Below are 72,089 nucleotides of genomic sequence, written 5' to 3'. Positions count from 1 at the left end.
AAAAAAACTAATTACCCTTCTTTGAGTGGCAAATGTAGACGTTGGAGAGTCAGATAAGGACACATTTAAAACTTTATGGAAGAACAACTTTTCCATACAGATTCTTGCATCGTTGTCAAGGAAGATGTATCGAGACGTCGCATCACCTGAATATAGAAGTTGTTCAACCATAAGGATTGTCCGTGTCCAATTAACACTAAGATTAGTCACTGATAATTAGTCAGGGAAAATACAAAGTGAATAACTAAGGAACTTGTTCGTCGGTAATAAGCAGACAGTGACAAAAACAACACTATGAAAAAAATATTGACCAGCTACACATACACAGCTCAAATACTCCCCAAGAAAATATGTTAGTCACCTCTTACGACATGCATGGGGGGCTGATGTCAAATTCTAACCCGGATCTTCACGGATACTGCACTTTATCCACACCAACTATTATTTCATTTTTGAACAAAATAAAGATGATTCATTATTGACGAGTAATTTCGAGATAGGTCTGCTTAAGAATTAAGAACATAGGCATGTGATATATCATCCTTCATATTCCCTCAAGCATTGGGTGCTGACGATCACTTCTGACCCGGATCTTCACGGGTCGACTTGTAGGTATGTGTTTGATACACGAGACCAATTCTGACCCGGATCGTTACGTGTCTGACACATGAGGCGTGTTGATGACTCATTAATGTCGATGTGTGACAACTCTCAGTCTTCACAGTTTGGTTCTATCACATTCACAGTGACGCATGGGGAGAATTACTAAAGCAAGCGTACACCCTCGGACGACTCAATGTTCACTCACTTGTGTCATCTTCAGCCTGTACCAGCAGCAGCAGCTCCAGACTAAACATGGACGAATACCAGGGTTTTACAGTACTTGACCTCTACTGCGGTGCCGCAGAGTGTGGGGAAGATGTCTCTGAAGAACAAACACCTGAAAGAAGGACAAATTCCAAGAAGAAGACGAAAGACGATCACAGTCAGTACTTGAAAAAAGAGAGAATCACATCGCCTCCTAAACAGGGCTTGCTTGAGAACCGTATTCCCAATTCTCAAATCCCGTAGGCAACGACGTATTACTCGTTGCAAATCTACCAATCTCGAGTGTTTTAGCAAGTTAACGATAAACGACCGGAAGTTACCCCAAATCCGTGGCAAGTCAAGGTCCGAGATATAGCCACGTGGTTTGCCATGGTACCAGAAGATTCATTTCAACATGTATGGATTAGAAGGGGAAGTTCCAGCTGTATGAGTGTGTAGCGACAGATTGTAGCGACTACCACCAAGGTCTGTATCCCAGGCTCCATACCTTCCTTCTGACGGGACTCCTCCGGACGCTCCCGTACCATCCATTTCACAATATCCTTTGTGGAAATGTTCTCCGTGGGGCAGAAGTGTAGCCTTGTTAAAACGCTGTCTCACCATGCAGAAGACCTGGGTGTCCCGAGCCATTGTTGGAACAATATTCGAATTTGTGCGTAAGACTATCCACCAGGTACAGATGCTTTATGAAAAGATGTGTGAAGCCCATTTCTGGTGACCCCCGCCGTGATATTGTTGGACTATTGCTAGAAGCGGCGTAAAACTCAACCCACTCACTCTGGTGACTCCTGCCGTGATATTGCTGGAATGTTGCTAAAAGCGGCGTAAAACTCAAATCACTCACTCACTCTGGTGACCCCTGCCATGATGTTGCTGGAATATTGCTAAAAGCAATGTAAAACCCAACTCTTTATGAAAAGCTACAACCTGTAAAACAAGACATGCTCGTTGTGAACGTCATGCCGAAGTCCCCGGTTCGAGTCCCCTCATGGGTATAAAGTGCAAAGCCCTTTTCTGGTGTCCCCCGCCGTGATACTGATGGAATATTGATGAAAGCGGCGTAAAACCACACTCACTCATTCTTTCTGAATATCAGTAAGCCATAGATATAGGTTTCGCTACTGTATTGTTTTTAAAGTCCAGTGCCTTTAAAAAGATCCGGGTTGGAATCGATATTCAGTAACCCATGCTTGTCGTGAGAGGCGACTAATGGGATCGGGTGGTCAGGCTCGCTGACTTGGTTGACACATATCATTGTATCACCAATAGCATAGATAGATGCTCATGAAGTTGATCACTGGATTGTCTGGTCCAGACTCGATTATTTAGAGACCGCCGCCATATAGCTGGAATATTCCTGAGTGCGGCGTTAAACAACCAGCCAACAAGTGTCCTCAGTTTTGGTGAGTAATAGAGACTGATTATTGTATGTTTTGTATGTATAATGAACATGTTTCATCAGAATAAAAAAATGAATACAAATAATTTGCTTTCTTTTGTTACGTTTTCATTTCCCAATTGGAAGAATGTATTAAACCAAAAGTCTGTACGTACATCAAAAATGGCAGTGTCAGATATTACAGAACAAGCGAATGTGACACATGTCATCGTGTCCCAACTGCGTAGATCCATCTCATGCTGTTGATCACTGGTTTGTTTGGCCCAGATTTGATTAGTTACAGACCGCCGCCATATAGCTGGAATATTGCTGAGTGCGGTGTTAAACACGCTTTCACTGCGCGCTCTGCTGACCGGCGGGCACCTCGTATGTTATGTATCCGACACGAGCCTAGTGGTTGAAGCATTTGCTCGTCACGCCGAAGACCGGGTTCGATTCCCCACATGGGTACAATGTGTGAAGCTTAGCTGCTCCCCCAGCCCTACTGCTTCATCAAACAACCTACACATCACCCGTGAAGATCCGGGTTAGAATTGATCTTCAGTAACCCATTCGTGTCATAAGAGTTCGACTGACGGGATCGGGTTGCCAGGCTCGCTGACTTGGTGGACGGATGCCATCGTATCCAATTGTGCAGATCAATTCCCGTGCTGTTGAGCACTGGATTGTCTGGTCTAGACTCGGTTATTAACAGGCCGCCGCCATACAGATTGGCGTTAAACAACAATCAATGAATCCTTCAAATATGTACGTATCATAAGCACTCAGAATATGAGTGATATTAGGAAAATGTTGCAATTTACAATAGTTTAAACCACAAAAATATACAAGGAAGACATAGCAATAGCTCAATCTGTACATAAATACATCTTAGCATGTGGTACATTCAATTAACCACTATGACATTTAAGAAAGTTACGATATTTTAAGGATAACAGCTTTTTATGACGTTATCTGTACATAAATACATCTTAGCATGTGGTACATTCAATTAACCACTATGGCATTTAAGAAAGTTACTATATTTTAAGGATAACAGCTTTTTATGACGTTATCTGTACATAAATACATCTTAGCATGTGGTACATTCAATTAACCACTATGGCATTTACGAAAGTTACTATATTTTAAGGATAACAGCTTTTTATGACGTTATCTGTACATAAATTATTCATGTGGTACATTCAATTAACCACTATGGCATTTACGAAAGTTACTATATTTTAAGGATAAGAGCTTTTTATGACGTTATCTGTATATAAATACATCTTAGCATGTAGTACATTCAATTAACCACTATGGCATTTAAGAAAGTTACTATATTTTAAGGATAACAGCTTTTTATGACGTTATCTGTACAAAAATACATCTTAGCATGTGGTACATTCAATTAACCACTATGGCATTTACGAAAGTTACGATATTTTAAGGATAAGAGCTTTTTATGACGTTATCTGTATATAAATACATCTTAGCATGTAGTACATTCAATTAACCACTATGGCATTTACGAAAGTTACTATATTTTAAGGATAACAGCTTTTTATGACGTTATCTGTATATAAATACATCTTAGCATGTGGTACATTCAATTAACCACTATGACATTTACGAAAGTTACGATATTTTAAGGATAAGAGCTTTTTATGACGTTATCTGTACATAAATACATCTTAGTATGTAGTACATTCAATAAACAACTATGGTATTTAAGAAAGTTACGATATTTTAAGGATAACAGCTTTTTTTGACGTTATCTGTACATAAATACATCTTAGCATGTGGTACATTCAATTAACCACTATGGTATTTACGAAAATTACTATATTTTAAGGATAACAGCTTTTTATGACGTTATCTGTACATAAATTATTCATGTGGTACATTCAATTAACCACTATGGCATTTAAGAAAGTTACTATAATTTAAGGATAACAGCTTTTTATGACGTTATCTGTACATAAATACATCTTAGCATGTGGTACATTCAATTAACCACTATGGTATTTAAGAAAGTTACTATATTTTAAGGATAACAGCTTTTTATGACGTTATCTTTATATAAATACATCTTAGCATGTGGTACATTCAATTAACCACTATGGCATTTACGAAAGTTACTTTATTTTAAGGTTAACAGCTTTTTATGACGTTATCTGTACATAAATTATTCATGTGGTACATTCAATTAACCACTATGGCATTTACGAAAGTTACTATATTTTAAGGATAACAGCTTTTTATGACGTTATCTTTATATAAATACATCTTAGCATGTGGTACATTCAATTAACCACTATGGCATTTACGAAAGTTACGATATTTTAAGGATAACAACTTTTTATGACGTTATCTGTACATAAATACATCTTAGCATGTAGTACATTCAATTAACCACTATGGCATTTACGAAAGTTACGATATTTTAAGGATAACAGCTTTTTATGACGTTATCTGTATATAAATACATCTTAGCATGTGGTACATTCAATTAACCACTATGGCATTTACGAAAGTTACTATATTTTAAGGATAACAGCTTTTTATGACGTTATCTGTATATAAATACATCTTAGCATGTAGTACATTCAATTAACCACTATGGCATTTACGAAAGTTACTATATTTTAAGGATAACAGCTTTTTATGACGTTATCTGTACATAAATTATTCATGTGGTACATTCAATTAACCACCATGACATTTACGAAAGTTACGATATTTTAAGGATAACAGCTTTTTATGACGTTATCTGTACATAAATACATCTTAACATGTGGTACATTCAATAAACAACTATGGTATTTAAGAAAGTTACGATACTTTATGGATAACAGCTTTTTATGACGTTATCTGTACATAAATACATCTTAGCATGTGGTACATTCAATAAACAACTATGGCATTTAAGAAAGTTACGATATTTTAAGGATAACAGCTTTTTTTGACGTTATCTGTACATATATACATCTTAGCATGTGGTACATTCAATTAACCACTATGGCATTTACGAAAGTTACTATATTTTAAGGATAACAGCTTTTTATGACGTTATCTGTACATAAATACATCTTAGCATGTGGCTACATTCAAACCACTATTACTTACTATATTTTAAGGATAACAGCTTTTTATGACGTTATCTGTACATAAATTATTCATGTGGTACATTCAATTAACCACTATGGCATTTAAGAAAGTTGCTATATTTTAAGGATAACAGCTTTTTATGACGTTATCTGTATATAAATACATCTTAGCATGTAGTACATTCAATTAACCACTATGGCATTTACGAAAGTTACGATATTTTAAGGATAACAGCTTTTTATGACGTTATCTGTATATAAATACATCTTAGCATGTGGTACATTCAATTAACCACTATGACATTTACGGAAGTTACGATATTTTAAGGATAAGAGCTTTTTATGACGTTATCTGTACATAAATACATCTTAGTATGTAGTACATTCAATAAACAACTATGGTATTTAAGAAAGTTACGATATTTTAAGGATAACAGCTTTTTTTGACGTTATCTGTACATAAATACATCTTAGCATGTGGTACATTCAATTAACCACTATGGCATTTACGAAAGTTACTATATTTTAAGGATAACAGCTTTTATGACGTTATCTGTACATAAATACATCTTAGCATGTGGTACATTCAATTAACCACTATGGCATTTAAGAAAGTTAGTATAATTTAAGGATAACAGCTTTTTATGACGTTATCTGTACATAAATACATCTTAGCATGTGGTACATTCAATTAACCACTATGGTATTTAAGAAAGTTACGATATTTTAAGGATAACAGCTTTTTATGACGTTATCTGTACAAAAATACATCTTAGCATGTGGTACATTCAATTAACCACTATGGCATTTACGAAAGTTACTATATTTTAAGGTTAACAGCTTTTTATGACGTTATCTGTACATAAATACATCTTAGCATGTGGTACATTCAATTAACCACTATGGCATTTACGAAAGTTACTATATTTTAAGGATAACAGCTTTTTATGACGTTACCTGTACAAAAATACATCTTAGCATGTGGTACATTCAATTAACCACTATGGCATTTACGAAAGTTACTATATTTTAAGGTTAACAGCTTTTTATGACGTTATCTGTACATAAATTATTCATGTGGTACATTCAATTAACCACTATGGCATTTACGAAAGTTACTATATTTTAAGGATAACAGCTTTTTATGACGTTATCTGTGTATAAATACATCTTAGCATGTAGTACATTCAATTAACCACCATGACATTTAAAGAAAGTTACGATATTTTAAGGATAACAGCTTTTATGACGTTATCTGTATATAAATACATCTTAACATGTGGTACATTCAATTAACAACTATGGTATTTAAGAAAGTTACGATACTTTATGGATAACAGCTTTTTATGACGTTATCTGTACATAAATACATCTTAGCATGTGGTACATTCAATAAACAACTATGGCATTTAAGAAAGTTACGATATTTTAAGGATAACAGCTTTTTTTGACGTTATCTGTACATAAATACATCTTAGCATGTGGTACATTCAATTAACCACTATGGCATTTACGAAAGTTACTATATTTTAAGGATAACAGCTTTTTATGACGTTATCTGTACATAAATACATCTTAGCATGTGGTACATTCAATTAACCACTATGGCATTTAAGAAAGTTACTATATTTTAAGGATAACAGCTTTTTATGACGTTATCTGTACATAAATTATTCATGTGGTACATTCAATTAACCACTATGGCATTTAAGAAAGTTACTATATTTTAAGGATAACAGCTTTTTATGACGTTATCTGTAGATAAATACATCTTAGCATGTAGTACATTCAATTAACCACTATGGCATTTACGAAAGTTACGATATTTTAAGGATAACAGCTTTTTATGACGTTATCAGTATATAAATACATCTTAGCATGTGGTACATTCAATTAACCACTATGACATTTACGAAAGTTACGATATTTTAAGGATAACAGCTTTTTATGACGTTATCTGTACATAAATACATCTTAGTATGTAGTACATTCAATAAACAACTATGGTATTTAAGAAAGTTACGATATTTTAAGGATAACAGCTTTTTTTGACGTTATCTGTACATAAATACATCTTAGCATGTGGTACATTCAATTAACCACTATGGCATTTACGAAAGTTACTATATTTTAAGGATAACAGCTTTTTATGACGTTATCTGTACATAAATTATTCATGTGGTACATTCAATTAACCACTATGGCATTTAAGAAAGTTAGTATAATTTAAGGATAACAGCTTTTTATGACGTTATCTGTACATAAATACATCTTAGCATGTGGTACATTCAATTAACCACTATGGTATTTAAGAAAGTTACGATATTTTAAGGATAACAGCTTTTTATGACGTTATCTGTACAAAAATACATCTTAGCATGTGGTACATTCAATTAACCACTATGGCATTTACGAAAGTTACTATATTTTAAGGATAACAGCTTTTTATGACGTTATCTGTACAAAAATACATCTTAGCATGTGGTACATTCAATTAACCACTATGGCATTTACGAAAGTTACTATATTTTAAGGTTAACAGCTTTTTATGACGTTATCTGTACATAAATTATTCATGTGGTACATTCAATTAACCACTATGGCATTTACGAAAGTTACTATATTTTAAGGATAACAGCTTTTTATGACGTTATCTGTGTATAAATACATCTTAGCATGTAGTACATTCAATTAACCACTATGACATTTAAGAAAGTTACGATATTTTAAGGATAACAGCTTTTTATGACGTTATCTGTATATAAATACATCTTAACATGTGGTACATTCAATTAACAACTATGGTATTTAAGAAAGTTACGATACTTTATGGATAACAGCTTTTTATGACGTTATCTGTACATAAATACATCTTAGCTTGTGGTACATTCAATAAACAACTATGGCATTTAAGAAAGTTACGATATTTTAAGGATAACTGCTTTTTTTGACGTTATCTGTACATAAATACATCTTAGCTTGTGGTACATTCAATAAACAACTATGGCATTTAAGAAAGTTACGATATTTTAAGGATAACAGCTTTTTATGACGTTATCTGTACATAAATACATCTTAGCATGTGGTACATTCAATTAACCACTATGGCATTTACGAAAGTTACTATATTTTAAGGATAACAGCTTTTTATGACGTTATCTGTACATAAATACATCTTAGCATGTGGTACATTCAATTAACCACTATGGCATTTAAGAAAGTTACTATATTTTAAGGATAACAGCTTTTTATGACGTTATCTGTACATAAATTATTCATGTGGTACATTCAATTAACCACTATGGCATTTAAGAAAGTTACTATAATTTAAGGATAACAGCTTTTTATGACGTTATCTTTATATAAATACATCTTAGCATGTGGTACATTCAATTAACCACTATGGCATTTACGAAAGTTACTATATTTTAAGGATAACAGCTTTTTATGACGTTATCTGTACATAAATACATCTTAGCATGTGGTACATTCAATTAACCACTATGGCATTTACGAAAGTTACTATATTTTAAGGATAACAGCTTTTTATGACGTTATCTGTACATAAATTATTCATGTGGTACATTCAATTAACCACTATGGCATTTAAGAAAGTTAGTATAATTTAAGGATAACAGCTTTTTATGACGTTATCTTTATATAAATACATCTTAGCATGTGGTACATTCAATTAACCACTATGGCATTTACGAAAGTTACTATATTTTAAGGATAACAGCTTTTTATGACGTTATCTGTACATAAATACATCTTAGCATGTGGTACATTCAATAAACCACTATGGCATTTAAGAAAGTTACTATATTTTAAGGATAACAGCTTTTTATTACGTTATCCATAATGTATGTACGTTTCTTGTTAGTCATCAACTTCTACAATGCCAATGAAACATATCACCGTGGTCTTCACGTAGTTCTCTATATGTGCTCAAATGATTATATTACTACTCAACTGGTTCCAGTCCAATGGTTTATTCAGGAGTAAATAAGACCACCGACCCTTATTACAAGTAACAATAAACTTAAATAGGGGCCCGTGGCCTTATTTACTCCTGGATAAACTCAACTGGTACTATTGAATCGGCATCTCTTGTTAGCAAACATTAATATCCGTGAGTGAGTGAGTTTAGTTTTACGCCGAACTGTAGTGACAGTGCTCGTTTTTGATTCAACGTCTCAATTTCAGTCACGTGACAGTCTGGGATAGAAGAGTGAAACAAGTGATGTGAAGTTCTAAAATGTTACATTCTGACTAGTGAGTGAGTGAGTTTAGTTTTACGCCGCACACAGCAATATTCCAGCTGTATGGCGGCGGTCTGTAAATAATCGAGTCTGGACCAGACAATCCAGTGATCAACGACATAATCATCGATCTACGCAGTTGGGTGAAGTTGGCATCCTTTTTCAGAATATTTGATTGTAAAGTTTGACCGATTCTATTATACGGGGCTGAAGTTTGGGTATGTCAATATTTCGACGAAATAGAAAGAGTTAATTTATTTGCATGTAAGAAGCTTTTTGGGTAAAGATGAGCACACCTGATGTAATGATTAATGGTGAATGTGGCAGGTTTCCTCTTATTATACATGGGGGCGGTGGGGTAGCCTAATGGTAAAAGCGTTGGCTCGTCACGCCGAGGACCCGGGTTCGAATCCCAACATGGGTACAATGTATGAAGCCCATTTCTGGTGTCCCCCCGCCGTGATGTTGCTGGAATATTGCTCAAAGCGGTGTAAAACCAAACTCAGTCAGTCAGTCTTATTATACATTCACAAGTTAAAGTAATCCAATATTGGCTAAAACTTTTAATGCGCTCTTACAGATACAGATACTGCAATTTCTCATTGCATTCTTGCAGAGGATACAATTGTGTTGAGTAGTATCTCCTACAAGGAAATCGTGTGCAAATAGTAAGTAAATTGAATTGTACATCTCCTATTATGATCATACAATTACATGGCGGGTCAAGATTTGTGTAAACACGTGTGACGTCACCAGTATTCGACGACCACGTAATACGCATACAAACAGTGGAATAATGTTTCTGAAGTCCCTGCAACACTGGACTTGTCACATCATCGCAATTGATGGCAACCGCATCCCCAGACATTTTCCCCAACTGGAAGGATATCATTCAAGTTTAACCAGGCGGGCATGTTATAGAGGATATTATATGAGTGCCCATGTCATACTATGTTTACGACACGAGTGCCTGAATGTTGGTATTTCCCGAGCGAGAGCGAGGGATATACCGATATTTAGGCACGGGTGTTATAAGCATAGTATGATATGGGCACGAATATGATATTCTGTTTATTACCTAAGTTGTCAAATTGAGGAAAATAACCCAAATCTACTTTCAAACATAGGCTGGCTATCCGCCGTTGCCGAATGTAGACCGCAACGTCATAGAAGAAACGTGACGTCATAGCATTGTTCATGACGTCAGGTCACCATGACAAAATGATATTTTGCCCTAGGGCATCGTATGAAAAATTTGAACCCCGATATTTTTGCCCTCTTAGGTAATAAATAGAGAATACTACATTCGGTTTCATTACATACGAATTATACGAAACGAGTGTCCTTTCTATGGTATCTGACCGAGCGAAAGCGAAGGTCGTATAATTCGTATGTAATGAGACCGAGTGTGGTCTGTTATTTATTACGCACGTCTTACATGCATTAAATTGACAAAATAGCGTATTTTGTTATTTTTATGGTTTCAAACCGAAACCGGTTTCATAAAGAGGTTGCGGAACAGTTGTGTACTGTAGTACAATATTTGATGACGTCACACTGTAATGACATCCTGCACATCTGTAAACGTACATTTCAATTGATCCGCATCAATAGATTTGCATAAATATCAATATGTCCGCATCCATGGTGTAGTGGTCAGAGCGTCCGCCAGGAGAGCGGAAGGTCGCGGGTTAGATCCCCGACCGCGTCAAACCAAAAGACGTTAAAATATGGTACTTGTTGGTCCCTGCCTGGCGCTCGGCATTAATGGGTACAACAAGGACTGGTCGGCTCGGAGTCAGTATAATGTGTCTGAGTGGGGTATTCATGCTTCACTGCGGCATGGTATCTCAGTGGGCTAGCACTATAAAACCAGCTTCTCTCTGGGCTAGTACAAGCAGCAACCGCACATACACATACACACGCATGCACGTCGTCATATGAGCAAAATATTCTCAAGCACGACGTAAAACCCAATCATACCTCACCTCATTAATATTATACTAACCCATCAAACATTGATATACGGATAACGGAAACTTTAAGAATCAAAGCAAATGCCATTTTTACTGGAAACCATTAGATGACACACACGTGGATGCAGAAACTATACAGAACAAGTTATGACTTCCATTGAAAGAGGCCAGACAGGAATTATAGTTTTCAAGAAAAACTAAAAAATAAAGAAATTGTAAACACCATTGTGTCGAATACACAGAGACCAAGCATTCACTATGGAACAGCAGTTATTTCGACAAAAAAGTTATAGAACAAAAAAAAATCAAGAAATCAATTACAAAATGAAGGTGTTGATTCAACTAGATAAAGTGATACAGCTCATCATGTGTTTGACTATGTTCAGTAACAACATGCAGCTCATCGTGTGTTTGACTATGTTCAGTAACAACATGCAGCTCATCATGTGTTTGACAATGTTCAATAACAACATGCAGCTCATCATGTGTTTGACTATGTTCAGTAACAACATGCAGCTCATCATGTGTTTGACTATGTTCAGTAATAACATGCAGCTCAGCATGTGTTTGACTATGTTCAGTAATAACATGCAGCTCATCATGTGTTTGACTATGTTCAGTAATAACATGCAGCTCATCATGTGTTTGATTATGTTCGGTAATAACATGCAGCTCAGCATGTGTTTGACTGTGTTCAGTAACAACATGCAGCTCATCATGTGTTTGACTATGTTCAGTAATAACATGCAGCACATCATGTGTTTGACTATGTTCAGTAATAACATGCAGCTCATCATGTGTTTGATTATGTTCAGTAATAACATGCAGCTCAGCTCATCATGTGTTTGACTATGTTCAGTAATAACATGCAGCGACTATGAGGCACAATCAGGAAGGTCCGGGTCAGTTGTCAGGCAATCGATCGTTTACACAATCTGTTAAATGACTGTTAACTGTTAAGAGTGTTCCCATCGAGACGAGGAATACGTTTGAAGCAGTGTTCCCATCAACATGAAATTACAGATACAGTCAAATCCCGATGAGTCGAATCGCTGGGGACCAAGTAATACATTCGACTTATCGATGTATTCGAGACATAGGTATGTCTATGAGGGTAGAAAAAAGATGATCCCGTCCTAATTCCTTCACCTATGCATTTGTTTATCTCATGATTTCCCTATCACTAATAGGGGCACCTTATCAGTTCCAGTCTGATTAGCACATACAGTGATTTTCGTAAAATCACTAATCTGCCTTTTGAACTCACCCGTCAATGGCGGAAAGGTGTGAGCTGCGCTGGTTTGTTAATTGGATCAGTTTGCTACACCAATCAACTTCTCATTGACTGACTTCGGCTTATGTATACAAGATGGCTGTTGTTTGAATCTCATGGGACCAAATTTCCTTCTCGAGTCATCGTGTGTATTTATGAGACGAATTCGTGTAACCGGCATACAAATGATGACAACTATAACAGGGAATGGTCGGGACCGACAGGTACTTCGAGTTATGCATAATATTCGAGACACCGGCATTCGACTCATCGGGATTTGACTGTACTTTTAAAGCATTGCTACAATATGATAGATATGTTTGAAGCACTGTTCCCATCGAGATGTTGGATATACTTGAAGCACTGTTCCCATAAAGATGACAGATACGTTTGAAGTGTTGCTTCCATAAAGATCATAGATATCTTCGAAGCACTGTTCCCATAAAGATGATAGATATGTTTGAAGCATTGTTCCCATAAAAATTATAGATATCCTTGAGGCATGGTTCCCATAAAGATGATAGATATGCTTGAAACATGGTTGCCATAAAGATGATAGATATGCTTGATGCATGGTTACCATAAAAATTATAGATATCCTTGAGGCATGGTTCCCATAAAGATGATAGATATGCTTGATGCATGGTTCCCATAAAGATGATAGATATGCTTGAAGCATGGTTCCCATAAAGATTATAGATATGCTTGAGGCATGGTTCCCATAAAGATGATAGATATGCTTGAAACATGGTTGCCATAAAAATGATAGATATGCTTGATGCATGGTTCCCATAAAGATGATAGATATGCTTGAAGCATGGTTCCCATAAAGATTATAGATATGCTTGAGGCATGGTTCCCATAAAGATGATAGATATGCTTGAAGCATGGTTCCCATAAAAATGATAGATATGCTTGATGCATGGTTCCCATAAAGATGATAGATATGCTTGAAGCATGGTTCCCATAAAGATTATGGATATGCTTGAGGCATGGTTCCCATAAAGATGATAGATATTCTTGAAGCATGGTTACCATAAAAATGATAGATATGCTTGAAGCATGGTTCCCATAAAGATTATAGATATGCTTGTTTCCATGACGATAATAGATACGTTTCAAGCACGATTCCCTCAAAGATGATAGAGGCGATTGAAGCGGTGTTCCCATAAAGATGATAGATACGATTGAAGCGTTATATACACTTTAATTTGATAATTAAACATTTAAATGGGATAAAACTGTGTACATATATACAAATAGAGAATATATTTTTGGTGTCGCCCATACCGTGTCGCCCAAAGGTAAAGTGTACGGCGTACATGTATATATGCGACCTTTAGGCGACTGTCGCCCAAAGGTCGTATATATATGTCGCCCAATGGTCGCTTATGAATGATACATATATATATGTCGCCCAATGGTTGCTATATACGTGTATACATTTCCATGGCTGCTTATTTGATATATGTCGCCCTTTGGTTGTTTATGTGTTTCAATGTCTTGCGCGCCGAGGAAATTATATTTCATATCTGTGTGCATGAAACTGACTTTCTTGTTTCCGATTTTTAACATCGCACAAACAATCAATTCATAGTTTTGTGCTTAATTTTCTCAAATATGATGCAGTCAAACAAAGCAGGCTAGTTAGAATTAACACTGAGATTATGATTACTTGTAATATTTCTAAAAATATTATGCTGTAACAGACATTTATCATTTGGCATAACTTTGGCATTGTTTCCCACTCAAGCGCCGATGTGCCCGTGCTTTATATTAGTGTCCGTTGTTAACCATTCATGGTTTGCTAAGGATTAAGTTTTAAGGATATGTTAAGATTAACCAACAACTAAATATCAAATATTCCCATACTCAAACACTGAAAACCTCTATAGGAAATCAACACCCTTATGAAGACAGATATGTAGTCTTTCTTTCTGGGGGGTAAGAAAACGACATCGTATCGCTTCCGTGAACGAAGACGATTTTGTCAGTAAAGACGTCAAATTTTCAATTAAACATTATTAGACAATTTTAGTTATCTTTTTAGTTCGAATTTGTTTTTGCTAGGCATTGTTTAATCTGTAGGGATTAGGATTAGCGTGTGAATTTGCCTCGTATACACCGTCGGAAATGGCAATCAGCTGTGCACACTTTTCCCCGTGATCTACCGGTGATTTAGTTAAAATTTATCCAATATTACCACGCGATGAATTCTAATGGAGTGATCGAAAAAAATCTACTATCTGAAATTATTGTGTTTCCATAAGAAATATATTGTTTCGTTTTAATTGTAGGCTTTGCTCTATAAATGTAAATTTTCTATAATCATTACTGAGGTTATGCGAGAGCACGCACTATGGTGTTTTGCTGGATAGGCTTTATGCAAGGAACAATTTGACCTGTCACCGATGAGGTTTCGCGCGATCTCGCTTATTCCAGCGCGAAAACGCTTCGTTGACATGTGATAGTCCAACTGCAAGAAATATTACTTTTAGCGAAAACAAATATGTATACGTATCCATTTCCTGCCAAATACACTTCAATTCGAGGCGTGAGTAGATGTATAATGATAGTGATTGTTGTGACTAATGCAGACCGAAATTAAAACATCGGGGAGACACAGGATATAACTGCAGTTTATATAAACATTCTTTTTAACCTTTGAGTAAAATTAATAAACTGGATTGCAAAGTCCAGATATGAAAAACGTTTTTTAACGAGATAAAGTAACATCATCATTAACTTTCGTCATCAAATATGGATTTGTTGAAACTATTTCTAATGACTGATCACAATGAAAAGATGAGCGAAGGTTGATGGAGTCTGAATACCATCTAACCACAGCCCATTTTGAGCCAGTCGGGACTATTCCGGTTCTCCTATCATACACTGAGGCATACCAGACGACTCCTGAATAAACTGGGGCTCCGACACGGATATTTGTCTGATTTCTGGTCTAAATACCACCAAACCACAGCCCATTGAGCCGGTCGGTGCTATTCTCGTTCTCTTATCATACACTGAGGCATACCAGACAACTCCTGAATAAACTGGGGCTCCGACACGGATATTTGCCTAATTTCTGGTCTGAATACCATTTAAACACAGCCCATTTTGAGCCAGTCGGGTCTATTCTCGTTCTCTTATCATACAATGAGGCATACCAGACAACTCCTGAATAAACTGGGGCTCCGACACGGATATTTGCCTGATATCTGGTCTGAACACCATCTAAGCAGAGCCCATTTTGAGCCAGTCGGGACTATTCTCATTCCCTTATCATACACTGAGGCATACATGACAAGTCCTGAACAAACTGGGGCTCCGACACGGATATTTGCCAAATGTCTGGTCTAAATACCACCTATCCACAGCCCATTTTGAGCCAGTCGGGACTATTCTCGTTCTCTTATCATACACTGAGGCATACCAGACAACTCCTGAATAAACTGGGGCTCCTACACGGATATTTGCCAAATGTCTGGTCTGAATACCATTTAAACACAGCCCATTGTGAGCCAGTCGGGAGTATTCCGGTTCCGGTTTTGACTTCAAGTCATCTGCTGATGAACAGTGTATCCACCTTTACATTTTAGTACCTTCTCACAGATACTACATCTGAATCCTGAAAAGATAAACAAAGAAAATGTATCTGCTGACATGGAAGACAGGTGTCTTCAGTTCTCATTTGCTGAATTTCCTGTGTATGAAGGACACCAAAACATTAATGCAAATGTATTAACAATTACATGAATCATTTGATTACAACCCATTTAAACACCTGATACAAATATGTAAAACAAATTTAATTGAGAACCCACCCACCCCAACCCACCCCTGTGATATGAACAGAATGGTGTCAGAACTTTCATACACCTGATTATCCGATGGAAGATTGAATTATTGACTACAGAAAACAACAAAATGTAGGCAATATGTTAATTTGTATACTCTGCATTGAGAAATGCCAATATGTTCTCTTCATGGGTATGGTCTGAATTGTGTGCACTACGAAACACGACACGCATCAGCTCTCTATGAAACTGTGGTAAGATATGAGTAGATAGTAACCTAAAAGTGAAAATGATATCTCTATAAAAGACATGATTATTGCAGGCATTAATTTTTGAATTGCAAATGTTTGGACATCAATCAAGTGCAAAAAATGTTGAAAATTACCCTATTGATATGTGAAAAGAGCAAATTCTGCCAGTTTTCAAAATTTCTACATGTTCTGTAAAGTTTTCCATGATCAGAACCACAATACTTGTCTGGAACTGCTTGTTATGAGAGTATATACAGTTTTTCTTTAAATTTTTTCATATATGTCATCAAAGACAGACTAACTGTATATAAGGCTATTCTTTGTCTATCAATTAATCTCTTATTGGCCATTTCGAATTTCTTGTTACATTTATAAATAGTAAAAGATCATGTATTGAAATAATACCTAAAACATGTATTGCTGCACTCGGTACACTACCATTCAAGATAACTGTACTAATATTGAGAAGGCTTAAACAATTTGCAAAGATTCATGAGGCATTACTTCATCGGGTATTGCAAGTTTGTGGTGCTGAATTCTAAAGGTAAGCCAGAACATTGTTAAGGTTAGGAATGCCATTATACATCGATACTTTTTCTAAGACAGCACAATCATTGATAAATTCAAAACTGTATCGATATTTAGTTTTGAAAGTATCGATTTAAATACGTTTTAATATGTATCGTTTACATTTTGCAATTGTATCATGTTTTTTAATGTTATGAGAGTTATAAATGATTATTTTTCATGCACAAAGATGCGAAATTAGAACTTTTTAATCTCTGAGAATAGAAAATGTTGATCTTTTCAAGGACTATTATAAAATATAAAATATTTAATGTTCAAAATGTAACTAAATTTACGCAATAATGCAGCGAAAATAGGTATCATGATACATATCGATTCATGAAAATTATGTAACGGGACATCCTTAGTTAAGGTAGAAATAAATTTAACAAAGTTGTAAAAAATGGTATTCACAATTAAACCTACTAACATGAAGGTATTGATCTCTGGATCACATAACCTACCCCTTCCTCACTTTGGAATGCCTCAGAGACTCCCCCCACTGATTCTGCAATTTGAAGATCACATTTCTCCTCTGCCAAGCTCAACGTCTCTTGATCCCGTTGATAATTGTCTGCATTATGTAACATTAAAAGGTTAACAATATTATTCTTAAAATGATTATGAACTTAAATTCAAAACTGAGCTTAAGAAATAATATTTTTTCTTCTGAACTGATAAAGTATTTAAAATTCTACACGATTTAGTCATCACCCTAACACCATACATAAATTATGAATTTACAATGTTTCATATTCAGAAACTGTTGTAAAATAAAATTAACTTACCAGGCATAAACTGGATTGGATAGGATTTCCACGTCTAACAGGACCATTTGAGACTAGCACTTCTGAGTCTCTGAATATACATAATTTTGATAGAATCAAATAATTCCTTTTAAACTGAAAAGGAGCTCCAGTGAGATGGGAGATTCCTGAACCTAAGTAAATCTAGACTTGCTTAAATTAGGTCTTTATCATTGCAGAAAAGCATAGACGGAAGTAAAAATCATGCAGTTCAGGAACTATGAGACAGGCTAGACCTTTTCTGACTTTTTACAGTCTATGTCAACTTTGAACTTTTTAATTTTTGTTCAAAGTTACTATTCATAATAACGATAATCGATTCTATGATTTATATCAATACTGTCTGCCCAGTGCTGTTCAGAGATGTTGATATTAGTCGACAGTGCAAACTATTAGCCGATGATGGACCAATGATGAACAGCACACTACCTGAATAGATGCATCAGAGAGGCATTTCTGAAACTGTTGTTATGGCTTTGTAAAGGTAACTTACAACAGGAAGAGGCTTTAAATCTTACTGTTTGTATTGAAAGAAATGTTAAACTTCACCTCCATTTTAAAAAAAAAAGAAATAGTTTGTTTAAGAAAAACCCGCTTTTGAACAAAATTACCCTTTTATGCAATTTGACTGCTAAGGGAACTTAAAAACCATAAAAGACTAATAACATATCCCTGCATAGAAACAGTTGGTCTATTGACCTACCAATAAGTTATAACATGTCTCAATGTGTTTAGTGAGATTCATCCTTGATTTTTTCAGTTAATCTTATACTGTCCACTGGTGTTTACCCTCTTTCCTATGTTACACAATGTACAGGATTTAGACTTTGAAATGAGGAAATGTTCCTGCATTAAACATACAAAGATATAGCTGCCATGGAATTATGAAAGCTCAAAAAGGGAATTCTGACTGTGTTCATGCACAATATTGAATTAACAGATTCAAGTGCATCAGTGAAGTGGAAAATCTCAAGCATTTGAAACTATATCAAGTTTGGACCAAGTGCAGAAAAATACAACGTAACCAACATTTATGGTTGTCAGTTGAGTCACCTGTGAGTAGGAGGATGTATTGGTCATAATTATGCTGGCTGAGTGGCAGTGGCATGTGGACAGACATGGTTATAGTCCTGGGCCAAATGCAAGAAAAGTTTTTATCTTTTAGGATCTCTCAGCATCAGTTAGTGTTATCTGGTAATTAGAAATTCTTGTCATAACCAGCCACAAAATGTATCAGGTTACTAAAAACAAACAAGGTTTGATCCAGACAGCCTTTTCTTGTAGGTAATAAGGTGGTAGGCTACAATCTTTGTACTCATATGGTGATAATTATTATTATTAGCATGAAAATGGTGCAAAATATACATTTCATCACTATACACTGATATTTTCACTCTGATAGACCAGTGGAGGAGATACACTGCACATAAACACCCAAAGGGACAGGGTTGAAAGCAGGAGTACAAAAAGCTATATTTGAAAGTTAGAAACTCTTGATATAAATAATGTAACTGAAACATATTATGGTCAAGAGAGCAAATGCATATTTCCTTTGCATGAACAATTTAGGAAATGTGTTAGGGTTTCAGGACACTTTATTTGTTGTTTGTGGACACGAACCCGGGCTCTTAAATTTTCTGATTGACCAATATACTGTTCATTACAGCCTGTGCATGTTATGACATATATCATGTTTTTGCAAGAGCAGTCAAAATTCTGTTTTACATAGAATTCTCCGTGTTTCGTGTCCACAAACAACAAATAAAGTGTCCTGAAACCCGATATCCCACTGAGTGAACATCTAGATGTCTGTGCGAAAGGAAACGATGTTAAATTTACCATATTTCCTTTTTTATCAAGTTCAAAATTCGGACAAAGTAAAACGAATTTTAAAAGAACACTACTTCATAGACAAGTACAAACCAATGTTAAACCATTGCAAGCTGTGACCTTGTCGCTCTAGAATGTTGTCCCAATTATGACGTCACAATATATATGTAATGACGTCATACTGTAACCGCTACAGTCTCCCTGAAGAGTAAAGAACGAAACATGTTGGAGAAAAAGGCATTCTGTTTTTATTTATCTGTGCAATATATATATATATTTGAGGTGTTATTCCCATCAAGATCATAGATACGTTTGAAGTGTTGTTCCCATCAATATGGTCGATACGTTTCAAATACAGTCAAATACAAAGATGATAGGCACGTTTGGAGCATTCTGTCCATCAAGATGATTGATATGTTTGAACCATTGTTCCCATCAAGATGGTAGATACTTTTTGAAGCATTGTTCCATCGAGATGATAGATATGCTATGTTTGAAGCATTGTTCCTGTTAAGATGATAGATACTTTTGAAGCATTGTTCCCATCGAGATGATAGATATTTTTAAAGCAATAGATAATAGATACGCTTCAATCTTGTTTCCCATAAAGATAATAAGTACGTTTGAGGTATGGTGCCCACCAAATGAAAGATACATTTCCTATTGAGATGATAGGTGCGTTTCAAACGTTGTTCTCATTAAGATGAATGATCTGTTAAAAGCATTGTTCCCATCAAGAAGACATATAAGTTTGTCGCAGTGTTCAACTAGTGCTGAAGTGGGTGACTGTCATATAGCTGGAATATTGCGGCGTAGAAACACCTTCAGCTACCGAATATTTCTTCTGTGTTACTTTAAACGAAATATTGCTGCAGCTATCCCAGCCACTATCCCTCCAGTGCCTGTGGCATAACTCAAACCTATCACACAAGCAGCGGCAACTGCCCCTGCCAATATTTTCCATGTGATATCAGAAATGTCAAAATTATCCCTGGCATTTCTTCTGGCTTCCCTTTCATGGATCTTGCGACATTCATCCTGGAGTGCCTTGCGTTTCCTTGACTGCAGACGCTTCCTTTGAGACTCGGAGTAGCCATAAAGTGTCTGACTGTATTCCCGAACACCATCATCAATAATCTTCTGATCAGATGTTTGTTTTTTGGCCATCATTTTCTCCAGCTCTATCCCCTCAATCTTCTTCATTTGACTCTCAGCTTCCTGATACATCTTATTTGTGAAGTGACCTCCATTCTGCCTTACAAGTGTGTCTACCAGCTCAAGTAACTCCTGCACAAACTCTTCATTGTCCTCAGTCGAGTCGTTGTTAACTGCAACGTAATTCCCACCAGATTCATTGATGAAAGTCTTCAGCTTCTTGTTGGAGTCGATGAAGTTTTTCAGACTCTTCCCAGACTTCTCAAGCTCATCTTTCCTGGTGAATATGACGATCACATGACGCTTTGATTCAGAGCCAAAAAACGTCAGAAATCTTTCCACAGAGGTTACTTCTTCTTCAGTGAACCTTCCCACACCAATCACAAACAGAATGGCGTGCACTCCAGGAGAGGTGAGGATGACACTCTTCTTTAGTTCTTTTCAATACTTCTCTGACTTGCTCCAGTATCAAAGAAACCAGGAGTATCAAACGGTAAAATATCCCTCCCGAATCTCTCAAACATGGCGTGTTGGCATGATTTTGTTACCGAAGAGGCTGAACACCCTACTTCGAAAGTTGGTTGTCCGATGATAGTATTCCCGGTGGAACTTTTACCTGATCCTGTTTTGCCAACGAGAATCAGTCGAGTTTCCTTAGACAAAAAGAGTTGACTTCTGGAATCTGAAACATAACACAAGGGGAAATATTAGATGTTTGCTTAGGAAAAGTTGTCTGCCAAATCCTCTGAGGAAGAATCTCAAGTATTAAAGGTATTCTAGGCTTGTTGATTGTGTAATTGGTGTATATTTTGCACATAGCTTGAATTTGAGAGAGGAACCCTTGCGTTTTGTGACTGAAATGTTGCAGCAACCCCGTGAAATAGCCGAAGATATTGTTCCCGGTCGTGTCACCCCAAGTGAAACTGTATGAGGTGAAACAAACCGGGTGAAACCACTTGGGGTGAAACTGTGCTGCGGTGAACGTGTTTTGGGTACAAAAATAATCTTCTCGTTTTTAGTACACAAGCTGTTCCTTCTGAATTAGCGGACCTTTGCGAATCATTACCTGAAGGACACCAGTGAAAGCCCTCCTTCCACATTATATTATTCTGACTGTATTTACAGTCAAACACCGTTATGTCGTCAGTTAAAGGGACCAACGTAAATACGTTTGAGTTATCCTAGGTCCAAGACATACTACACGAGATCTCATATATACGAATTATACGAAGCGAGTGTCCTTCCTATTGTATGTGACCGAGCGAGAGGAAGGTCACGAGTTTTCGTATAATTCGTATATTATGATACCGAGGTGGTATTTTACTTATTATCCACGTCTTACATGCTTTAAATTGAGAAAATAGCGTATTTTTGTTATTTTTATGGTTTCAAACCGAAACCGGTTTCATAAAGAGGTTTCGGAAGAATGTTGTTTTGTAGGACACTTTTTGCATGACGTCACACTGTAATGACGTCACTACACCTTGCTCGTCTGCCCCCTTGGTAACCAACGTCACGATGCATGTCAGTTGTCATCGCCTCGTACAGCTTCCTACATTCAACTACTCCATAGCACCCCGTTTCTAAGTTTGCAGTTGCTTCACTCGGCTAACATCACTGGTGGAAACTTTGCGTCTATATTTTTTCGACGCATATAATGTCTCAGTTCGACTGACAATTAAACAACGATACGGCAACATTCGCAATGTTTACATTCCCACAATGCATTTAAGTTGTAGAATGAATGGATTCGTGTGTTTGTTAAGAATAAACAAGTAGTTCCGTCACAACGTGACCTAATTGAGAGGTCATCGGTTATCTAATCAATCGTTAGAATCTCAAGGTCAAAGTCGTTACGACACAGGTCAACGCGATACGACACTCGTGTGACGTACGAGATTAGTATGCATTTTACCCATACGTTGACCAGGTGGGTAATAAATAACGCCAAAGTATTACTTTGAGAAATATCGTAAGCTTGACACAACTATCTTCGAGTGTATTATGGAAGACGAGAGCATCTGTATTCCGTTCAAAGCAAGACAAAATGACATTTCTGTTTATAGGGCCATTCAAAGAGCTGAAAATAATTTAGCTGTTCGACGTCTTCAACTTGTAGAAGCTACAGAGCACTGAAAGGGGTTCTCACAAGACCTGACCCTATCTGGGATCTGAACCAGGGGAACATACGGGACTTACAGGCCACTTAAGGAGTGCCAGTCTATTCGGTGTAATATGGTGTCTGAACAACATTTGGGTTGGGGATGAAGGATGAAGGATGAAGGATTAAGGATGAAGGATGAGGGATGAAGGATGAAGGATGAGGGATGAAGGATGAAGGATGAAGGATGAGGGATGAAGGATGAAGGATGAAGGATGAAGGGCGAGAACCAGAAGACCACGAAATTCATTCCATTCATTACCTTGTGCGGCAGCCATGTTCTCGTCTGCAGCTGGATCTGAAGAATAAGAAATATAAGTATGATTTAAACAAACCCCAAGAAAACAAATGAACCGTTGAAAAAAGACTCCCCAACTTTTCAGCCCAACCTGAATCTACATGGTGTTGCCCTCTGTCTAATTCCATTCATCAGCCATGTTGTACGTCCACCCACACGGAGTTTCATTTGTGGTGCTACTATCTCAGGCTGACGATTCTTTTTTTTTAGATTTTTATAGGACTGTGAGAGGGTGAGTGGAGTGAGACAAAATAGAGTTACCAGCTGTATATAAGCTTTGTATTCTTTACATACATTGCGTACATTTGTATGTATGTCGCAAAGCGAAGAGATAAACATACAGCGTTTTTTGCGTAGTGCGTGTCAAATATTTTTACAGGGAAGACATTTTCTTTGCGACTTGATATAAAGGGAATATATACATATGCAAGACACATTTAAGAGTGAGTGAGTGAGTTGGGTGTTACGCCGATTTTAGCAATATTCCAGCAATATCACGGCGGGGGACACCATAAATGGGCTTCACACATTGTGCCCATGTGGGGATTCGAACCCGGGTCGTCAGCGTGACGAGCCGACGTTTTAACATTTAAGATGTCAATGTTATATGACCAGTACAAATCACCACGAAGTGATCTTATGGAGTATATATTATATTACATCCCTACGTCATGGAACAAACACAATTATCTCGAGGGGATATGAAGGCATATATATCGCATGCCTATGTTCTTCAGTAGACCCATCTTCGAAATAACTCTCCAATAATGAATCAACTTAAAGGTTAATCAAAGATAAAGGTTTAGATAAAGTGCAATTCTGTAAGATAGTGTGTGGATTTACACCTTGACAATAAGGACCGGACAATAATCAACTCACATAAACTTGCGTTTAACGTCATGAACTTTGGGAATGTCACAAGGGATGTGTGAGGGCAATTGTGGGTCGCAGTGTTAAAGTTATGTTTCAGAAAGTCTCGGGGCGGTGGGGTAGCGTAGTGGTTAAAGCGTTCGTTCGTCACGCCGAAGACCCGGGTTCGATTCCCCACATGGGTACAATATGTGAAGCCCATTTCTGGTGTCCCCCGCCCTGATATAGCTGGAATATTGCTAAAAATGCCCTTATGCGGCGTAAAACTGAACTCACTCACTCAGAAGTCTACCACACACTCACCCAACCGCCATCCCAAACCTAAGCCACCTTACACTTATATTCTGGTCTTGTCACCTTGTAACTATCACATCAGCATGATGCAAACCATTCGCAGTTTTATCACTGACACAAGATGCCTGGAAACCAGCCACGCCACGGATCCTAAGCACCATGTAACCTTAAGTCACTTGGCAAGGCGACCCTGCCGCCATACCGAACCGAAGCCACTTTACATTCATATTCCGGTCGTGTCACCTTGTAACTATCACATCAGCATGATGCAAACCATACGCAGTTTTATCGCTGACACGAGATGCCTGGAAACCAGCCTCGCCACAGATCCTAAACACTATGTAACCTTAAAGGTGAGCATGAGGTACCGGAGGCCTGTCATCGCCCATAAATCTCAACTTGGCTTAACAGACAATGACAACATGCTATGGAGACAATGTAATTACCTTTCTAGCTTGCTTTCTGGATGTTCCACCTTGGCTGGTCCTCTGATACTTGATGATCACGTGTCTGTATTTCTTGGAAATGCATGTGATAAAATGACTCTGTTATCTCGACATACTTTGTTCATAGCCACGTGACTCTCTTATCTCAGTCGATATACCTCCTTCACATCGACTGGGTTGATGACTATCATAATTGCATTTTCCCACTTATGTTCGCCCATACAGGAAACTGTCTTTCATTGAAATATATTCTGCAACCTAAGGAGATTGAAGAACTAAACAAAAGATTTTTGGTTCATTGTTTTAAGATGGGTGTCAACTGTTCTGGGTTTTAGATGTCTCAATCTGCAGTTATCATTATTCTCAACAGGTCACATGGATTGTTGATGATGACGATATTTACTTGCCGTAGTAATTTATGTTCACAATATGCAGTGCATTACATAAATCATCCCTTATCAAGGGTACTGTGACCCGTGCAGATACAGAATTGGACTTCAGCAACACGGGCTTCACGTAAGAGTGAGTGAGTGGGTTTATTTTTACGCCGCACTCAGCAATATTCCAGCCATATGGGGGCGGTCTGTAAATAATCGAGTCAGGACCAGACAACCCAGTGATAAACAGCATCAGCATGTACTATTGAATCAGCAGCTTATGTTAGCAAACCTTTAAATATACAACCGTTTAGGTTTGGTATGCCGTGCAATATTGCTTCGTGTCTTGTACGAACATTAAGATAAACCTTGTGGTGTGAAGTATTGCGCAGTATAACTACCCTCATTATTATTTTATACTATTAATCTACCATCAGTAGAATCAATTCACTCCACATAATTCACAAATTAGACCAGATTAAAACAAATTCAGTAAAAAGATAACAGTAAATATCCTGACGAATAATTTTTCCTCGGTGCGGTGGGAGACTTCATATGAGGAACCATTTGTTATAGAAGAAAAGTTTGTGCTCTTGTTAAAACGCGAGTGTTGGGGAATTAGCTCGCTTGGCAAGAGGTCTGACTATACCAACCCACACACAACACAACACCTGAGTAAAATAAACAAGAAGTTTATTACACAGCAGTCATAGGATCCTTTCACATAATCAATCAATAATGGTATGGTTTATAATTAATTATTAGAACATGTTAACACTGTAATCATCTATCAAAGTACATAAACATCACATGTAGATTCGTAACACATACTACATTAATCATGATACACATTCAAAAGTATACAACGTAATGTGATTGTTCAATACTCTACACACCAACCCAGTGGGGTTTCATACAATCTACATTCTTTAACGGTCCCAAACAGCATAGTATTCACAACGTAATACAATAGTTAAAATATCCGACACACTCTATACATTTTATAATAGTCACAATCCGTGTACTGTCAGTCGCATCGATGGCCAGTCGCGAGTATGCCACGAAGGTATATTATATGTGGAACGCACGTGATTTGACCAACGTCGAATACAAACAGTCGTAAAGACAGATAAACGTAATGCACCTTGGTTCTGTTAGCTTTAGAGGGACTGGTCCCGTATTATGTCGGATGCTCGTTATCAATGTGACCTTGGCAGGTTTAAGATTGAGGAACGTAGTCAGTTAGTCTGTAATATTCCCAGTTTTCAATAACACATACCGTTATAAAATATTGGTAAACCCTTGTCCAATTTTTCAGTGTTAATACTATGATACCATAACCTATGCAGGGACATATGTTGATCCGTTATCGTACCTCACGCCCTCCCGTTAAACAGCTTGATCTCATTACGTTCACAACGACGCATGGACAGAATGAATTTAAACAAGCTGCCTTATTGGAAGGATAGGGGTTCACATACATAACGAATACCTGGGTGAATATCAGGGAAGTATGATTTACTGATCTTTCAGTTACCTTTACACACAGTGAATATGCGTACATTTATTCATATTGCAGACATATTTGTGGATGAATTTTCCATACTGATGGGGCAATGGGTAACACAGAGATGTATATCTCGTATATCGTCTACTGATGGGTCAATGGATAACACAGATACGTATATCTCGTATATCGTCTACTGCTGGGGCAATGGGTAACACAAAGACGAATATCTCGTATATCTTCTACTGATGGGGCAATGGGTAACACAAAGACGAATGTCTCGTATATCGTCTACTGATGGGGCAATGGGTAACACAGAGACGTATATCTCGTATATCGTCTACTGATGGGGCAATGGGTAACACAGAGACGTATATCTCGTATATCGTCTACTGATGGGGCAATGGGTAACACAGAGACGTATATCTCGTATATCGTCTACTGATGGGGACAATGGGTAACACAGAGAACGTATATCTCGTATATCGTCTACTGATGGGGCAATGGGTAACACAGAGACGTTATATCTCGTATATCGTCTACTGATGGGGCAATGGGTAATGGGTAACACAGAGACGTATATCTGGTATATCGTCTACTGATGGGGCAATGCAATGGGTAACACAGAGACGTATATCTCGTATATCGTTTACTGATGGGGCAATGGGTAACACAGATACGTATATCTCGTATATCGTCTACTGATGGGGCAATGGGTAACACAGAGACGTATATCTCGTATATCGTCTACTGATGGGGCAATGGGTAACACAGAGACGTATATCTCGTATATCGTCTACTGATGGGGCAATGGGTAACACAGAGACGTATATCTCGTATATCGTCTACTGATGGGGCAATGCAATGGGTAACACAGAGACGTATATCTCGTATATCGTCTACTGATGGGGCAATGGGTAACACAGAGACGTATATCTCGTATATCGTCTACTGATGGGGCAATGGGTAACACAGAGACGTATATCTCGTATATCGTCTACTGATGGGGCAATGGGTAACACAGAGACGTATATCTCGTATATCGTCTACTGATGGGGCAATGGGTAACACAGAGACGTATATCTCGTATATCGTCTACTGATGGGGCAATGCAATGGGTAACACAGAGACGTATATCTCGTATATCGTCTACTGATGGGGCAATGGGTAACACAGAGACGTATATCTCGTATATCGTCTACTGATGGGGCAATGGGTAACACAGAGACGTATATCTCGTATATCGTCTACTGATGGGGCAATGGGTAACACAAAGACGTATATCTCGTATATCGTCACGGTTATACTGACTAATAAACTAGTTTCACAGTTTGCCAATATGTGTATATTGCATTAGACATCTAATCCATGACGATGAATCTGTAAGGTAGCCTTTTCTCATCACGTGGAGGACACGACAGTCCCATCCCATCCTGCTGCAATATCGTGACAACTTGTGAAAAACACTCACACGCTATTCTACACTTGGGTGATCAATATACAATCATAAAATATTCCATGAGTAGGTATGTTTAAATTTACAACTAGTTTCTCCAAAGCAGCATGGTGGCTGGCACATATGGCAAACACTTACTTTCTCAAACTGCTTGTAAAATAAATTTAATCTCACACTGACAGACAGACAGATAGATACCTTACCTTTGCATACATTTTAAATATGTTATAGCCATTTATTATTTCAGCCAGGTCTTTCAGTAGATCTGCTACCATCAATAGTTTGGACAAGCGATTTAAACTGAAGTTCTGATATCATGGCAGAATCAAATCCGAATGATTTTCTATCTATGGGAGACTAGTGAAACTATCACTTTAGTTTACCACAACCATGAATACGTTGTTTCAAGACAGAGATGAATGCTTCGTCATTACCATTACCAAATCAGTGGGATATCCAAATATGCCCTAAGCCATAACTAAACAGCAAAATTCTGATTTGAGATGGGGGAGTGGGGACTACTTTGATTTTACACTCATGTGTCTGCTAACATACACGTTTCAAGACCGACCCCTCAAGAGAACATTCTGCAGCTGTCAACAATTTTCAATCACTACACCTGTTTTTGTTGGGAATAGCAATATTTTGGTTAGTAATATTTTAGATTTGTGATCCAGTATTCTAGATTCGTGATCCAGTATTTTAGATTTGTGATCCAATAGTATTGCATTAGAGGTCTGTAATGTCATTCATTGGAACCTTCAATATACAGCTGAATATTATAGACTGCTGGTTTTAAGGCGATTCACAAGTCTTGTATCACAGTATATTCTAAAACCTTAACTGCAGATATGTATTCTACACAAGTATTTTAACACCAAACACCCTTGCCTGTTTTGCAAGGGTTCTAGATGCTGTAGTCCAGATTATAGGAACTAACAGACTCACGTGATACACATGGTATCATCAATACATCTGTCACACCTACAGATGCTGTAGTCCAAATTATCTTTGGGATCATGAGACCCATATATTATAGGAACTAACAGACTCACGTGATACACATGGTATCATCAATACATCTGTCACACCTACAGATGCTGTAGTCCAAATTATCTTTGGGATCATGAGACCCATATATTATAGGAACTAACAGACTCACGTGATACACATGGTATCATCAATACATCTGTCACACCTACAGATGCTGTAGTCCAAATTATCTTTGGGATCATGAGACCCAGATATTATAGGAACTAACAGACTCACGTGATACACATGGTATCATCAATACATCTGTCACACCTACAGATGCTGTAGTCCAAATTATCTTTGGGATCATGAGACCCAGATATTATAGGAACTAACAGACTCACGTGATACACATGGTATCATCAATACATCTGTCACACCTACAGATGCTGTAGTCCAAATTATCTTTGGGATCATGAGACCCAGATATTATAGGAACTAACAGACTCACGTGATACACATGGTATCATCAATACATCTGTCACACCTACAGATGCTGTAGTCCAAATTATCTTTGGGATCATGAGACCCAGATATTATAGGAACTAACAGACTCACGTGATACACATGGTATCATCAATACATCTGTCACACCTACAGATGCTGTAGTCCAAATTATCTTTGGGATCATGAGACCCATATATTATAGGAACTAACAGACTCACGTGATACACATGGTATCATCAATACATCTGTCACACCTACAGATGCTGTAGTCCAAATTATCTTTGGGATCATGAGACCCATATATTATAGGAACTAACAGACTCACGTGATACACATGGTATCATCAATACATCTGTCACACCTACAGATGCTGTAGTCCAAATTATCTTTGGGATCATGAGACCCAGATATTATAGGAACTAACAGACTCACGTGATACACATGGTATCATCAATACATCTGTCACACCTACAGATGCTGTAGTCCAAATTATCTTTGGGATCATGAGACCCATATATTATAGGAACTAACAGACTCACGTGATGCACATGGTATCATCAATACATCTGTCACACCTACAGATGCTGTAGTCCAAATTATCTTTGGGATCATGAGACCCAGATATTACAGGAACTAACAGACTCACGTGATACACATGGTATCATCAATACATCTGTCACACCTACAGATGCTGTAGTCCAAATTATCTTTGGGATCATGAGACCCAGATATTATAGGAACTGACAGACTCACGTGATACACATGGTATCATCAATACATCTGTCACACCTACAGATGCTGTAGTCCAAATTATCTTTGGGATCATGAGACCCAGATATTATAGGAACTGACAGACTCACGTGATACACATGGTATCATCAATACATCTGTCACATCTACAGATGCTGCAATTTCTCATTGTATTCTTGCAAAAGACACAATTGAGTTGAGTAATATAGTAGTATGTCCTACAAGGAACAAATCATGTGCAAATAGTAAACAAATTGCGTTGTACATCTCCTCCTACAGAAGTATTAGTTTTTTGTGGATCTACTTTGATTTCCTATTGTTCATGCCACCATCTCCTAGAACATTTATCAATTGTCTATTATTACTTATTGCTTACGTTGCTTCACCAAATGTAACCTCTAAAGACATCAGGATGTAGTCACTTTCCACTCGACAAGCAAGGTGGATCAAGATTTGTTAACACGTGTGACGTCACCAATATTCGACGACCACGTAATACCCATACAAACAGTGGAATAATGTTTCTGAAGGCTCTGCAACTCTGGACTAGTCACATCATCGCAATTGATGGCAACTGCATCCCCAGACATTTTCTGTGCAGTGAGCTCAAGGATGGCTCACGCAGGCGGGAAAGGCCCAAACTAATGCTGAAGGACACTCTGAAGAGAACCTCAAATGGGGAGGTATCAAACCACTCCAGATCGAAGCCTCTGCTGCGCACAGATCAGTACGGACGTCGCTCATCTCCAGAGCAGCTGCTGCCTTTGACGAGGACAGACGACAACGTCTCGCTGTCGCAAAGAACAGACGTCACAGAGCATCGTCCTCCTCTGTACACACCACAGATTACCTTTGTGAGAACTGTGGGCGCCTGTGTTCTTACAGATCCGATGAACCTCAAAGAAGAAGCAAATACGATTTAACCAAATGATGAATTTCAAGATCTCCCACGCACAATACTGAAGGATATCTGTGGTGTTTTGGAACACTTACACAATGTTTGATGTCTGTGGGTCGCAATCAAAACAGATTACAAAACATGTACGTTGTCGTTTTGAAAATACTAAAAAGAAAGAGGTTGTAATTCCTTTTGTCTGTCGGTTGGTGTATTTTCCCCAACCGAAAGGGATATCATTCAAGTTCAAGCAAGAGGACATGCCACTTGTCTACAGCCATGGAACATTTGTATCTTACATTTAATTTGTGTAGACATCTGTTTTCTAATCTTGAAGTGGTGTCACTGAATCTGAAGTGGTGCCACTGAACATTCTCACGACCTTTTAACAATTTTATGGGTTAGCTTCTGTATTTATACTGTAATACAAACACGTTTTCAGCTGTATCCCAGACACACTGGTACATCTCCTACATCCTGCACATCTGTAAACGTACACCATCCCCTGGTTCCGTGGCTGTTGTTCTCTCGATCTCACTTTACCCTAAATTGTCATTAACATTATCCCGACCAATTAAATAAGGAGATAAGGATAAAGAAAGCTTAGTCATCAAAGCTAAAGCCAGTTTTAATAGACAATCAGTAGATAATATTCAATAAAGATGAAGAACTTACAAACACCATTGTGTGGAGTACACATGGACCAAGCTTTCACTATGAACCACAGTTATATTGACCAAAAAAGTTTTACTCAACTTTGTTTGACTACATTCAGGTATAACATAATCGAGTGGTAGGGCAGCCTAGTGGTTGAAGCTGTCCCTCGTCACGCTGAAGACCCGGTTTAGATTCCCCTCATGGGTACAATGTGTGAAGCCCATTTCTGGTGTTCCTGGTAAAGACCATTCTTAGCCAATATGCATGACCTCGTGGCCAAATCGAAAGCGAGGCTTAAATAGGTTGACCCAACCTTGAAAATGGCGACCTCGAAAAGGAAACATTACTGCTGTGTGCCTTTGCGTTCGAGTGATGCCCGTGAGGATTTTACGGTTTACGGTATCTTTTCACCATATTCCCAAGAATAAGATCATAAGAAGGCAGTGGTTGACAAAAATACGAAGAGATCCTGGAAAATGATTCATAGTAAGTACAAAATAATTACGCCAAAAGGCACAGTCTAGATCTGTCATGAAATGTACAAACTGTTCACTATGTACAATGTGAATGTTACACACTCACACAGACACATTCAAACACACATACACACACACATTGTCATGTTCAAAATCAGTGACCACCCCTTAGTTCATATGTACACAATTGACCCCTCCCCCTGCCTCCCAAAAACAAACTGGGAGACACTCCAACCACAAACACCGCACCTAAACTCATCATCACCTCCCAAGTCATAAATTATTAACGGTCCATTATAATATTTTGTTTAAAGCATATTGACATATGGAGACACTCTTGTCATGATGGCAAGGGAATTTTATTTGCAAATATTCTGCATCAGTGAAATTAGATTGGCTGCAAATCAAAGTAACATTTCAAGTACATGTATACAGGACACACACATGCTGTCAAAAACATTCTTCAATGTGTACTTTCAAAATTACTGCATACTGACCAGTACTTCAGGGATACAGGACAAGCTAATTACAACAACTGAAATATATTTAGTGTTTAAATATCCATTTCAGATGCTGCTAATTAAGAGTCAGAAAGCATGCCACCAGCTCAGGAACCTCCCATAAGAAATCTACCACAGTCACCATATCAGATACAGTAAGAATGCCAGATCGTATGAAGTTAATTTTGCCAACTGACATGGTTTTAAAGAATTTAATACAACTGAACTTTGAATTATATGCTATGTTATTTACATATAAGGATATTGATTGCCCAAACTGTCTAAAATATGAAATGGTGTTAGCCTCTATTCCTTGATGGGTACTTGTAATTCCAGAGAAGCTATGTTATTTACATATAAGGATATTGATTGCCCACACTGTCTGAAATATGAAATGGTGTTAGCCTCTATTCCTTGATGGGTATTTGTAATTCCAGAGAAGATATGTTATTTACATATAAGGATATTGATTGCCCATACTGTCTGAAATATGAAATGGTGTTAGCCTCTATTCCTTGATGGGTATTTGTAATTTTCAGAGAAGCTATGTTATTTACATATAAATATATTGATTGCTCATACTGTCTAAAATATGAAATGGTTAGCCTCTATTCCTTGATGGGTATTTGTAATTCCAGAGATGCTATGTTATTTACATATAAAAATATTGATTGCCCATACTGTCTAAAATATGAAATGGTGTTAGCCTCTATTCCTTGATGGGTATTTGTAATTTTCAGAGAAGCTATGTTATTTACATATAAAAATATTGATTGCCCATACTGTCTGAAATATGAAATGGTGTTAGCCTCTATTCCTTGATGGGTATTTGTAATTTTCAGAGAAGCTATGTTATTTACATATAAAAATATTGATTGCCCATACTGTCTGAAATATGAAATGGTGTTAGCCTCTATACCTTGATGTATATTTGTAATTCCAGATATATATTTATTGTTTGTGTGGTCGAAGAGATAATAGTGATACTTTACAATGCTTATATTACAGTGAAGCAGAGAGTGATACAGCAGCCACTGACCCCCAGTCGAACATAGAACAACTCCACCAGAAATTACATGAACAGGGGAGGCAACTCAAGGAAAAGGTTGACAAAATAGAACAAAATGAACAGAAAACTTGAACTTGAAAAGTTTGGAGTTTGTAAATTCATGTATGATGATAAAAATTGTTTGAACATTTAACAGTATTCCATCATTTCAAACATTGGCACTGATTAGCTGGAACTCTTTCATTTGTTGCATATCTTCCTAGGTCTTGTGAAGTACCTTGCCCAAACAGCACAAGAATTGACAGACAATGTAAATAAAAATTGTTTGGTGCTTTTGTGTTGTGTAAATGATGGATGAAAAAAGAGACAGCTGTAATACATACATATTGATGGATTTAGTTGCATAATAGAAAGGTCTTTCATAATGGCATAGTTGTAGATGTAACTCATTTGCTGCTGTTTAATTAATAATTGATGAAAAGGAATGTATTTCATCCTGTTCGAAAATAGTTAGTTGGGAATCAGAAACAAATCTGATTCAAAAAAGAGATTATGATAATGTGTAAGGGGAGAAAACTATGATAAATTATGAATTGATCCAGCTGTAATTGTTGCCATTCATGTCAGACTAATGTAAAATATATTTTTATCAATAGATATATTTCACCCAATATATTTTCAATTTGCATCCTCTGAAAATTGTATTGTTATTCATCAGTGTTATAGTTGGAAGCTATTGTGAATGTGTCTATTGTTATTGGACTTTTAAGATACCATTTCAAAATAAATTGTATTAACTGCACTCCAGGTGTTATTTATTTAGGTTATTTGCTGTAGTGTGAATCCTGTTATGTTAATCTGATAATATTTTCTCGTTTAAAAGGTCTTCAGTTACAGTGGTACAGAATAAATCAATTTTATGGTTTAGTAACACAGTATTTAAAATTGTTTCAAATATTCCCCATGCAGGTACCATTCAGGTAAAATAATTATTCACCTCCCAATTCAGTCAAGAAAGAACTTGAAAAAAAACCCATCCAGTTTGGTCTTGCACTTTGCGTCCCACTCATGTTGATTGAAATAAATAGTTTCTACATGATGATGGGGCGATTCGTTTTTCCTCTGCGATTGTAACATGCAGTTACACGCACATCGCCATCACCTGTAGGTACAACTGAAAATATTTGCGTGAATAAATACCCTATATCTATAAAACAGAGTCGATAGGACAAAACATTTTCAACAGAAAAAATACCAAACAAATAATTTCATCAGATGAATAATACAGTTTTGTTTGGTCCAGATCCACTCGAGGAGAGCTATCTTGATCTACATATTACTTATAATCTTGACTATCCCCTCAAGAATGAACAACACTACTCCCATGTGGAAGCGGATGATTTAAATCCATGTCAGGAAATACGTTCAGTCTTTTGCTTTGTTCATATGTTGATAAAGTAAACGTGATTGACTTCCCTTGGTAATATTTCCACTATTGTGATTTTAGAGTAGCTTCCCTTCATAAATGCTGCGCAACATGGTAAACGTTAACCTAGATATCTAGGTCATATGACTTATTGTGATGTGTTGTGAAGTACAGTAATTATTCACCCTTCAATCCGTGGATATGGTACAGAAACATTTTTGCAGCCCTTTCCCGTTTCTCTGCGATTTCCCTGAACTACTGGACAGTTCGTAATGTACCGTTCAAGGGAAATTTGAAACCAGGAAGTATACATTGAGATTTGTCGCCATTATGCGATTGTGTCCTTGCCCAGTTTAGCCTCGTTTTGGTACAGATATGAATATTCTAAGAATGGTCTATTGCTGGAATATTGCTAATAGCGGCATAAAACTAAACTCACTCACTGTTACATAAAGGAAATATGTGGCACAATAAGGTCTGGGATAGTTGTCAGGCAATCGATCATTTCTTCAATGATTGTTAACCATTAACGGTGTTCCCATCAAGATGATAGATGCATTTGAAGCATTGTTCTCATCAACATGACAGATACATTTGAAGCATCGTTCCCATCAAGATAATAGATACATTTGAAGCATAGTTCCCATCAAGATAATAGATACATTTGAAGCATAGTTCCCGTCAAAATGATAGATACATTTGAAGCATGGTTCCATCAAGATGATAGATACATTTGAAGCATGGTTCCCATCAAGATAATAGATACATTTGAAGCATAGTTCCCATCAAGATAATAGATACATTTGAAGCATAGTTCCCGTCAAAATGATAGATATATTTGAAGCATGGTTCCATCAAGATGATAGATACATATGAAGCATGGTTCCCATCAAGATAATAGATACATTTGAAGCATGGTTCGAATCAAAACAATAGATACATTTGAAGAATGGTTCCCGGCAAGATGATAGATACATATGAAGCATGGTTCCCATCAAGATGATAGATACATTTGAAGCATGGTTCCATCAAGATGATAGATACATATGAAGCATAGTTCCCATCAAGATGATAGATACATTTGAAGCATGGTTCGAATCAAAACAATAGATACATTTGAAGAATGGTTCCCGGCAAGATGATAGATACATATGAAGCATGGTTCAATTAAGATGATAGATACATATGAAGCATGGTTCCCGGCAAGATGATAGATACATATGAAGCATGGTTCAATCAAGATGATAGATACATTTGAAGCATGGTTCCCGGCAAGATGATAGATACATATGAAGCATGGTTCAATCAAGATGATAGATACATATGAAGCATGGTTCCGTCAAGATGATAGATACATTTGAAGCATGGTTCCCATCAAAACAATAGATACATTTGAAGCATGGTTCCCGGCAAGATGATAGATACATATGAAGCATGGTTCCCGGCAAGATGATAGATACATATGAAGCATGGTTCCCGGCAAGATGATAGATACATATGAAGCATGGTTCCCGGCAAGATGATACATACATATGAAGCATGGTTCCCATCAAGATGATAGATACATTTGAAGCATGGTTCCGTCAAGATGATAGATATATTTGAAGCATGGTTCCCATCAAAACAATAGATACATTTGAAGCATGGTTCCCGGCAAGATGATAGATACATATGAAGCATGGTTCCCATCAAGATGATAGATATATTTGAAGCATGGTTCCGTCAAGATGATAGATACATATGAAGCATGGTTCAATTAAGATGATAGATACATTTGAAGCATGGTCCATCAAGATGATAGATACACATGAAGCATGGTTCCATCAAGATGATAGATACTTTTGAAGCATGGTTCCCATCAAAACAATAGATACATTTGAAGCATGGTTCCCGGCAAGATCATAGATACATATTAAGCATGGTTCAATTAAGATGATAGATACATTTGAAGCATGGTCCATCAAGATGATAGATACATTTGAAGCATGGTTCTGTCAAGATGATAGATACATTTGAAGCATGGTTTTCGTCAAGATGATAGATACTTTTGAAGCATGGTTCCCATCAAAATGATAGATACATTTGAAGAATGGTTCCCGGCAAGATGATAGATACGTTGGAAGCAGTGTTCCCATCAAAACAATAGATATATTTGAAGCATGGTTCCCATCAAGATGATAGATACATATGAAGCATGGTTCCATCAAGATGATAGATACTTTTGAAGCATGGTTCCCATCAAAACAATAGATTCATTTGAAGAATGGTTCCCGGCAAGAGGATAGATACATATGAAGCATGGTTCAATTAAGATGATAGATACATATGAAACATGGTCCATCAAGATGATAGATACATTCGAAGCATGGTTCCGTCAAGATGATAGATACATTTGAAGCATGGTTCCCATGAAAACAATAGATACATTTGAAGAATGGTTCCCACCGGATTAGCTGTATTATTTTAAACCAAGAAATACGGCTAGTCCAGCCAGCATCCCCTGAGGGCCTATGACAACACCCAAAGCTACCCCTCCAGCAACTGCAACTACCCCTGCCAATATTTTCCACCTGTTGTCAGAACTGTCAAAATTATCCCTGGCATTTCTTCTGGCTTCCCTTTCATGGATCTTGCGACATTCATCCTGGAGAGATTTGCGTTTCTTTGACAGCAGAAGTTCCTTTTGGGACTCTGAGTAGCCAGAAAGTGTCCGACTGTATTCCCGAACACCATCATCAATAATATTCTGATCAGATGTTTGGTTTTCTACAATCAGTTTGTCCAGCTTTTTCCCCTCAATCTTCTTCATTTGACTCTCAGCTTCCTGATACATCTTATTTGTGAAGTGACCTCTATTCTGCCTTACAAGTGTGTCTACCAGCTCCAGTAACTTCTGCACAAACTCTTCATTGTCCACAGTCGAGTCGTTGTTAACTGCAATGTAATTCCTCCCAGTTTCATTGATGAAAGTCTTCAGCTTCTTGTTGGAGTCAATGAAGTATTTCAGACTCTTCTCAGACTTCTCAAGCTCATCTTTCCTAGTGAATATGACGATCACGTGACGCTTTGATTCAGAGCCAAAAAACGTCAGAAATCTTCGCACAGACGTTACTTCTTCTTCAGTGAACCTCCCCACACCAATCACAAACAGAATGGCGTGCACTCCAGGAGAGGTGAGGATGACACTCTTCTTTAGTTCTTCTTCTATACTTCTCTGACTTGCTCCAGTACCAAAGAAGCCAGGAGTATCAAGCAGTAAAGTATCCCTCCCGAATCTCTCAAACATGGCGTGTTTGCATGATTTTGTTACCGAAGAGGCTGAACACCCTACTTTGAAAGCTGGTTGTCCGATGATAGTATTCCCCGTGGAACTTTTACCTGATCCTGTTTTGCCGATGAGAATCAGTCGAGTTTCCTTAGACAAAAAGAGTTGATTCCTAGAATCTGAAACATAGTGAGTGAGTGAGTGAGTTATAATTTATAGTCACATCGGCAATATTTCAGCCATATTGTCACTTAAAAAGTTATAAATTAACAATAAACACCATTACATTATAAAACACCTGTCAACGAAGGACAGTAAAACAACTAGATTATCACAGTGATAAATTTAAGACTAGTAATTAAATCTAAAATATCTTACTTTTAAATGACAATACAATATAAAAACCGGCTATAGATTGCCAACAACTGAAGGTAGATCACCATACTAGGGACCATGGGGACTTACAGTACATTTGCTTCCTGCATGGACCCTAGCTGGATTTACACCATCCCTTCAGCCGTTAGCAATTTAGCAAATCTAGCCTTACGTTAAAAGAACAGGTATTCTACGATTAAAAAAGTGGAACGTTTCAATTTACTTCGAATGTTTGGGGACTTACATACCCTCTCAGGAGGACAATAATGTTACAGTACTTTAACCCCCCTCGAGGATACAGCCACTAACAATCTTAGTTACTAATTCAAACTTCCAATCTTAAAATATTTAGGTATTTACAAATCATTTAACAAATCTAATTTTTTAAATAATGAAATAATTAAATGAGAACTGATACTATTAAAAAGATCCTTCATAGTTCGTGATTTAAAATATTTATTCCTTGTGATGGAATATTCAACACAGTCAAGCAGGACATGCTTGACCGTGACTCTTTCATCACAAGGGATACAAAATGGAGGATCCTCACCTTTCAATAGGTATTCATGAGTATATCTTGTGTGGTCAATACGACATCGTCGTATTATGACCTCTTCAAATCTAGACTGACAACCCAAGTAAGTGTTACCAATATAGGGTTTTATTTCATATAATTTATTGATACCTACTTGGGTGTCCCACTTCTTCTGCATCAGATCACGGATGTAAGTTCTAAAGCAAGCTTTGTAATCAGAGTAAGAAATAAGAAGTGAGGTCACAGATTTGTTGAGTGCTGCCTTAGCAGCAAGATCAGCCAGTGTATTCCCAGAAATGCCAACGTGGATGGGTAACCAACAAAAGACGATGTCGCATTGGCCAGTAGCAAGATCATTACACAATTCAATAATTTCTTATAAAAGTGGATGTTTACAAGAAAAAATTTAATAGCCTGAAGGAAAATATTATATATTGTTTATGTTTGGGATGTCTTTGAACATAGTTAAGAGCTGTTAAGATGGCGTTTGCTTCTGCTGTAAATAAAGAGCTGTTATCAGGTATTCTAGAAGATACTGTTCTGGATCCAGTGACAGTGGCACATGCCACTGCGCCACCGTCCTCATCTGTAAATGAGGATTTGTATGTATTATATTTAATTTTTAATTGATCATATTCTCGTTTATACTGTAATTCATTAGTTTCAAATTTCTTAAACTTTGTCAGAGTTAGGTCAACTTCAGGCCTCAACCGGTTGCCAAGGAGGAGGAGAAGAAAGATGATGGGAAGGAGATATATTTTCCAGCTCAATGCCGGCAGCAGAGAGAAATGGTTTAATTCTTAAACCAAGAGGCGGAACAAGAGAAGGCTTTTTATTGTACAACTCCTCATAAGGAGGATTGAAAACACAGTTAAATGCAGGATTAGACTCGTTTGAATAGAGTTTTGTTATATACTGTAAAGATACTTTGATACGACGTTGAGTAAGGGATGGTTCATCAGCCTCAACATAGATACTATCAACGGGAGATGTTCTGAATGACCCAAGACAAAGTCTCAGACCTTGGTGGTTTGGCAGAATCTAAATGTTTTAAGTTGCTTTTGCAGGCTCCACCATATACGATGGAGCCATAATCAAGTTTCGAGCGTACCAATGAACGGTATAGGTGGAGGAGGGTAGCTTGATCCCCTCCCCACTTTGAGTTGGAAACAACTTTCAACAAATCAAGGGCCTTCAGGCATATAGCTTTAAGTGATTTAATATGCGGCAAAAAAGTTAAATGGGAGTCGAAAATTAGACCCAAGAACTTGGCCTCCTTTACAAGATAGTTCTGGGTCTTTATGCGGCTTATATTTTCTACAAAAGTGTAGACAATTAGTTTTGGACTTGGAGAATTTAAAGCCGTTTTCAAGACACCATTTATTTATTTTATTTAAACACAACTGCAATTGCCGTTCAATAGTATGCATATTTTTACCACGACAAGAAATATAAAAAATCATCCGCAAAAAGTGATCCGTCGATTGAATCGTTTAAAACCTTGGATTAACTGTTAATCTTGATACTAAATAAAGTGACAGACAAAATACTGCCTTGAGGGACACCTTGATCCTGATTGTAATGATCAGACAGGGTTGAACCCACTCGGACTTGAAATTGCCTGCCTTTTATAAACTGTGATATAAAAAGAGGCAAACGGCCCCTCAAACCAAAATCATGTAAATCCTTCAAAATGCCACGCTTCCAGGTGGTATCGTATGCTTTCTCGAGATCAAAGAATATCGATACTGCATGTTATTTATTTACTATAGCATTTTTGACAAAGGACTCTAAACGTACCAAATGATCAATGGTACTACGATTTTTCCTGAAACCACATTGGATATTGGTGATAAGGTTATTGGTTTCAAGATACCATGTTAATCGATTGTTTACCATTCGTTCCATGGTTTTACAGACACAACTCGTTAAAGAGATTGATCTGTAAATAGACCGATCAGTATGATCCCGGCCAGGTTTTGGAATGGGGACTACAATGGCATTACGCCAGGAAGTTGGGAAATTCCCTGTAGTCCATATCATATCAAATATATTTAGCAGTGTTTCCAAACACGATTCGGGCAAATGCTTTAGGAGCTGATAGTGGATATCATCAGCCCCTGTTGCTGTATCATGAGCTTGCTCAAGAGCGGTATGTAGCTCATGGAGTGAAAATAGCTCATTATAATCTTCACCATTGTCTGAGTTAAAATTTATTCTTTTCTTCTCCTGTTGTTTCTGGTGGAAACTCAGGGACATAATTTGATGATGAAGAATGTTTGGCAAGAGTTTCGCCAAGTTTATTTGCTATGTCAGTTTTATTAGTTAAGAGATTATCACGATCCTTCAGATGGTGTACATTAGATTTAGAACCTTTGCCCTTTATTCTTTGGACCATGTTCCACACCTTGGACATAGGTGTACGTGAATTTATTTTGGTTTAAATGCGCGTCGAGCCTTGGCATATAAAATTTTAACTTTGTCTAAATTATGGACTGTGGGATGTTTGCGGAAAAACTTTTCATCTTTCTTCCTACTTTTTCTGGCCTGTTTACACTCATTAGTAAGCCATGGTTTACGAATGTGTGGAATTGCAGAGGACTTGGGGATAGTGTGGTCAGCAATGTCATTGAGTATATCGGAAAACAGCTGTATAGGATCTTCGCTGTTTGCAAAAACATCATGTTTTAAGTGATCATCACACAGTGTCTTATATAAGGACCAATCAGCCCTCGCAAAGTTCCTTCTCCACAAAGGTGGATCATCACCAGGGTTGATTGTTTTAAGAATGGTGGGGAAGTGATCACTCCCACACAGGTCATCATGAACCATCCATTCAAATTCATTATATAAGGTTGAATCGGTGAGTGACAGATCCAGGGAAGAATATGTTCCCGTTGCTGGATGTAGATAAGTGGCTGAATCATCATTTAAAATACAGAGATTATTATCTGATATAAATTCCTCGAGGATTTTACCTTTATTGTCGGTATGGACACTTCCCCAAAGCGGATTGTATCCATTCAGATCGCCCATGATGATACATGGCTTTGGAAGCTGATCATACAGATTCTGAAGATCCGACAGACGGACATCAGAAGATGGAGGGATATATAAGCTGCACAGAGTCAAAGCAATGTGCAGGGTCAGTCGAACAGCTACAGTCTGAAGATTAGTATTAGGGGGGCAGGGCTATGTATTATACCCTGTCGTACTAAGATAGAAGCACCTCCAGCTGCTTTATCTCCCGGGGGAGAAAAGGAATGATAATCGCTGTATTGTCTCAAAGTAAAGTTATCTGTAGGTGTTAAATATGTCTCTTGGAGACAGAGTGCTGACGGCTGAATATCTTGTATCAGCAATTGTATCTCATTGAAGTTATTTCGTAGTCCTCTGCAATTCCATTGCATTAAAGTAGACAATTGAGTCATGGCGGCTCAATTGGTGATCTCTCTTGTGAATGCGAGGAGGATAAGCTCCTCCGCCTGACCTGTGAGGACGGAGTAACCTCCATATCTAAAGGTCCAAATGAGTTTTCAAGAGGTACCTCTGGAGGTGAAGGAACAACAAGTAGTTTATCCCTAGTAATCCCTTTTCCTTTCTTCTTTTTAACTTTATTCACGGCTGGTTGCAAAACAGACGTTTGCGATGATGTCTCGGATTGAGTTTCATCAGTCTGAGAACCAGACGTAGATTGAGTGACTTTGACAGTAGGTTTAATAGTTGAAGCTGACGAAAGAGGTTTCTCAGTTTGTCAGTCTGACACGCAGTAGAGGACACTGCCACAGAGCGAGTAACTGCCGCAGCGTAGGTAATGTTTGATGGAGTAGAGGTTTGATTTAGCAGTTTTTTGGCATCCAGGTATGAAACGTTTTTTTCACATTTAAGTTCTATAATCTGCGGTTCACGCTGGAACACAGGGCAAGCTTTCGATGACGCAGGATGAGCACCATTACAGTTAGCACATTTGTACTCTCTGTCGCAGTCAGAATCGCCATGACGATCGCCACAACGATGACAGACTACAGAGTTTCGGCAAGATTGTGAGCCGTGTCCGAAATGCTGACATTTGTAACATCGGAGTGGATTGGGGACATACACATCCACCCCGATATTGAAATAGCCTGCTTTGATAGATGTTGGAAGTGAGGAACGAGAAAAGGTCAACAGATAGGTATTAGTTTTAGTAATGTTACCCTCTTTTTTAACGGTAAAACGTTTTACTGCTGAAACTCCCTGATTCTGCAGCTCTGCGGCAATGTCTTCCTCGGACATATCAGAGAGACACCGTAGCCTGTCACGCACGATGCCACGACAAGAGTTTAATGTTCTGTGTGCAGAGACGGTAACTTTTATGTTTGCAAAGGTATTGATTGACAGCAGATTGAGGGACTGTTGTTTCCGTAAACATTCAACTAAAAGTGACCCACAACGGAGACGAGTAACATTCTTGACCTCCCCACAAATTCCAGAAATAGCCTTTGAAATGGCGAAAGGATTAAGTTTGATAGGAAGAAAATCCGCAGCTTCTAATACCAAAAACCGATTCCAAGAATCGACAGTTGTATTTGTTTGGTCAATTGATTGATCTATGTCGTCAAAACGCCGTTTCTTTTCATGGTGAGATGAACCAGCTTGTTGTTGTGACATGATGAAAGGAATGTGATTCAGCACCTGCTCCCCACCCACCACGGAATGTCAACACGGACAGTGTCTAATAGCACCGCGATATCCAGCATGCAAACACCAGGGATACAAGGGTGATATACTCCAGTAAATACCACATAAATAGCTATATCTGTCTACCAAATATAATGTCAGGCTGGTTCGGCTCTAACAAAAACTTGGAGACTTACAGAATTTAGAGGTCGACATCACCAGATTGGCCCATGAGCCACCGCCTTCTGGCATAGGACTCTAGGCAATAATTTGTATACTATACAATCAAAATTACCAATTACCAATTCAATTGTGCAAAAATACTTTCTATGCACAGGGCATTGCGTGACCAGCCCATTGATAGAACCGGGCCAGTTCTACAACCCGTCTAGGTTAAGTAAGGGCCAAAGTGGTGTGTTGGGCAAAAGGAACACGGTTCCAGGAACCTATTGCCTTCAACCACCAGACTCCCGTCCTCCACCGACACAGGGGGCGCAACCCACGGCAAACGGGTTGGTGGACCAAATATACCCCCGGGTTCACAACGGGGGGTCGAAGAACGCTAAGCGTTACCCGCCACCCACCACGAGGAGGTGGCTCTTCACGGTGCCTCTGACACATAACACAAGGGGAAGTATTAGTTTGGTTAGGAATAACTGTCGGTCAAATCTCAAGTAAACATCTTTGAAGGTATTAGGTCTGTTGAAATACAAATAATAATGGATTAAGGTATGCGTCACCAATGCACATATGAAGATAGAGTGAATGAGTAAGTTTAGTTTTATGCCACTTTTGCTAATATTCCAGCATCACGGCGGGGGACACCAGAAATTTGGCTTCACACATTGTACCCATGTGAGGAATCGAATTGGGGCCTTCAGCGTGACGAGCGGACGCTTTAACCACCTAGGCTACCCCACCGCCCCATACATATGAAGAAGCTTGGATATAAAGAAAGTAAGTGTAGTAATTTGTGTATATTTTGCACAGGCTTGAATTTGAGCGAGAATCAGTCGAGTGTCCTCAGTCAAGAAGAGTTGATTTTTGAAAACTAGAAAAGTAACACAAGGGGAAATATTTGGTGTTGTCTTAGGTATAACTGTCAGCCAACTCCTCTGAGGAACCAGCTCAAGCATACATTACTAAAAGTATTAGATCTGTTGGTTGTGTAATTAGTGTATATTTTTCACGGGCATGAATTTGAGAGAGGAATTCTTACAATGTGTGACTGGCATTTTGCAGCAACCCCGTGCAACACATATCACGACTTCTATCACGACTTCTACAAAAGTAGTCTTCACGTTTTGAGTACAAATGCTGCTCCTTCTGAACCAATACCGGAAGGACGCCAGTGTGAGTCATCCTGCTATATAGTTTGTGCTCTGGTTCTATGTACAATAATACACTTTTATGTCAAACTAAAGGGGCGGCGAGGGTAGCCCAATGGTTAGAGCGTTCACTCGTCATGCTGAAGACCCGGGTTCAATTCCCCACATGGGCACAAAGTGTGAAGCCCATTTCTAGTGTCCCCGTCGTGATAATGCTGAAATATTGCTAAAAACTGCGTAAGACTTAACTCCCTCACTCAAAGTTAAAGGAAGCAACGTAAATACTTTTGAGTTTTCCGAGGTTCAACATAAAATGATGACTTTGTAAGAAATACCTAAATTCCAAGTTATTACTTAAAGGTCACATGCAATGTAAAACACAACTTTGCAGATTCTGATACCTTTCGCTATGGACTTACAGTAACAAATTATCAAAAATGCAAATTCAGCTTATAAAGTTAAAAAATAACGCGATGAAAAAACCCGCGAAATCGGAGTTCAAACGATTCAATAAATTCACCCACGCTGCGGTGAAAAGTGGTTTCAACAGCTGTGCTGCGCAGTGAATAGATTTAGGTGGCTTGATCCGGGATGCCAAAACGCACAAAGAGCCCTGGGGGTATCGGCAAATGAACTAGATAATGAAAGTCTTCGTTACACTTGAGTGCACAACCACCCGCTCTGACTGGGTTCGGTATCCCGGGTGCTTCGTTTCGAGGTTAGTAAACCCAAGTGCAAAATATTGCACTTTGATTTGCGATTGTATGCTTATAATTGTGTTTATTTGTTTTGTCATAATCAGCAATGTATATTATATGTCATGAATAAGTGATAATTGTGTTTTAAATATGGGTTTTGGGGTTTTTTTTGGTGACATTTAAGTTTAAGTTGCCCCTTAAGTTTGACCCAACAGTGTTTGACTTTATGATGGAAGCCAAGTACCCTGTGTTCCGTTCAAAGCAAACCAAACAACATTTCTGTTTGCAGGATGAAATTGATGCAGATCTGCGACATTACTAAATTGTAGAAACTACGGAGCATTCATAAGACGAGATACGAATCTTTGAGCCAGGGAACAGTAGGCACTTACAGCCCATCTTAGGTATGCAAATCCATTCAGTGTAATATGGTGTCTGAACGACATTTGGGTAAGGAATGAAACATGAAATCCGGAAAACGACGAGATTCATTCCATCCATTACCTGGTGCGACAGCCATGTTGTCCTCTGCAGTTGGATCTGAAACATATAAAATATAAGCATGAAAATATACTCTTCCAAAAAATAACCGCATAACCCTGAAATCTGTTGCGAAAATGTTGTATTTTCAAACATGTATAACTCGTCCACAAATAGACTTTAAACATATATTGTTACTTCATTTTAGAAGAAGATTATGTATATACACCTCAGTGGTTAATTTTAGATAACCGTGACGTTGAGCGCAAACGTGACCACGTAGCATGGTCCCGACGTCGGGTCTCCTGGCTCTCAGTCCAATCTCTCTCAACCTGTTCCGTACAGTTTGACCGGATATCCTCCGAAGTCCATGCACCCTGGCTGCTGTGCCCTCACCCGTGGCAGTACGATCACGCAAATGTAGTACCCGGATGTACCGATCTTGGGCTGCACTGGTAACTCGAGGTCTGCCTGTACGGAACCGGTCATTTGATGTACCTGTTTGGTTGTAACTAGCTGCAAGTGTGCTCGTGCTCAGACGCCTGGCAACATAAAATTGGTAATCTCCAGCGGCCTTCTTTCAATGGCGATGTTCCGTGTCGCAGCGTCAAGACGTGGCGGCGTAGTGATTTGACCTTGAAACTCCTTCAAAACGAATACCGATATCCGAAAGTAATCTGGAATTTCTTAGTCAGACAGTGCATGCTCTTTGCTGCACAATTCCATCTGGAAGGTGTGGCGATATCGCTTTAATTCTTGCAAAAAATCTCATCAAATCAACATTTTTAGGTAAAGTCGATTTTTCACTTGTGCAATTGTGTAAAATCATGTTATCAACACTTTTGTTACATATGTTGACGATTGTTTGAACACAATAGGTAGTTAATAAATTAAAAACACAAAATGCCTATGCATTTCTATTTTGGATAGTATATGGTCGATTCCAACGAAAAGTGTACACAGCTGGGTACAAGGTGAACAAAATAGAATGGCTTGCACCTTGTAATTCTTTTTACCAATGTAAAGTCAACATATTTCCTCTTACGAAAATCAGATGCCATCACTAATCTCTAAAATTGACAAGTTGGTGGATCAGTGAAGTTGAAGGCTCATTTTCTAAATTACCTGCAAATACCAACATCATACCTTGTATATCCTGTGATTAGATGGGTTATATGTTGCCTAACATCCAAATTCACTGTTTTTCTGCATGCTTTACGAAAATAGAGCCATTTTGGTACCTTTGATTGATGCAAATGAGATAGCACCACTTAGTGTTCTTTTCAGAAATAAATCATTATTACATCTTATTCATCTGAGAGACAACGGGTGGAACTTTCGGTAAGTACAACAAATTTGAAAATGCAAACATAACTAAATTTTGAGAGGAAGATAAAAACAAATGTACTTGTAGGTAACAAATATCACGTAATTCCTTGTATTTCATAAATGTTTATATATGTCAAACTAAAGCGTAGCTGGTTTATTAAAACATCGAACAGTTTGGAAACTGTTTTCTAAATGCATAGGACATGTGAATGAAGACTGTTTACAACCAGTTTAAGGCTTTCTCTTTGTTTTGTCTCAATGTATGTCTGAAAGTAGCAATGTCATTTAACTGATGGAAATACACTTCTCATCAAAAGTTTAGACTCATAAGAAACACTCACTATATGTTATGTGTGTGTGTGTGTGTGTGTGTGTGTGTGTGTGTGTGTGTGTGTGTGTGTGTGTGTGTGTGTGTGTGTGTGTGTGTGTGTGTGTGTGTGTGTGTGTGTGTGTAAAGAAGTGATTTCTGCAGGTGTATAAGCAATAAATATATAAAATATGACGTCTTTCAGTGGCATTTAGAAGTTGTACATTGATGTCCAAGATATTTTTATGGATTAAACTTCTTTTTAATTTCCCTCACGACGTTTCGAGACCATTCCAGGTCACTGAGTTCACCTGATGAAGGCTTCATCGAAAATGTCTCCATTTTTGACACAGTACGAAATCGCGATTCATAGCGTTATTTGCTGTATGTTTTGAAATGTGAAAATCGGATAATTACATATTCATGATCACTGATATCAGTTTTACAGGAAATCGCTCATGATAATTCTGAAACGTTGCCGATGAATCTAGAATCGGTTGGGATGTTTTCAAATACACTTACACGAACGCCGTAGAGCGCTTTCCGCCATATTGGATAGTGTTTACAAAATCACGTTTCGCGAAGGACGGTATTGACACGCCTATTACATCACGTATATTTCATATTCAGCTTCGAAAAATGCATCACTGAATTCCCCATACATTTTAGAATCAAATTGCAACTGGTCTGTGTCACCAATACCAACTGTCCAGATAAAATGAGTGGAAACATACTGGGTGTGAAAACGAACGCTGTGCTCGAAAGACTGTGCTCGATAGAAATGTAAACAAAGACAAATTCCGATTTTACACTGCGTAGCTTTTTCTGAAATTTTCCAACATTCATCGGTCTATTCATTGCTTGTAATGGCTCAATACCTTTGAAATATGCATGGAAAGAGTATCGTAGCCAGAAATAAGAAATAATAAATAGATACAATGCAATGATTATATAATTCATAAGAAATTGTCAAAGTTTCTGTATAGCGTGACGCCATGACGCAGAACGACAACGGTAATTATCTGCATTTCTGACTTCTTCTCTTACTTACAATGAAAACGATAAAAACATATTATAGTAATACACAGATAGTCAGAATCATTCTGATAACTTCCATCTCATATTTATGTACAAACGATCCCTGAATTAATGTAAGGGTCCTCGCAAAATCCTGTGTACCCTTGTCAGCAAAGCCGCTATCTTGTAAGAAATCGGTCATCGGTAATGATGTCATATGTCAACATTGTTGTACATATTAGGCAATTTCATTGAGGTGAAGGTCGGTTGAACCACAGGGGCTTGTAACGCTAAAAACTGCCATCAAGGTATATAGTGTCACTAACGGGGTCTTATCACTATATAAAAGGAAAGGGATGTAACGAGGTCAACACACCAAGTTCGTTTCAGGGCGAATTCAACAATGATCACTGCATCTGTCCCATTTAAAGTATGCACACACTTCAAGCCAATAGAATTACCTACACAATAAGACATAGAGCACAAAAATCGAAGCCGTACATTGGGAGCTAGGGTCTTCGGAAGCTCGAAAAATCGTGATTTTTCGATTCCGAGCCAAAATCCCTGCTCAGAATTTGAAGCGGTAACTCACCCATTTTCTTGTTTATTTCACAGTATACACATACGACATGCACCAAAACATGCTGAACTGATGGCGCCTGTCAGCGCGCTAGTCGCCATTCTTTCGGAGACATTTACATCTAACTGTCATAATGAGTTTACGTACATTTATTCATCGCAAACAGAATTGTGCCGTGCCCGTTCGCCATTGACGACCTTGGCCTTACCCTGCCCCGCACTGAAAAGAGAAAGCAGTTTGATGGGACATATTTTATTTTTAGCCAATGAGCTCCCTTGCTCTTTTAAGTGCGGGCAGGTTAAGGCCAAGGTCGTCAATGGCGAACGGGCACGGCACAATTCTGTTTGCGAAAATATTTTAGAGGGCAGATTGCAACTGGCGAGTGAAAATGAGTTACATGCCCGATGAAAAGTCGTCTCGACTAGCCGAGACTGTAGGAAGCGTAATTTCTTTCGAATCGATTAATCTATCTGGCAATTCACCTCCGTCACAGATATTAGCAGAAGAAGGGTAACTGAATTTTGTTGTTTGGGTTTATAATTTTATAAAACTCGTGAACACAACCACGTGTTCATGTTGCAGATCGTTTCGGTATCTATAAATAGATTATCAACACTGCGCGTGGTGCCTTTACTTATCCGTTGGCGTTGTTCAAATTTAGTTCAATAATCTGAAAACATGGGTTTCTATCTTTTAATGAATTAAGAGAATGGTAAATAAAAAGCAGAAAATATGTCCCGTCTACTACTTCATGCACCTTATTTGTTTGTATATAATTAATGTAAACAAATCAATCTCAGCATAACCCATTTGATCTTATTTGGAAATCTGGAAAAGGTAACTGGGCTTGTAAACAGTATGTTTCCATGGACGTATCTGGACATACCCAGAAGCAAATATTCAACAGCTGATCTGCAGCAACTCTCAGTAAAGTTTCTCTCTTCAAAATCTGTACAGCATGATAAAAGGACACTGAATATAAGGAAATATTTTTTTTAATCATCATTTCCATTTTATTTTTATATATGTACTTTGTTGTGGAATCCTAATTTACATACAAACTTCCACAAAACTGGACTTCATGAACTGCCAGCGTTTATGTACAGGTATGCCACAGCACCAGAACACAAAGAAGATCCAAGATACAGTCTGCACCTGTACACTAGCTGACCCATCTTCCAGAAATAGGAATTATGTGATGCAAAATCTTGGAACAGAGGATCCACAGTTATCGGAACAATTAACTAGCATTGAAATAGAATGGTACACAAAATGCAAATGTAAATATATTGTTTTTTCATCAGAGATGTTTATCTGCTAACTACTTGATCTAGTGTAAATAAGGTGGACAGAATATATCCTATGTTCAAAGCATTTTGTCAATACTACATATTGATATTATTGCTTCTTAATTAAACAATGATAATCTGAGACCATATCCCTAGAGGACATAACACTGATTTTCCTTTTCAGAGATACTTACTGGTGTCATAAAAATTATAGTAAAGTTGATTCAAAATTTGGTAAAAGTCATAAAAAAGGTTTAGGAAAACAGACATGAAAACGTCCTGAAGCGTTCACCTCCTACAAACCAGTGTGCAATTTAATATGAAGCTCATTTTCAAAATAACCATCAACAAACCTTGAACAATTTGTCCAAATCCATCATCTTAATAAACGCTAGCTTTGGCTCAGTCTTCAAATATTAGTTACCTCCTAAAAAAACTGATGATTTATCAGAAGAATTACATCAAATATGGGCTAAAAATATGTTTCAATATTTATTCCGTTACATGAAAAGTCAACTGAGATTTTTGTAAGTTATTCTGTTCCAGGACTGGATAATGCCTGACCAGGGTTTGACCAAAACGTAGCCTTTGCTTTTTCAAATTCTCTGGATGTTGAAATAAATTTAATGAGTTATGATACTAGCAATCACTTTCATCTAAAAGCAGGAGCCAAGAAACTAAGTTAGTACCAAGTGATTGTCCTGCCATGATATGTATGGTGTTTGTTTGCCTAGTTCTGCCTTAAAATCATAAGAATCTGATATGTCAATCAATTAAATAATTATTTATTATTGATTAGATTATTATTAATTTCATTACTCTTCCACGTTTACTAAAAAGCAAGATTCGTAAAACATACCTTGCTATCATTTCCAGTGAATTAATCAAAATTACAGTTGTAATATTACTCCTAACATGTACCAATATATGTGAATAATTTATGTGGTAACAAAACTTCAAATAATGTTCTCATAATTAAGATATACACTTTATTTCACTCCGTCCAATACTCCAGAAAGTCACTATTCTTCTCACATAGTTTTCGTATTCGACCAACATGGAGGAAGGTAATTCAATTCAAAGTCCCATGCAACTCTTTATATAAAATCTGAAATATTTAAAGCATTGTTTTATAGGCACTCATATGAACTAATTTTGATACTTGGATATTGTATGATAGGCAACTGCTGACACTGACAATATTTCCGTTTGAATAAAAAATATTACTACTCGAATATTTTGCTCTGTTAACAAGATACTGTAGGCCTTCAGATTGTGCTTATGAAACTTAAAACATCTTAAAATGTAACAAGTTTTGCTATTTCGGTTGACCCTAACTGAAATGGAGATTTGTTTACATTGTGTCACAGCTTTCTCGCCTGTCTCATTTGAGCTTTATGGCGTACCAACTCAATGCCTAGAACTGACTAACAACGTTACGCAAACACAATTTTGTAGTTACAAGAATTGTCCGTGTTTATAACACTTGCAAAGTCTTAAACTGCTTTTTGTTGTCATCAATTGGTAATGCTTTTGCACATGTGCAAAAGTGTGGAAATTCGTGCAAATTCTCATCAGCAGGCAGACGTAGGTTTCCTGAACGATGGTGCAGACATTTAACTGATCGTTAGGCCTATCGCGTTTCTTGATCCGCCTCCATTTCTATTGTCTTGACCGTAATGGTTTTGTTAAAGGTACACATCAAATCGCAGCAATATGTAATAAATATAGCGAGTGTAAATGGCATAATTCGAAGCACATCGCTTCGGAGGCATCGTTTGACCCCGGAAATAAGTCCACAAAGCGCGCCCGGCCTGCTGATTGGCCAAAATTGACGCATGACAGATTTGGACTATCTGGGTGCCGTTCCACTAACCGATCTTATCTAAGATCAATCTTAGCAAGTTACGCCAATTTTACAATCGTCTTAGCTAAAAGTTACACCCGTTCCACTAACCGATCTTAGGCCGATCGTAGCCGGTCCCGATCTTACGATCCGATCCAAGCTTAGATCGAGACAGCCTGGTCCCTGGGTCTGTTGCGCCTGCGCTAACGCTCCGACACTGACCCAGGCAACTACTGCCGAATGGCGGCCTTCACTGCAGGGAGACGCGCCATACATTTACTATAGAAAAATCCGAGAACGGGTGGTTAGAATTTTTTCATAGCATTTTCATCGATACTGTGGCAAAGTATACGTCACCAGAACAACACCCATCGTTACTTTCAGTGTACGAACACGTTATTTAAGCAGTTGCGAGACACGAAAATCGTCGTTACATGGGCGATATGTAAACAATGAATGACACTATATTCATCACCGACATGTGCTTTGATATTTCGTGTCAGCTCGCTATTGCCACGAAATCGTACACATAAAACATGGATCTGAACGACCACACTGATTGAATATAGTTAGCATCTTTATTTTAGCCAATATGATGACGTGTAATTCGATGATTTGGCCCCCATTTCTCCTGTTTTGTGTGTTGGAAATAAACTGAACGCCCAGTAATAGTAACTAGAAAATGGTTGTTCCCACATTATATAATTAATAATAATTATTTCTAATACATTTGAAACACATAAATGATTCATTCATTTTTTTAACAATGTATGTGCTTTCAAAAATGGAATAATATTAGAAGAATATGGCCTATTTATTATTTGTATTCATTTGGCATATATCATTTCAATATAACATCCATATCTGTTCTTCCATTTTGCATTGGGCTGATCACAGTGATGCAATAGGCATTGATCTTAAAAAGTTTAACAATAGTCATAGTATGGCAACATCTGCGTGATTCTACTGGGAAGTTGATTACACATCGGACCTTTATATATAACATTGAATGTACCCCATTCCCCACCCCATACATAGCTACAGTTTTGTACATAATAGGAAAACGGACACATTATGAAATATTCATAACTGTGTGTGTTTTAGCTTGTTCTGAAAGAGCCGACTCATAAAAAGGAAAGTGCACATTGTCTAAAACACACTGATGCACAATACTCCCAGATGGGGCGCATGTTCGTTAAAGACATGTTTAGTGAAAAACAGTTATCAATATTTCATAATATGTCCATTTCCTATTACATAAAAACACTGTAGCTGTATCTGGGGTTGGAGAGGGGTGTTGAATGGGGTACATTCAGTTTTTAAACCTGTTGGTATTAAAATCACAATAAACAGACAGTTTAATACAGACTATCTTTGATTGCATGAAACACGCATGCCAATGAAGCATTCTATTACAATTCCCTTAGCTGTTTAATATAAATATAGACATGAGTTATATACAACATCAAAGTTGTCTTGTCTGTCTGTCGAAGTTTTCAGATGAAAGAATTTCGATGAAAGATGTTGTTTGGTTTGTTGTTTAAGGCTGCACTCGGCTGTCTTCAAGCTATATGGCGACGGTCTGTAAATAATGGAGTCTGGACCAGACAGTCCAGAGATCAACAGCATGATCATCGATCTGATAAAAAATGTTACAGTGTGGGACATTTGTGTATCTTCCAAAATCGACTGGAAGTTTAAACCTAGAGCCGTGGATAGTCTTAGGTGTACAGGGATATGGAGTGTGAGATTCTTTTCCACACTTAACAGTGATTTAAAATGCTGTTAATAGAAGGAATCAGGAGAATAAATATCTTCACATCTTGTGCTAACCGCACATATTCAAATCAGAATATTCTAAATATGAATGGGTCTAAACAGAATATATTCAATTTGAGGTACGGCATTGGCGAGGCAGTTTGCGTTCATCCAGAAACAGTAGCGTGCACCAATACCTTATAGGGCTTGTGGTGTGCACAAGTTGGAGAGGGGATCTGCCACATCTCCCCAAACCATAACACTGTTTGCTGTTTTGAGAAACCGTTTACACATTTTATGCTATACATCTTCAATAATTTTACAGTATGAGGTCCCCTATACTTCTGCACCATTACACACTATAGGAACAATCATAGTATTAAATATAATAATTAATCTTGACATGGTACATTTTCAACTTTCTTTTGACATCTGTACAATGCCATAACAGCCTTCTTACCCCGTGCACCAAGAGTAGTTAGTGCTTTAGTCCAAATAAGTTTAGGTGTTAACACAATACCCAATCTATATAAGGACACAATTTCAAGATACACACCATAAACTTTTGATTTAAAAAAATATAATCACAATAGTGAACTGGTCAACAAGTACAGAGCAAATTACCCAAAATTCAAAACAAAACCACTGATGATGTGTTGAATTATGTATGCATGCACTGCTGTAAAGTATAATAAAGTAAAGCAAAGAGTCCATAGCAGCATTTAACCAAAGTAGTTAACTGATATCTGACTGAAAAATTGCTGACATCAGATGATTTGTATCAGATCTATTCTAATAAGACCAGGGTTATCATGCTCAAAATAATCAATGTACAGCAAATGTATACTCTCATACTGGCTTCAAGCCATAAAAACTACAGTTCTCATGACAGGTTTCATTGCTAAAAATCACCCTTCATTCAACAGTTCACAAATAGTGGAATGTTCATCTGTCTAAAAAGTTCTTCTTCACACACATGTTATACCAATGTATTAACATACTGATCATACCATGTATTTTTATACATTCAGTTTAGTAATATAAAGTATCAAATTCATTGTTTTGAGCTGTATATGTGTGTGCATTTTTGTATATAGATCATTTGATTCACCATGTTTATTATAATCGTAAACTTTTCTGACTGATATTGGTATATATGTTAACTGTTTCATGCTGTTTTGTAGAGGCTAAATATCGGAATGACGAACCCTGTCATTAACATCATCCATATGATCTAAACGCTTTAACTTGTAATTTCACAAGGCGATCGAAAAATATATCCGCTAAACCTACCCTGAAACGATGGAAGACACGGGACATAATCGGCGATATTTTCGTCATCAAATTTGCTAAAATAAAGATGCTAACTATATTCAATCAGTGTGGTCGTTCAGATCCATGTTTTATGTGTACGATTTCGTGGCAATAGCGAGCTGACACGAAATATCAAAGCACATGTCGGTGATGAATATAGGGGTGTGTCATTCATTGTTTACATATCGCCCATATCGCAACTGCTTAAATAACGTGTTTGTACACTGAAAGTAACGATGGGTGTTGTTCTGGTGACGTATACTTTGCCACAGTATCGATGAAAATGCTATGAAAAAATTCTAACCACCCGTTCTCGGATTTTTCTATAGTAAATGTATGGCGCGTCTCCCTGCAGTAAAATCCGCCATTCGGCAGTGGTTGCCTGGGTCAGTGTCGGAGCGTTAGCGCAGGCGCAACAGATCCAGGGAACCAGGCTGGTTTACGAACCAACTGAGTGAGTGAGTGAGTTAAGATTTACGCCGCACTCAGCAATAGTCCAGGGCCCCGTTCCTCAAAGTGACCGTAGCACTACGACAGTCGTAAGTCTATGTTAAAGCATGGGAGTTACAATCATCTTAGTGCTACGATCGCCTTGAGGAACGGGGCCCTGCTATATGGCGGCGGTCTGTAAATAATCTAGCTAAGATGCACAGCGTTCACCAACATGAGCGTTCATGTTAGTGAACGCTATGTATCTAAGCTATACTACCCATCAAAAGTTTAGACTCACCTAAAGCAATCACTATATGTTATGTATATATATATATGGTTACATCGAAGATGAATTTCTCCACTTACTTAGGGGAACCAACTGCACAATTTATGCCGATGAATTGTACGAGGATCATGCATCAAATTGCTAAAAGCATGTATAAATATAATTCATGTGAACAGCTGCGTTTTGGTGTAATGTTTTGTTAAGAATTCGCCAATTTTCACTGATTATTATTATTTACTGAACTCATGACAAAAATCTTTTCAAAGTTACGAATATGTTTTACAATACTGTAGTTCATGTGTAAACAGCACCTTTAAACTGAATGAATACCTTGCAAAATCAAGTTTCGAACAGTTGACTCAAGTAAGTGGCTACATTTACACTAGTGAGTCTAAACTTTTGATGGGTAGTATATAAATAATCGAGTCTGGACCAGACAATCCAGTGATCAACAGCATGCGCATCGATCTGCGCAGTTGGGAACCGATGACATGTGTCAACCAAGTCAGCGAGCCTGACCACCCGAACCCGTTAGTGGCCTCTTACGACAGGCATGGGTTATTGAAGTTCAATATTCTAACCCGGGCCTTCATGGGTATTTTTCCAACCAAGTGTAAACGTGGAGAAAAAACCTAGAGCAAAACATTAGGGTAGTGAGCACCATAGTTTCAGGTGCAAGTGCGTGAGAACGCTGGGTATCAAGCATACTATAATAATAATAAATGCATATTTATAGTGCGCCTATTCCACATCCTTGGGCATGCTCAAAGCGCTGTGTACAGATAATTTACACGAGAATATTTACAACCGAGATTATAAGTAATATACTGAGAACAGGTTTTAAATCTGGACTTTAAAAATGTCAATTGTGTCAGAGCTTTTAATATGTGCCTGAACCTTGTCAATGAGAATAAACAAGGCGTGACGAGGCTATAACGTATGTAGAATCTGTCAGTGGTCTTGAATCACACGCGACCTGCCTTTAGAATCCCCCCACCAAATATGCGCAGTGAAATCAAACATATTTGTATCTTTTTGCTTCAGAACATTGTTCACTTCACGGCTGTCCCTACTCTTAACCATGACGTTGCAATATTGTTGTACAAATGTGTTACACCGACACGCTCGGTTGTGTTCCCATGACGACAGTGGTCAGACTGGCCTGACATTTGTAAGGCTTCAGTGCAGTGTTTGTTACATCACAGAAATATACAAATTCATTTCATGGGGGATTTTAGGGGAAGCTCACGGTGAAATGCTCGCTCTTATTTTTTCACATAGAATAGGAAAGCCACCATTTTGGTTTCTCAACGATTGATTTTAGCTATCCTAAGTTGGTCATGAGCAACGTAGACTTTGAATCTTAACTTTACGATTGACTTGGGTAAGATTGGTTAGTGGAACGGTATGCCGATCGTAACGTCACGCTAAGATTGGGATTTTAGGGGTTTACGATTGGCGTAGGGCTAAGATCGGTTAGTGGAACGGCACCCTGGACTCATATTAAACTTCTTCTTCTCGTATGTATATATATATATATATATATATACGCGCACAAAATGTCCAAAATAGTACGGGTGGGGAAGGGGGTGACAACCATTATTGACATGAGTATATATGGTCACATCGAAGATTGATTTCTCCACTAACTTGGGGGAACCTACTGCAAACCTTATGCATTAAATTGCTGAAAAGCATGTGCAAATATCGTACATGTGAACAGCTGCGTTTTGGTGTAAAGTTTTGTTCAGAATTTGCCAATTTTCACTGATTTTTATCACTTATTGAACTCATTGCAATAATCTTTTCAACGTTACGAATTTGTTTTACAATATATCAGTTTATGTGTAAAATGTACCTTTAAACAGTATGGAATATTTTGCAAAATTTAGTTTAAAAAAGTCGCCTGAAGTAAGTGGCTACATTTACACTAGTGAGTCTGAACTGTTGATGAGAAGTATAAAAATTGAACTAAAATCATTACATCTGAAATTGACATTTGTATTCAAAGAAAGCACATCACAATTGTTCAAAACGCTTGAACTATTACCATATACCATATAAAATTATGTACAGATAAACATGTCACTAAAACAATCAATACATTATACGTCTTACTGAACTATAAGTCTGCTTTAATTACCCATATTTTGCAATGCCAATTGCTATTGGATAGACATTTACAGAACGTTTAATATACAAATACGAGTTACCTACGAATAAGATGTGGGCGCGGTGGGCGAGCTGGCTAAGGCGCCAGGCTAGTGGGGAAGGGGGGTATTACACCATGTGAGTGATCCAGGCTAGTGGGGAAGGGGGGTATTACACCATGTGAGTGATCCAGGCTAGTGGGGAAGGGGGGTATTACACCATGTGAGTGATCCAGGCTAGTGGGGAAGGGGGGTATTACACCATGTGAGTGATCCAGGCTAGTGGGGAAGGGGGGTATTACACCATGTGAGTGATCCAGGCTAGTGATCCTGGTGCCGGGATCGAGCCCACCTGTGACCGGGTGTAAAAACATTGGAGTCAATTTTGTGTGCAGACTCTTTCAGTGTTGTCACAACCCCTAGTGTACAGTACACAACCCTGCGCACTTAAAAGAACCCACGAATCCGTTGGTATATGACCAGATGGTGGCCACATGAATACGTGCAAACACCTAGTTGCGGCTACAGCAACGTGCAGTAAACTTGGACAAAGTACTGTGACTATGTGTCCCAGTCCACCCAGCTGTGAATGGGTACCTCGTTAGGATGAGAGCCACCACGATAACTCAGTGCGCCTAGTGGCAGCAAGAGTTGTATACTCCCCAGGAGTTGAGATTCATAATACGATGTGCTGTTGAGATTGACATCCAATGATCGAAGGGAAAAATGACAGCGCCATGAGCATGCACTAGTTGCGTGGATACGTGCGCTATATAAATATACTATAATAAGACATACCTTTGACAAATCAAATACATTTCTAAACCCATGCAACTTACTTCTACTACAGTCTCAATTCTCCTATGTTCTCAAGTGCATCGGTGACAGCCCTGAACAAGACATACAACTTCAAACACACTGACTGATGTAACCTACAAATTCGGAATGTTACCAACGAATATACATGTTACCTACGAATCTACCATTTATCCCGTGATATCATGCAAACTTTTACTTTTATTATCACCAAGATCAACTTGTTTTCTGACATTTCAATCAAAAGGAATTCATTATATATCACTATAATAAAGTCTAAACCACGAACTGCAGTGCATCCCTGAATAGAACATTTTTATTGAACGCTCAGTTATGTAGCCATTTGGAATTCCAAGGAACCATTTCAATCTATTAATAGGCAGTATTGCGTTCCTAATCGACCGCCTCCGTGGTGTAGTGGTTAGAGCGTGGTTAAAATATGTTACTTGTTGGTCCTGCCTGGCGCTCGGCATTAATGGGTACAACAAGGACTGGTCGGCTCGGAGTCAGTATAATGTGTCTGAGCGGGGTATTCATGCTTCACTGCGGCATGGTATCTCACTGGGCTAGCACTATGAAACCAGCTTCAGTCTGGGCTAGTACAAGCAGCCGCACATACACATACACACGTATGCACGTCGTCATATGAGCGAAATATTCTCAAGTACGAAGTTAAAGCCAATTTCACATCACCTCGCGTACCTAATCAGTTTTATGATCTGCAATAATTGTCTTCAGTATAAATTATGTTATAGCAGCGTATTGTGTTCTCTATTTCATTTTGTTAATACGAATACATGTTATCTACAAATGCCGTGCGCCACAACCTCCACTTGCAGTCTGAGGCCTTTTTTTACAATAATAAAACTTAAAACCTCACTAAAATTAAAGTTGGTTAGTTGTAACAGGTGTCATATGCATCCTATGTTATTGTGACATGGGTTTATTCATATAACATTCTTGCAGAAAATGTAACATACACTTACTAATCACCAATATGTTGTCTGGTCTCATCTATGATGACTTCCAAATGGAACACATGTCACGTGTTGTCATTCAACCAATCTATTTGAATGTGATCAGCTGTTGGTACTTGGAGGTAAGATTTGCGAATTAAAATGTACTTACGAATACAGGTTATTTTGTGTGATATCATCGTAAATACAACACAGAAAATGTTCAGATGTAGCACACGTATGTATTGTGGCCCTTTGCACTTGAACTTAGGATATCATTCACTAATGTGTTCATTTGTGGAAACAGCAACATATTTAATGGTATTTGTAGGTAACGTGATTTTTCTTACCAAATCAGACTTTGATTTTCTAACATTTTTTCAGATTATTACCTGTAAGAAATATTATGTAACGCCATTGCATTTGAGTACTTTACATATTAAAGCTGTAAAACGTAATACAAAACATAACCTTGTGTTGTATTTACATAAATTGACAGAGTCATTGAAAACTGTATTCGTAGGTAACCCCAAAGACATACCACTTGAAAACAATTTACAAAATTACGAATTAAGCCCCAGATAAAATCATTTCAGGAGATTTATTCATGAAATATTTGGCAATCAGATTAATAAATTTCTGTTCATCCAGATTGACTAGTATTTAACACACAACATGTTTTCACCAAAACATTTGTAAAATAAAAGTCAAAATGAATGAAAATGGTCTGTTTTTGTCTCCGATAAGCCTAAGTTTTAATTAAATATAGTCATGGTATAAATGACCCGAGTCGTCTCACCTGTGCCGATGTGATGGGCACCCTGAAATAAATGAAGGTAGTAATGCTAAAATGTTATGGGCCCAAACATGCTGTGTACACTTTGGAATCTACCTTATATAAATCATTGAAAATCGACTCAAAAAACTTTTCATCTTAACCAGATTTTACATTGAGTTGCCCTTTGGCAAATTCCGTGCATAAGGGCTCAAGGTATGTTAACATTAACCTCCAATGGCGTTTATCTGGCTGCTGATTCTTTTAACGTAACTACATGAGTAAATGATCTTAAAAATGACATGTGACATTGCTTTTAGCAATATTCCAACAAATTCACGGCGGGGGACACCAGAAATGGGCTCCACACATTGTACCCATGTGGGGAATCGAACCCGGGTCTTCGGCGTGACGAGCGAACGCTTTAACCTCTAGGCTACCCCACCGCTCCTCTAGATAATGAAACATGTTCGAAAGAAAGACCGCGCACGTGTGTGCAAGTGTGCGTGCGGGTGCGGGTGTGTGTGTCTGTGTGTGTGTGTGACAAGTAGAGAAATGAACAGCGGTTTTGCGCAGTAGGTGTCGAGAGTTATCTTTAAAGGGAGGTAACTTTCTTTAATTTGTTGTAAGCGATCAGCTACCTCGGCTCAAAAGTGAAAGCGAAAGTAAATGGGTTTGCTGTAATTATCGCTTGGGTTGTTGATTTATCGAACCAAAACATGATTTGATTGCCAAACAGAGAAAATTAGGCCGGCAAGACGCATTGCCGTGTTGTTGTTTTTGGTTATTAGTTGTTTAGGGTTGTTCTTGATTTGTTTGGGGGGTTTTAGCGTATAAATAGTTGAACGTGTATGGCAGGACATTTTCTCGTTGGGTGTGAGAAACATCTCCCGCCCAGCTGGTCAATATAAACATATAGTACAGAGCAGTGTAACTGTTGTCATTGTTCTCATGTAATTTCTAGGCTGTGCAATATTCGTAATTACTATATACACATGATACATAGTAAAATACATTTGAAATCAAGCAGGATGTGTCTTAAATGTCGTACTCACCGGAGTTCTCGCCCAGATACTGGTTGTCGTGCTTGCTAACACAACGTTGAAGTGTTGTATTGTCAGTGTGACAACGAAGTTAGTCATGCATTGGGCAAGAGTCTATTTAAAGCTTAGGCCTAGTGCAATTCTATTATTCATCTAGGGAAGACACCATCCACAACTAACTACAAACCTGCCTGTGGGTTGCTCGGTTGTCGTATTTCACTCGCTTACAAGGATCACAAAAGTAGACCGTCTTTATTGAATGGTTGGCTGGTTGGTTGTTGTTGACGTCGCCGCAAACCGAAACATGAGTCACCAATTCAGACAATGACAGTTTCAGCCGATCCGAATTTTCTCATGTGAAAGTGAAAAGAGACACTACAAACTATGGTTATGAATTTTAATTTCAAACTTTTAAAAATGTGCATTTCTCTATTTGTATGGTGATGTCACAGACTGCCCCTGTTTGATGAGATCGTAATATGATTCACAATTCATCTCGCATGGTTACACCTGTTATGTGTTCTTTGCGCTTATTAAGTGTATGTTTATACTGTACAATGTGATTGATATAATGGTGTTCCAATATACAAGTGATTAGATGTATCAAATAATACTGATGAATATTTATATACCCAGTTGAATGAGTTGGTCTAAAAAATCTGGACTTGTTATTGTACTAAGTTGCACAATAGGACGTAACCCAGTCAACAGGAAAAGAGACTGTTGTGTAATGAAAGTTTTGACTTGCCAGGGTACAGAAACAAGATATGGCAACACATTTTGAGGAATCCAACTTACTGGAAGTGTTTTGACTTGACACAGCAATATTCCAGCACTATGGCGGCGGTCTGTAAATAATCGAGTCTGGACCAGACCATCCAGTGATCAGCGTCATGAGCATCAATCTACGCAATTTGGATAAGATGACATGTGTCAACCAAGTCTGCGAACTTGACCATCCAATCCCGTTAGTCGCCTCTTAAGACAAGCATGGGTTGCTGGATATCAATTTTAACCCGGATCTGCACAGGGCGCCTCTTCCAAGCATGGGCTACTGGAGACCAATTCTAACCTGAATCTGCACAGGGCGCCTCTTCCAAGCATGGGCTACTGAAGACCAATTCAAACCCGGATCTGCACAGCGCCTCTTCCAAGCATGGGCTACTGAAGACCAATTCAAACCCGGATCTGCACAGGGCGCCTCTTCCAAGCATGGGCTACTGGAGACCAATTCTAACCTGGATCTGCACAGGGCGCCTCTTCCAAGCATGGGTTACTGAAGACCAATTCAAACCCGGATCTGCACAGCGCGCCTCTTCCAAGCATGGGCTACTGAAGACCAATTCTAACCCGGATCTGCACAGGGCGCCTCTTCCAAGCATGGGCTACTGAAGACCTATTCTAACCCGGATCTGCACAGGGCGCCTCTTACAACAAACATTGGTTACTGAAGATCAACCCGGATCTTCACGGGTTGGTGCAGATCTGAGTAGACAGCTTTTTCACGGGGTTTTCAATGGTACAGATCTTCGCATCGCATGTATAATTCAGGCGGAATGATAAAAGAGTTTGTAGGTCAGCCAAAACAACCGTGACGAGTGACTAACCACAGGCAAACTGTAGCGCAAATAGTATTGCGCAACAGAGAGTAAAATGACCAGTCTTCCTATATGCGCGCGAAGTGAGCAAGGGTTGGCAACGTACTTTCCTCGCTTCGGTTCGAAAAATATTTGTAATGTCAAAATGAAATATCGCCACCATCAAATGTAGACACCTACTTCCTCACAGGGTTGTGCTGTCAGATTTCCAACATCGTATTTTATATTTACTCACGTGAAATATATTTCATTCAACATTTTAAGTGCCATCCGTGTCATATCAAACACAGTCTAAGTAAACTTAGGCTCAGTATTATTCGTTACACTGCTATACTGAATATACTGAATTACCCCTGCCAGCTTCCAGTTCAACAGAGTGAAGGAACAGGGGAGTTAACTCTAAATATACTTGCTGAATCACATTGCCGCCATATGGAAAGTTCGCCTCACTTGCTTTCATTCACCCGCTACGTCAGAAGTGTTTTAATTAATTAATAACTACAGCAGATAAATAGATATAATCTTAAACAGCTTAATGATATAATTAGGCAATATGTAATTTCTTATTAATTTCTGCTTATTATTGTTCCTTCACTCCGCTGAGCGGTGATACCGAGCTCTAAAATTATGTAGCTGGTCTTATTTGTGTTGACATACCAATTCAATCTATTTTAATTTCTTACATCCAATGTTTTAATTTAATTCAAATTAGTTTATCTAATTTCTTTTCAGCCACATCCTCTGTATTCATTTCATTTCCAGCCTTACTTTGCTGGTCCCTTTCCATGGCAGGGATGTGGGGTAGCCTAGTGGTTAAAGCGTTCGCTCGTCACGCCGAAGGCCCAGGTTCGATTCCCCACATGGGTACAACTTGTGAAGCCCATTTCTGGTGTCCCCCGCCGTGATATTGCTGAAATATTGCTAAAAACAGAGTAAAACCATACTCAGCCAGCCAGCCCTTTCCATGGCCCTTCTTTGGTTTGTTGTTTAACGCCATCCGCGATAATCTCCACTATACCCTGGATACATCTATGGCTCGGCCCCATGATTTTATTACCTCCCTTGGCTGGCTTTTTATCCAATCAGGTGTCTACGCTGGGAAGTTGAGCGTACCAATCACAACTCACTTTCGCTTCTTTTATCTAACCGATTAAACTTGGCAACATAATTGTTGCAGAGGTACTCTGGAAGAGGTAGAGTTCTTGCATATATTTTTGAGGTTTCAGACCTGTCAATTTGTCTGTATGATTTCCCCCAAATCTGAGTCGCACTGCGAACAAACCTACGCAGCTTCGACCGCTATCTTTGTTGACACTGGCAAGCTCAGTTGTAACGGAGGCTAAGCTGATTGGCGACTGTGAGAATGCATCCAGGGTACTGGTGGAGATTTATCGTACGTATACCCTGGAGATTATCGAGGATGGTTTAACGCCTCATTCAGCAATATTCCAGGTGTATGACATCTGGACCATAATATTCAGTGACTGACATCATAAGCATCGTTGCAATTATAGAAGAAAACAGAACAGAGTTTATTTCGTATATTTTGGCCATGAGACCAATAGTACAATGGTCGTAAAGTTTATGATTTTACAGATAACAGAGCGCTTAATGGTTTACAGATGTTTCTAAATTTGAACACTTTTTCACAAAAATGAGCGAGTTTAAATAACCATTCATCATTCATCATTCATCATTCATAATTCATCATTCTGTGTAGTAATTAGGGATATAAAGTTCAACATTGATGGGTATGTGTAATAATATGCAGGTAAATACCCTACACGAAGTTGATTATAGGATGGACATATAAGCATTACATGATATTCATCTTCCTCCCCTTCCATACAAAAAAGGGCGGTGGGGTAGCCTAGTGGTTAAAGCGTTGGCTCGTCACGCCGAAGACCCGGGTTCGAATCCCCTCCTGGGTACAATGTGTGAAGCCCATTTCTGGTGTCCCCCGCCGTGATGTTGCTGGAATATTGCTAAAAGCGGCGTAAAACCAAAACTTAGTCAGTCAGTCAGTCCATACAAAAATCTCGGTTCCCAATTGCGCATGCTCATGCTGTTGATCACTGGTTTGTCTGGTCCAGACTCGATTATTACAGACCGCCGCCATATAGCTGGAATATTGCTGAGTGCGGCGTAAAACTAAACTCACTCACTCACTCACTCATGCCTTAGTCAGCCGATCCAGTTAGTGGCCTGTTACAAGAAAGAGCATGGGTTGTTGAAGACCAATTCCATCCAGGATCTTCCGCGTGTCCTTTCTTTGAGCTACTATGCTCTGACTTCTGTGAGAGTGGTAATTTAGAAGTTCGGAAGTAGAATACATGTATAGACAAACTTTAAGTGAGGTGAGTGAGTGAGTTGAGTGAGCTGGTACTATTGAATCAGCATCTCTTGTTGGAAACATTAATATCCGTGAGTGAGTGAGTTGAGTTTTTCGCCGTGCTCAGCAATACTCCAGCTATATGGCGGCGGTCTGAAAGTAATCGGATCTGGACCAGACAATCCAGGGATCAACAGCATGAACATCGATCTGCGCAACTGGGATGCAAACGTTAAGGAATGCTGCTTGACAACAGTACCAGATTCAGTTAAACTAAAACAAACAAGCGAAAAACATTTCTTTCTTAGGGCGTTCTTTAGAAAAAGGCCATTAGTGCGCTGCATATAAACTGGGGGTGGTCGGGATAGCCTTAGTGTTTACAGCGTCCGCTCGAAGACCAGGTTCGATTCCCCACATTGGTAGAATGTGTGAAGCCCATTTCGGTGTCCCCGCCGTGATATTGCCCTGAATATTTCTAAAAGCGGCGTAAAACAAAACTAACCTCTAAACGCAGCACTCATGAAATAAAGAAGTTGTTATCCATAAAGTTTCCCTCCTTCTCTCTCTCTCTCTCACTCGAACTCGAACTCTCTCGAAAGATCGCGGGTTCGATCCCAGACCGCGTCATACCAAAAGACGTTAACATATGGTACTTGTTGGTCCCTGCTTGGCGCTCGGCATTAATGGGTACAACAAGGACTGGTCGGCTTGGAGTCAGTACTATCCACCTGCTACAGTTGCCTTAGTGACAGGGTCTTGTAACGAATGTAATGCAAAACATGCTTTGGTCAACTTCATTCAAAGTCATAGTAACATTTTTTGTCAACACTTTGGTCATTTTTTGACGTTATTTGTGTGTACATATTTGCATATGTTGCTGAATAGATTATCTTTTGTCCTCGTTCATTAGTAGGTTGGCGCGAGGCAAACATTGACAATAGTACGGTGGATCTCCTGCATTTTTCTTTATGAAAAAAGCCAATTTCTGGTGACCCCCTGCCGTGATATTGTTGGACTGTTGCTAGAACGGCGTAAACTCAACCTCACTCCCTCCTACCACTGGTGACTCCTGCTTATAATATGTTGGAATATTGCTAAAGCGATGTAAAACAACTCACTTTATGAAAGACTTCAACCTGTAGAACAGGACATGCTCGTTGTGAACAGGGCGGTCAGAAGTGCCTTTAAAAAGATGTGGGTTGGAATCGATATTCAGTAACCCATGCTTGTCGTGAGAGGCGACTAATAGGATCGGGTGGTCAGGCTCGCTGACGTCGTTGACACATGTCATCGCATCCCAATAGCATAGATAGATGCTCATGAAGTTGATCACTGGATTGTCTGGTCCAGACTCTATATTTACAGACCGCCGCCATATAGCTGGAACATTGCTGAGTGTGGTGTTAAACAACCAACCAACCAGTGGCCTCAGTTTTGGTGAGTAATAGAGACTGATTATTGTATGTTTGTATGTATAATGAACATGTTTCATCAGAATAAAAAATGAATACGACTAATTTGCTTTCTTTTGTTAAGTTTTGATTTCCCAATTGGAAGAATGTATTAAACCAGAAGTCTATACGTACATGAAAAATGGCAGTGTCAGATATTACAGAACAAGCGAATGTGACACATGTCATCGTATCCCAACTGCGGAGATCCATGCTCATGCTGTTGATCACTGGACTGTCTGGCCCAGATTTGATTAGTTACAGACCGCCGCCATATAGCTGGAATATTGCTAAGTGCGGCGTTCAACACGCTTTCACTGCGCGCACTGCTGACCGGCGGGCACCTCGTATGTTATGTATCCGACACGATATTTTTTTCATTTCTCACAATTTTATTTCCCTCAGTCAAAGTTGGCCCATACTCCAAGTACAACGAAAGGTCATTTGTGTTATTTTTTCAAAGGGGCCATGGGGTAGCCTAGTGGTTGAAGCATTTCCTCGTCACAACGAAGACCCGGGTTCGATTCCCAAAATGGGTACAATGTGTGAAACTTAGCTGCTCCCCCAGCTCTACTGCTTCATCAAAATACCTACACATCACCCGTGAAGATCCGGGTTAGTATTGATCTTCAGTAACCCATTCGTGTCGCAAGAGTTCGACTGACGGGATCGGGTTTGCCAGGCTCGCTGACTTGGATTTGACACATATGCCATCGTATCCCAACTATTGCAGATCGATTCTCATGCTGTTGATCACTGGATCGTCTGGTCAGACTCGGTTAACGTAACAGGCCGCCGCCATACAGATGAAATATTTCTGAGTTGGGCGTTAAACTGACTGACTGACTGAGTTTGGTTTTACGCCGCTTTAGCAATAGTCAACAGCATCACGGCGGGGGACACCAGAAATGGGCTTCACGTATTGTACCCGTGTAGGGATTCGAACCCGAGTCTTCGGCGTGACGAGGCGAACGCTTTAACCACTAGGCTACCCTACCGCCCTGGGCGTTAAACAACAATCAACGAATCCTTCAAATATGCACGTAAAGCACTCAACAACAGGCGCGATGTTAGGAAAATGTTTCAATTTTACAATAAATAATCCACAACAATATACAAAGGAATGCAATGGTTCAATCTGTACATAAATACACCTTAGCGTGTGGTACATTCATTTAACCACTATGGTATTTAAGAAAGTTACGATACTTTATGGATAACAGCTTTTATGACGTTATCTGTACATAAATAAATCTTAGCATGTGGTGCATTCAATTAACCACTATGGTATTTAAAGAAAGTTACGATGCTTTATGGATAACAGCTTTTTTTAGGATGTACATTTCTTGTTGGCCATCGACTTCCTAAAATCTGCAGTTAAACATATCACGTATGGTATTAACCCTAGTTCTCTATATGTGCAAAGATGATTATAACTCAAGCTCATTACCAGTCAATGGTTTTGTCAGGAGTAAATATTAGGGGCTGGTGGCCTCATTCCTCCTGGATAAACTCAGCTGGTACTTTTGAATCGGCATCTGCTTGTTCAGGAAACATTAATATCCGTGAGTTTAGTTTTACGCCGAACTGTTAGTGACGGTGCTCGTGTTTGATTCAACAATCTCAGTTTCAGTCACGTGATGGTCTGGGATAGAAGGTGTGAAAGCTCGTGATGTGAAGTTCTAGAATTACATTCTGACTTGGTGAGTGAAGTGTGTTTTGTTTTACGCCGCACTCAGCAATATTTATTCCAACTGTATGGCGGCGGTCTGTAAATAATCAGATCTGGACCAGACAATCCAGTGATCGACGCCGCATAATCATCGATCTCACGCAGTTGGATGAAGTTAGCATCCTTTTCAGAATATTTGATAGGTAAGTTTGACCCGATTCTATTATCTGGGGGCTGAAGTTTGGGTATGTCAGTATTTCGACGAAATAAAGAAAGAGTTAGTTTATTTGCATGTAAGAGGCTTTTTGGGTAAAGATGAGCACATCTAATGTAATGATTTATAGTGAATGGCAGGTTCCTCTTATTTTACATTCACAAGTTAAAAGAAATCAAATATTAGCTAAGACTTTGTATGTAACTCTTACAAGATACAGATACTGCAATTTCTCATTGTATTCTTACAAAAGAAATACAATTGTAGTGGAAGTAGTATCTCTACAAAGAAATCATCGAGTTGCAAATAGTAAATGTAAATTACGTTATTACATCTCCTATTATGATCTACCATTATACATAGCAGCGTCACGATTGATAACGACGTGTGACGTCACCAATATTCGACGACCAATAATCACCTTACAAACAGTGGAATAATTTCTGGAAAACTCTACACCGCTGGACAAAGCCACATCATCACAATAGTGTGATGGAAACTACATCCCCAGACGTATTTATTGTATTTTCTAACGGGAAAAGGATATCATTCAAAGTTCAACCAGGGCCAGGCATATTACTAGAGAGGATACAAGAGGCGGATACTGGGGTTTTCGTTTGGGGGGTAGAGATTAATAGAAGAGTTAATGAATGAGGGAGTCAATGCAATCCTCGGAACCCTGGGCATAAAACCACAGCTAGTACATTTGGAACACTCAGAGCAACCCCTCTGGATCCGCCGCATGGGATATATTATGAAAGTGCCCATGTCATACTATGTTTGACGACAGAGTGCCTGGATATTTGTTATTTCCCGAGCGAGAGCGAGAGATATAGAATTATTTCAGCACGGAATATGATATTCTGTTTATTACCGAAGTTGTCAAATTCCAGGGAAAATAAACCCAAATCTACTTTCAAACATAGGCTGGCTATCGCCGATATTTTTCACCCTCTGAGTGTAATAAGCTTGTTTATTAAATGCTTCTTCACACCATGGGACATTTGTAGCTTACATTAATGGCGGTGAACATCTGTTTCCCTAACGGAAGTGGTTGCATTGAATCAGAGTGATGTCATTTAACTAGCTCACGATTATTTTACTAATTTCATTGGTTGACTTCTGTATCTGCACTGTAATGCAAACACATTTTCAGCTGTGTGCAAGACACGTTGCTTGCATCTTCCCCATCCTGCACATCTGTAGCGTACATTTCAATTGATCCGCTTTAGATTTGCGTAAATATTTAATATGTCGGCTCCGTGGTTGTAGTGGTTAGAGCGTCCGCCCGGAGAGCGGAAAGGTCTGAGGTAGATCCCCGACGGCGTCAAACCAAAGACGTTAAAATATATGGTACTTGTTGGTCCTGCTTACCTGGCAGTCTCGGCATTAATGGAATTTTCTTGAGGACTGAGAGTGAGCTCGGAGTCAGTATAATAGTGTTTTGGTGGGGTTATTCGTATTAGCTTCACTGCGGCATGGTATCTCCAGCGGGCTCAGCACTATGAAAGCCAGCTTCCAGTCTGGGCTGGTACAAGCAACCGCACGTACATAGCACACGCATGCACGTCGTCATATGAGCGAAATATTCTCCAGAAGCACGACGTAAAGCCCAATTTCACCTCACCTCATTAATATTATGCTGACCCATCAAACATTGAGGATCACGGGATAGCGGAAAGGTTTTAAAATCAAAGCAAACACCATTTTTTACTGGAAACCATTCGATGACACACACGTGGATGCAGAA

The 72,089-nt window shown here is 38.4% G+C and overlaps 2 protein-coding genes across 4 annotated transcripts; both read right to left on the bottom strand.

Annotated features, from left to right (window-relative positions):
• Positions 1 to 20,927: 20,927 nt before the first annotated feature.
• Positions 20,928 to 22,333, bottom strand: LOC124255202 (GTPase IMAP family member 7-like). The gene is made up of 3 exons (XM_046689040.1): positions 22,300 to 22,333; positions 21,850 to 21,915; positions 20,928 to 21,634 (listed from the first exon to the last, which is right to left on the bottom strand). Exons 1-3 carry the CDS (start codon positions 22,331 to 22,333, stop codon positions 20,928 to 20,930), a joined length of 807 nt encoding a protein of 268 aa, XP_046544996.1.
• A 13,882-nt stretch (positions 22,334 to 36,215) lies between these two features.
• Positions 36,216 to 63,366, bottom strand: LOC124255173 (GTPase IMAP family member 7-like). Of its 3 annotated transcripts, none has more exons than XM_046689014.1 (3): positions 63,264 to 63,366; positions 47,199 to 47,234; positions 36,216 to 39,278 (listed from the first exon to the last, which is right to left on the bottom strand). In XM_046689014.1, the coding sequence occupies exons 2-3, from the start codon at positions 47,212 to 47,214 to the stop codon at positions 38,293 to 38,295; spliced, it is 1,002 nt and encodes a 333-aa protein (XP_046544970.1). In that variant the 5' UTR covers positions 47,215 to 47,234; positions 63,264 to 63,366; the 3' UTR covers positions 36,216 to 38,292. The 3 variants fall into 3 exon arrangements, with proteins under 3 accessions (XP_046544970.1, XP_046544969.1, XP_046544968.1); XM_046689013.1 differs by lacking the exon at positions 63,264 to 63,366 and adding an exon at positions 63,085 to 63,198; XM_046689012.1 differs by lacking the exon at positions 63,264 to 63,366 and adding an exon at positions 50,555 to 50,577.
• Between the last annotated feature and the right edge of the window lie 8,723 nt (positions 63,367 to 72,089).

This window comes from Haliotis rubra, unplaced genomic scaffold, assembly GCF_003918875.1.
Source record: "Haliotis rubra isolate DU_JTF1 unplaced genomic scaffold, ASM391887v1 Scf597, whole genome shotgun sequence".
Lineage (NCBI taxonomy): Eukaryota > Metazoa > Mollusca > Gastropoda > Lepetellida > Haliotidae > Haliotis > Haliotis rubra.
Note: the sequence above shows the minus strand (reverse complement) of the source record. Positions and strands in the feature narration are given on the sequence as shown.

Coding starts and splice junctions, on each gene's coding strand:
- LOC124255202 (XM_046689040.1), bottom strand. CDS start 22,333: ATGTGGAAGGAGGGCTTTCACTGGTGTCCTTCAG. Junction 21,916..22,299: donor CTTTCACTGGTGTCCTTCAG/GTAATGATTCGC, acceptor GTTATGTTTCAG/ATTCCAGAAGTCAACTCTTT. Junction 21,635..21,849: donor CGTTGGCAAAACAGGATCAG/GTAAAAGTTCCA, acceptor CCTCTCCTGGAG/TGCACGCCATTCTGTTTGTG.
- LOC124255173 (XM_046689012.1), bottom strand. Junction 39,279..47,198: donor CAACATGGCTGTCGCACCAG/GTAATGGATGGA, acceptor ACTATGTTTCAG/ATTCTAGGAATCAACTCTTT.